Here is a 72,089-nt window from a genome sequence, read left to right on the forward strand (position 1 = left end):
CTATCATCCTTGGTAGGCCTTTCCTTGCTACTAGCAATGCTTTAATTAACTATAGGAATGGCTTAATGAAATTGTCTTTTGGAAACACATCGGTTGATTTCAATGTCTTTAGATTGGGTAAGCAACCAAATTTTCATGAAGAAATCAATATGTTGCATTCCTTTCCTGATGATATTGTTTCTAACTTTGAAATTGATTTTGATGCAGGATTCCAAGAATGCTTGGATGCATTAGGAGATGATGGAGGAGATGACTTCTTTTCTAAAGCTTTTGCCATTCAAAATGTGGAGCCCGTTGGACCACTTGCAACATCTCTCCCAAAGACATCAATCGAAGAAGCGCCACAGTTGGAGTTGAAGCCCTTGCCTTCTCATTTACGTTATGCATTTTTGGGTGATAATTGTACTTTGCCTGTAATAATTGCTGCGGACCTAACCTCCCCTCAAGAGGAGGAACTCATTAAATTGCTAAAAGATAACAAGGAAGCCATATGTTGGACAATGGCCGACATCAAAGGAATTAGCCCTTCGATTGTGCAACATCACATCCATCTCGTTGAGGGTGCCAAACCTTCAAGGGAACATCAAAGAAGGGCTAATCCTGTGATAAAGGAAGCCATTCAAAAAGAAATTTTAAAATGATTAAATAATGAGATCATTTATCCCATCTCGGATAGCCAATGGGTGAGTCCCGTCCAAGTAGTGCCTAAGAAGTCGGGAGTTACCGTTATACAATCTGCCACCAATGAACTTATTCCAACTCGCATTCAAACAGGGTGGCGGGTTTGTATTGACTACCGAAAGCTTAATGCCGCTACTTGGAATGATCACTTTCCTCTGCCTTTTATTGATCAAATGTTAGAAAGGTTAGCGGGTCACGAGTATTATTGCTTTCTTGATGGATATTCCGGTTACAACGAAATTCCCATAGCTCCTGAAGATCAAGAGAAAACGACATTCACATGTCCCTTTGGAACATTTGCTTATAGACGCATGCCTTTTGGGTTATGCAATGCACCAGCAACTTTCCAAAGATGCATGATGAGTATATTTTCTGACATGGTGGAGACCCTTTTAGAGGTTTTTATGGATGATTTTTCTATTCATGGCTCGACCTATGCCGAATGTTTACATCACTTAAAATTAGTCTTAGAAAGGAGTAGAGAAAAGACCCTTGTCCTCAATTGGGAAAAGTGTCATTTTATGGTAATAGAGGGCATCGTTTCAGGACATGTGATTTCTAAAGAGGGAATTAAGGTTGATAAAGCCAAGGTGGATCTCATTGTCCATCTTCCACCGCCCAAAAGTGTGAAGCATATTTGATCATTTTTGGGCCATGCGGGCTTTTACTGGCGTTTTATAAAAGATTTTTCTAAAAATGCTAGGCCTCTAACCAACTTGTTAGCAAAAGATCAAAAATTTGAGTTTTCCAAAGAATGCTTCAATTCTTTTGAGTGTTTGAAAAAGGAGCTAACTACGGCTCCCATCATTCGAGCACCTAATTGGACCAACCGTTTGAAATTATGTATAATGCTTCCGACTTTGCAATAGGAGCCGTGTTGGGTCAAAGATTCAATAAATTACCGCATGTAATCTATTATGCAAGTAGAACTCTCTATGATGCACAACTCAACTACACCACTACAGAAAAAGAATTCTTAGCGGTTGTGTTTGCATTAGAGAAGTTTCGGTCCTACTTGATTGGATCGCATGTGATGATTTATACCGACCATTCGGCAATCAAGTATCTTGTTGGAAAGAAGGATGCTAAAAATCGCCTCATTCGGTGGGTTTTACTTCTTCAAGAGTTTGATTTGGAGATTAGAGATAAAAAGGGTACGGAAAACTTGGTTGCCGATAACTTGTCTAGACTTCCTAATGCAAAGAATGACGAAGGTCCAATTAATGAAAACTTTCCTGATGAGCAATTGTTTATTATTTCTAATGAACCATGGTATGCGGATATTGTGAATTACTTGGTTACAGGTGCTACACCGGATCATTGGTCAAACCAAGACAAATACCGGTTTCACTCACAAGTAAAGTATTTCTTTTGGGATGATCCCTATTTTTTCAAAACTTGTTCGGATCAGATTGTCCTACGATGTGTGTCCGATCATGAACACCAATCGATTCTATCTTTTTGCCATGATCAAGCCTGTGGTGGCCACTTTAGTGCAAAGAAAATCGCGCACAAAGTTTTACAATGTGGTTTCTATTGGCCAAGTATTTTTAGGGATGCTTTTGATTTTTGTAAGGCATGTAGATCTTGTCAGTCATTAGGTAGACTTACAAAGCGAAATATGATGCCCCTCAACCCGATCTTAGTAGTAGAAATCTTCGATGTGTGGGGTATTGATTTTATGGGTCCATTTCCCAACTCTTTTGGAAACTTGTATATTTTGTTAGGTGTAGATTACGTGTCTAAATAAATTGAAGCCATTGCTTGCAAATCCAATGACCACAAGGTGGTGGTCAAGTTTCTTAAAGAAAATATCTTTTCGCGCTTTGGTACATCTCGTGCCATCATTAGTGATAGGGGTAAACACTTTTGTAATAGACCGTTTGAAGCTCTTATGAAGAAATATGGTATTACTCATAAGTTGGCCACCCCTTATCGTCCTCAAACGAGTGGTCAAGTAGAGGTTTCAAATAGGCAAATTAAGCAAATTTTGGAGAAGACAGTGAATCCAAACCGCAAGGATTGGTCCATTAGATTAGTGGATGCCTTGTGGGCTCATAGGATGGCATTCAAGACTGATCTTGGTCAGTCTCCTTACCGCCTTGTGTATGGCAAAGCTTGTCACCTCCCGGTTGAATTGGAACATAAAGCTTTTTGGGCTATTAAGAAACTAAACTTTGATTTGTCTTCTGCAGGTGTTCAAAGGCGATTATAACTTTCCGAATTGGAGGAGTTGTGCAATGAAGCGTACGAGAATGCAAAGATCTATAAAGAGAAGACAAAAGCTTTTCATGACAAACATATTTTGAGAAAATCATTTCAAGAGGGCGAAAAAGTGCTTCTCTACAATTCAAGATTGCATATCTTTCCAGGTAAGTTAAGATCCCGTTGGGATGGACCATATGTGGTTAACAAAGTTTTCTCCCATGGTGCGGTCGAGGTTCTAAATCTCAGCAATGGTGAGATTTTTAAAGTTAATGGTCAAAGATTAAAGCCGTTTATTGGGTTGTCAAAGCCGGATATGGAAGAGTTCATGGATCTCCATGAACCTTCATATTCGAATCATGCCTAAACAAATACGGTACGTACCCTCCTTTCTATTTTTAGTCCTCATATTTTTCTTTATATTTTTAATGCCTTGAGGACAATGCATAAATCAAGTATGGGGGGGTAGCTTTTGGAAACCTTCTTTTCTAATCTTTTCTATAGTTAAAGTTAGAAATTTTCTTTTCCTTTTTTTTTTGGTATTTTTCTCAAATTAGAAAGAACTTAGTATTCTTAAAAGGAAACTTGTTTTCTTATTTTAAGAAAGAAAGTTAGTGGATATTTTAATTTTGGAATTTGAAAATTAGAAAGAATACTTTCCTTTATTAGTTTTGTTTTCTTTTGGAATCTTTCTTTTAAAAGGATTTGAATAAGAAATAGAAATAGAAACTTGCTTTTTATATGGTATGGTTAAAAAGGAAAGAAAGGTTGAAACAAAAGAAAGAAAGAATTATTTTTAGAAAGTTTGCTTCTTGATTATAGTTTTAATTTGTAGCCTTTTTTTACTTGAGCTATTAAGTCTGAAGGGTTTTTATGCATAGTTCCTTAAAGCCAACTGGCTTGAGAGCAACTGACTGAAAACTCCATACATGGTTCAATTAGAAAGCTTAATAAATCAAAGCATTGCACGTAATCAAAGGTAAAACTTGAACTCATATGCATCAATGTCTATGATATATGCAAATCAAAGATTAGTCGGACACTGCTTAGTAGCCTGGGTGTCTGGTGCATGCCCTGCATGTCATTCACGCCAAAAACAGTAGAGGATTACAAAAGTGAGCTCTATTCTTAGAAAGTAATGGAAAAGTGTAAAGGATGGTGGACCATATAAGATTGCAATTTTTCTATTAAGTTTCAGAAATCAAACTTCTTTTATGGTACGATTACATTAGAGGCAATTTTAAGGGAGCAAAGTAGGACAAATTCAAAAGAGGATTCCTTGATTAAAATATCTTTTTAATTTTCCAACTTGGAATAGGATGCAAAGTTTAAGTATGGGGGTATTTCTGTTCTTCTATTTTGAGTAATTTATCAAAGAAACAGAATTAGAAATTTTTGGCTTTATTCTATAGTGAGATTTGGAAAGAAAAGTTTATTTTTAGAATTTTGTGTGTATATTCACTACAAACACTCACGAGACACAACTCGTCCACAAGGGTAACCTAGGGGTTTAAAGGCTTGTTGCACATGCTAAGTGCAATCGTGATTCCTACGAAAGTGAGTTAGGATTTTATTTTTATTGTTTCGGTTTTGTTATTTTTTTCTTGTTTGCTTGAGGGCAAGCAAAGTTCAAGTGTGGGGGAATTTGATGAACACATTTATGTGTGAATTGTAGGTAGGAAAATGATGCATATTTCCATTTTAGAGCGGTACTATTAAGGTATTTTGCTTGTTTTTGGTGTTTAAGGTTATTTATGGATTTTCACCAAAAATGGAGCTAAAGAGAAGAAATTCTAAAGAAAAGATCAAATACGAGAACATTACCATTGTGGCCCATCATTTGAAGGGTTTAGATCATCTATGGTTCATCATTCGGATGGTCTAGATCAGCCCAATATTTGGACAGCTCAGATCATCCTATAAGTTTGGGCCCACCATGAAGAATGAGAGAAAGTTGCTAAAATTCCACCTAATTCTACGTAAGAGAAGAGGAAAAAGTCAACAAAAATGGCCCAAATTACCAAGACAAGGTACAAAGTTGCTGAAATTATACACACAAGGTGGAAGTTGCTAAAATTTCAAAGATGCCAAGTTATTTTTGTGAACTTCCTTGGGGCTTGTAAATAGAAAGAGATTCCCTCCATATATTGATGAAAAGAATAACAAAGAACTCTCTCCTCTCTCTCCATGCTCTCTACAATTCTCTACAACTCTCTACACTCTTGCTCTATATCTCTCTACACACTCTCTCCCATACTCCTGCTCTCTCTCTCTTTATGTTTTTGCTTGTTCTTTCTTTCTACTATCTCTTACTCTTTCTTGCTCTCTTTTCAAGCTCTTTTTCTTTTCTTTCTCTCAATCAAGAAACGATCCAATCGTCCGAGATCCCAATCCAAGGCGACACCAAGAAAAGAAGGAGGTCGATCAAGGATTCAACGATTGTTCGGAGGAGAAAGAGAATAAGTTTATTTTATTGTTGTTCTTTATTTTCAATTCTAAGTTAAAATTTGATGTACTTTTATTTTCAATTTCACTATTAAAGAGAGTACTTGTGTTATTTTGCTTATTTACATTCTTATATGACATCTCTTCTCTTTTCTATCTCCTTTATTTTTATTTTTTTCTTCCCTTTTTCCATTAACAACTAAATCCTAATTACTTAGGGTTTAGTTGAAGCCATGGGGAAGGAGAAATATTTATAATTAAATCAATCTACTCGATTGAAAAATTATGTAGGATTTTGTGTTTGAAAAATCCCAATCATTCATGCCATTGGCTTTCCCCTTTCGTACGAATGATTGTTGATTAACAAATATAAAGTTCTATATAATCAATGTAAATTGGAGAGTGGATTTGATTAATTACTTATAAGGAATGACATCGCTTTGATCTTATCCCTTATTGACTAGTTAATCGAATTTTCAACCCAATTCAAGAGTTGTTTTAATTAATCAATCTAATCCAAACCCATGGTGGATTCTAACCCTAAGTAATCTTTTATATTGAATTAAGATTTTTACACTATTCCAAATTACTTTCGCAATTTTCCAATTAACTTAGGCCTTTAGAATTTTAGTTTTCTAATTAGATTAGATAAGTAGTTAATAAAGATCATTAGAATTTTGGTAGACTTTGCCTAAATTAAGATTTTCAAATCAAGATCGTAGTTGAATTTGATTCTTAGATTGAATAGAATACACGCTTATATATAGTGTTGGCTCCGAGGTCTAAGTCCACGGAAATCCTGAGTCCATTCCAGGCAACATTATATCATAGCTAGTATTCTAATCGGTACAAGAATAGGATTGACAACTAGATTTCTCTTCCCTGAGTTCGACCCGTATTTATACGATCCGTGCACTTGCGGTTATTTAATATCTCAATCATAGGGTTTGTGATGGTTTTGATGTTTGAGGGGTCTAAAATGCAATGCAAAGTTGTATTTTTCACACTACATGACGTAACTATGCAATTTCTCGAAAATCATGGATAACATGAGCTCTATTCAGTTTCAATGATTATTTTGGATGTTTTGAGCTTGGTAGCAAGTTTTAAATCATATATTGAATAATTTTCATGAATTGTTTGGCATTTTTTACCTTTTTTGGTGAAAATTACATGTTGGGTGGAAATTTCACCTATTCTTTTTTTTTTTAAGATTGTTTTGAGCCTATATTGATTCTAATGCTTGTATTGGGATATGATGAGCATGCTAGCAAGTCACAAATCATATATTGATCAATTTTCATAATTTACTTTGTATTTTAGAGCCTTATTTGTGAAAATTGCATGTTGTGTAGAATGTTTTCAATTACTTTTTTATGCTAAATGAATGAAACCCGTGCTACATGTCAACCTAGACATGTAAACTTCTAGGATCACTTCTAAATCATGTCTAGAGCTTTCAAATTCCATAATTTTTTCATTTTATGAGACATGCTTTCTCTCATTAGTGAGTCACACATAGGAGACTATCCAAGTCTCAGGTTAAACTCCCCAGTTAAGTTAAAGACTAACTAAGTCTTTTAGACACCTTTAGGTATTAGTAGCCTTTCATTGCTAGGACAATGAAAGAGTTATCTAGAGCCCCCAATTTAGGAGACCATTGTGGTCTCATTAGAGAGTCACATTAGTAGACTACTTGAGTCACACATGTAGTTGCACCTCCCTATTAGTTGAAGACCGACTTGGTCTGTTAGTCACATGTACCCTTCTTATTCATTGCAATGGCAATGATAAGGTTACTTGGAGCTCACCTATGTGTCTAGTAGACTTGCCCAGTCTATCTCTTCTTCTTGTAGTAGTTATATTTTGATTTATTTACACCCCCTCTTGTAGAGTTGCTAGACATGTTTTGGTTTATTTGTCTCCCCTCTTATAGAATTGTTAGACATATTTGGTCTTATTAGTACCCACCTTTAGACATTATTTTCTTATCTCTTTTAGAGACTAGCTCAGTCTTGTTAAAGTTTACCTATTTGGGATTTTAGCTTTCATAGTGGGATGTTTGTTTGTTTGCTTGCTTGGGATCTTATCCATTTTTATTTACCTTAGGACACTTGTTTATTTGTTTTGGGATATTAGTTTACTCATTTTGAGATCATTTCACTTGACCTAAGTTTACTTATTTAGGGTTTTCCTTTAGCCCTAGGATTTGGCCCTAGTGTACTATTTGGTTTGTTCCCTTTTTAAGGGGTTTAGAACATTTAAAAATCCAAAAAAAAAATCTGAAACATTTTAAAATTCAAAAACATTGAAACATTAGAAATCTTAAAGTTTTTAGGAGCGTAGTATGAGAGTTTGTTTCCGAATTACATTGGCTTGATCCTCTCCCACGAGGTACGTAGGCAGCTTGTGATTTTCGTCCCAAGTCCAGTCAAAACTTTTGTAAAAAAAATTTCAAACTTTGTAAATAAATCATTTTAACCTTTCAAAAACACAAAAATATTTCAAAACTTTCTCGATAAATATTGTTTTCAAAAAGCTCTTCCTCTAGAGTTAGGAGTTTGTCTTAGATAGAGTGTTTTGGTTGCTGTGTGTTTGTGTTAGAGTTAGAAGTTTGTCCTAGCTAGGAATGCCTATGTCCGGTCAGTTGGCGATACACATCGCCGACTGATGACTAGAATATGATGCGTTAGGCTGCCCATTGCTTTCCTTAGCACATACAGCCTAGTTACATATAGGATATAGGAACTACTTATATTGGTTAGAGTTAAAAAACTTACATTTAGTTAGGGCATATAGGGAGTCCTAAAATTCACAATCCACTTAAATTTGAATATCGCTCAAGAAACTTTAATAACTTGTCTGGTCTTTTGGGTCGAGTCTAGGATAGAGGTCTAGATGTCTTAGGCATCATAGTTTAGAATAGGTGCGAAGAACTACGTTGCCTTGATTCTTATGGAGGCGGGGATACATAGGCGGCTCTGGATGAACACCAGACCATCCAAAGAATCAAGCGAATACATTTAGAGTTTAGGGTCCGTTGTTAGTATTTTAGGAGTTGTGTTTGTTGTTAGTATTTTAGGAGTTGTGTTTGTTGTTATCTACTGTTTATTGCATAGGATCATGCTAGTGTGCTTTCATTCTTTGATTGATAGTGATTTGTCATTTCCAATTTTTAGTTGTAGCAATTATCTATTCACTATAAACTTGTTTAGTTGTAGTTTAGCATAATTAGCCTTATCCCTTTTTGTTCTTTACAGTTTTCATTAATGCTCATACTCTTGCTTAATTATAAGTTATTCATCGCTTTCTTTATTGTCTTAACTCATGTGTAGCTGTGGTTCTTTCATTTGGTCATCTCATCATATACATATATTCATGTTGCTTCATATACAAGATCTTATATTATATTAGGCGCTATGTGTTCGTCCTAATTTATAGGCGCTATGTGTTCGCCCTAATTTATTAGGCACTATGTATTCGCCTTAATGTATATAGGCGATATGTGTTCGCCCTAAGTTCCATTCCATTATTCTTTTATTTCTCTGTCATTTTGTTTATTCTTTATTTCGTTTATTGTATTCTTAAATCATCTCATGATTAACTGCTAGTTTTATATTTCTTTTCCTGCACAGACCTTATACCTTTAGCAGTAGCATGCATGTCTTTGCCCACCAGAACTTAGACACCCATTAGGCATAACACTCATAACTTAGCTATACTTAGGTGACATTTCTTTTATTTATTTTGTATGTGCTTATTATCTTCGGGTCATGCATGTTTAGGTAGACATTTTTCTCGGGGATATTTGTTCCCATTTCACATGATTTTTGCCCAAAACTCTTCAAAGTTAATAATAAATGGCATAAGAGACCAAGTGCTTACACTTAGGCTGATTGAGATGCTCTTCGGACCTTCCTCATCTGTAATCAGGCACGGACCCATATATATTTCTGATTATCTATTGCACAGAGGATTTTGCTTTTAGGTTCCATGGCCTATCCATGGATGGCTACTCTGAGTTATTTTAGATACGTCTTGGTTTCGAGCCTTGGCTCCGGATCAAGAGGTATCTCATTTATTTATCGACACTCGTGCTATGCTATGAGGGTGGCACCTGTTTTGAGAGTTCCTTGGTAGAGCTCTCTTTCATGTGGATGATCCAAAGGACGGACGTGGGACCCGTTTCCTCGCTGCCTCCTCCGGATCAGGGTCCACAGGCTGGCGACTCTGCTGGGGAGTTCTTGAAATATTGCCTAACTCTGTAAAAATGCCATTTTTATTAATTTTGAAGAAATTTGGGCCAAAATAAAGTTAAATGGAAACTTTTTCGCTTAGAATCCAGGGGCACCAAATAGGAGCATAAATAAAACGAGGAATTCACACACTGCACAGCATGCATTATCATGTTCTTTATTTCTTTTATTATTTTTCATTATCATTGGTTCCACGGTATGGATTCAATGTGTGTAGATGGGATGTAGTTACCATGATGGAACTATTGAATCTATTTCCAAGCTACGCGCCGGTGCTGCAGCCGTAGACATTGGGCGTACTTTTATCTACAACAACCGATGAGCAATGAAGCATACTATGTATAACATTGGGTGTGCTTTTGTTATACATCAAAGGTATGGTTCATATGCGTAGTGCCCGATAGATTGAGTCTGGAGCCCTATTTTATTTCATATATATTATGTACATAAATATACTTGTTGACTTAGTGAAACCCAACTAGGAGGTGCATGTGTTTATATATATATATATATATAGCATTCATATAGGACGTACATGTGTGATGGAAACACATGTGAGCCTATGATAGAAGTCAGCCTACCCATGTAGTGTAGAAGGGTAAGTCACGCTGTGGTTACCCACCGTGCTGTCTAGTGCACTCACATATCAGTCTTGAGTCAAGTACCTTTACTCCGCTAGATTATATTAGGGCCGGTGCCTGGTTAGGGTATATATATATGTACATACTATATCTATTGGTGCATATCTCTTAGATTGTGTTTTTGTATCTATTTCAGTCATACCATCCTTTCAGATATGGTCGATGATCCTTACTCTTGCTTGTTCATCATTCAGATCATGATCTACTTTGTGATCTTCAATCATATGATTATTCTAAGTGTCTCAGATTCATATCCGATTTATTAGTTGTTAGATCAGGGCTTACTTTCTTGTGAGGTTTTCTGGTCTATTATCGCCGATTACAGTTTGTTCAGTCTTCCAGTTTTGGATTTGGCCGACGGATTTTTGTTCATCACCTGCGGCTACTCTTAATTCTTCGTTATTCATTCTTTGTGCTAGCTGTTAGACCAGTGCCTGTCTATCAGTAAAGTTTTCTCGTCTAACTATTACTTACATTATTCTATTCTTTCAGTTTTCTGAACTGGTTAGTAATTTCCCTTGTCATTATTCTGACCTTGGCCTACCTTTTTTTATTTTCCGAGTGTCCAGTTGTGTCGTTCCTTTATACATGTCTTATTTGCTGAGTCGATTTGCAGTTTTGTTATCTTCTGATACATGCCCAATTCGTTGAGTTGCTTGTTTAGATTAGGACCCATTTTCAGTGGGTATTCCTGGTCTAATTCATCCTATTTACATTCTTTTGACTTGGTTGGTGGCATTTCTCTTGCCATTGTTGTCAACATAATCCGTCATTTCATTCTCGGATTGAACAGATCTCTTGTATATATCTGATTCTGTCAATTGTTTAGATTAGGACCCATTTCTAGTGGAGTATTCCTAGTTTAATCAATTGTATTTACATTCTTTCAGGTTTACCTGATTAGTGGCCTGTATTTGTCGTTCTCATGGCCACAGTTTATTTACTACCCTTTGATTATGTATCCACTCTCTTGTTGTGTCATAGATTCATGTTGTCTATATATTACTTATTAGGTTAAATTCTTGTTAGTTTATCTGTTTTGTCTTGGATATGGCCGATGGCTTGTCTGCCGTCTTATCTCCGTGATCTATTATTTCTTATCATATTGATCGTACAGTTGTTGATATCCATCATTCAGATTTTAGATCTAGTCCCTGACCCTACTTTTGTCGTTCTTATGACCATTGGTCTATTATCTGAGCCAATGATTTTCCATTTGATCCATGTTTACATATCATATATCTTTTACCCTTAGATCATATCGAAATCATTGATAGAAAAGTTTGATCTTACCTGTATCTTTTGAGTGCATGATTATTGCTGAGATTACAAACCTAAAGAGAGCCAATCCCCATTCCTAACAAGACATTCTAGCCAAACCAGCTTGGTCTAGACCATCTTCGGTATCTAGACTCATTTGATTCTCCCACTTCATCAAGAATACCTTTACTCCCTTTGTCTGAGTTGTTTGAATTACTAGAAGTTAACCCAATGGCTGACCCAGTTGATCCAATGATAGCCATTCAAGAGATGCTGAAAAATCTTACTCGCGACATGGAGAGCATGAAGGAAGAGATTACCCATTTGAAAGTTCAGAATAATGACAAGGCTTCTACTTCTAGGGGGCATGTACCCCAATCTCCTCTAGTTGCATCTCCGGACTTGAACAGACCAACTGTTTCACCATTTAAGATCAATTTAGAGGATGAGCAATACGCTGAAGGGTATTGTGCACCTATGGTCAACAAGGAGAAAGGGTTGTATGACAAGTTGGAGAAGGAGATGTATGACAAGTTTGTAAAGCTAACCCAAGATATAGAAAATATGAAATTTCAAGGCCAAAGAAGTCATTTATGAGTTTATGATACCCCCTGAGGCTATTCTGCTACCCAAATTCAAAACTCCTGACTACGACATGTATAATGGAACTAGGTGCCCAAAAAACCATGTGAGATGGTTCATCACTCTTTCACAACAGTACGGTCTTAACTGTGAGCAAATGGCTCAGCTATTCCCAATCTCTATGGTAGGAATTGCAAAGAAGTAGTTCTTAAGGCTAAAACCTGAAGAAGTCCAAACTCCGGAGGCCATAGCAAACAAACTTGTAGAACAGTTTTCGATGGAAGAGGGTATCGAAGTTACTAAGAGAGATCTGAAACAATTGAAATACGGTCATCAGGAGACCTTCACCTCTTTTATTCGTAGATAGAAGAAGAAGTTGGCACAGTTAAGTCAGTGATTATCTGATGAAGACTAGATTAAATTGGTGATCAAAAGTCTATCTTCACCGTATTTCCATTTCATGGCACCTCAGTGTGGACCCCGATCCAGAGGAGGCGACGAGGAAACGAGTCCCCCGTCGGTCCTTTGAATCTCCACATGAAGGAGAGCTCTACCAAGGAACTCTCAAAACGGGTGCCACCCTCATAGCATAGCACGAGTGGCGATAAAAATGAGATACCTCTTGATCCGGAGCCAAGGCTCGAAGCCAAGATGTACCTACAAAATAACTCAGAGTCGCCATCTAGGGAAGTCAGCCCTGGAACCCATAAAAATAAATCCTCTGTGCAATGGATAACCAGAAATATATATGGGTCCGTACCTGATTACGGATAAGGAAGGTCCGAAGAGCATCTCAATCCGTCCGAGTGCGAGCACTTAGTCTCTTATGCCATTTATTTATTAGCTTTAAAGAGTTTTTGGCAAAAATCATGTGAAATGGGAACGAACATCCCCGAAAAAATGTTAACCTAAACATGCATGACCCGAAGATCGGCAAAAGAAAATAAAACATCCAAATCCTAAAGAGAAGTGATACCAGTAATACGTGGCATCAGAATAGACACTAGAATCGATCATCTCGTAAAGAGGTGGAGAAAACTAGAGTTAATTCCATATCAAATAACCCTGTTATCTATCTCAACACATCCATCTAAGATCCATACCAAAAGAGAGCTAACATCAGTTTCATATGTTATTAGAATCAAAACATTAGAATTCGTCGTCTCTCATAGAGATGCGTCGAAGACTAATGCTACTCTCATATCAGATAATTTAGATATATGCCTCTTGTCATACATCTAATCCTATCCAACACATCTAGTAAGCAGTAAACAAACACATGCATATCTATAAAAAACTAAACACGATGATATAAAAAACTAAACACATTGACCTGCGCAATGAACAAACGTCAAAAAATGATAGCAAAAATAATAATCAACAGTAATAAAGAGCTAAAGCTAAGCATATGGTAGTGAACAGTATGCAAGTGAGCAGTAAAGAGCTACAACTAAACATGTGAGAGCTACAACTAAGCATGTTTGTAAAACAAAGGAAAAGATAATCACAATCTGAAATAAAACACATAATCATAATCATAAGCTAGAAACAATGATAACAGTAAACACAAATTCTAAAACAGTAATAATAAACCCTAAAACTCTAAAGTTTTTGCCCGATTCTTTAGATGGTCTGGTATTCATCCAAACCCGCCTATGTATCCCTTCCTCCACGAGAATCAAAACAACGTAGTTCTTTGCGCCTATTCTAAACTATGATGCCTAAGACATCTAGACATCTATCCTAGACTCGACTTAAAAGACCAGACTAGTTATTAAAGCTTTTTGCACGATTATTTATGTTTAAGTGGATTGTGATTTTAAGACACCCTTTATGCCTTAACTAAATGCAGGTTAGTCTTAAACTAATGCAGGTGGGCCCTACATTCTATGTGCAACTAGGCTGTGTGTCCTAACGAAAACAATGGGCTATCTAACGCACCCTAAATCTAATCATCAGTCAGCGGAAGTATCTCCAGCTGGCCGGACAGAGGAGTTCTTATAACTCTAGGACAAACTCCTAACTCTAAAGCAAACACACAACCACCAAAATACTCTATCTAGGACATACTCCTAATTCCAGAGGAAGATTTTTCGAAAACATATTTTATAAAAGGTTTTTTGTATTTTTAAAAGGGTTAAATGATTTATTTACAAAATTTGACGGGACTTGAGATGAAGATCCCAAGCTGCCTACGTACCTCGTGTAAGGGGATCAAGCAAACGTAGTTCGGAAACAAACTTTCCTAACTACCCCTAAAACTTGACTTTTCAATTGTTTTGAAATTTTTGAGTTTCAACTTTTAATGTTTTTTAGTTTTCAAAAAAATTTCAATTGTTTTTTAAATTACAAAAAATATATTGTGACCCTTAAAAAGGGAACACACAAATAGCACACTAGGGCCAAACCCTAGGGCTAAATGGGAAACCCTTAAACAAACAAACTCACTAAAAGTGAAATGATCTCAAAATGAGTAAACTAATGTCCCAAGAATATGAAAAATGATCTAAGATCCCAAGGGTGTACTATTAGGTCAAAACATATCACATAAACATATAAAAAATATACAAGGGTGCTAGTGAGACTGGGTGAGTCTCCTAGACACAAAGGTGCGCTCCAAGTATTCCTATCATTGTCCTTGCAATGAATAAGTAGGGCTAAGGCAACTAACATACCAAGTTGGTCTCCAACTAGTAGGGGGTACAACTTAGAAAAGATTCCATAAATGAAGCAAGGTATGCCTCCTATGGGCTAACTCTATACCAAGATCAAGATTTACTCCCTAAGGGACAAGCTCTAAACATCATGGCTTTTCTCCAAATAGGAACTGCCTTAATGAGACAGAGTGTGTCTTCTAGTGGGGGCTCTAGATGACTCTTTCATTGCCCTTGCAATGAAGGAAACAAATATTTAGGGGTATCTAAAAGACTTGAAAAATCTACTAAATAAAAGAGGGTAGTACTACTTGGGACCGAGCTAGTCCTCTAAGGATGGGCTTGGGCTAACGCCTTCATCGCCCTTGCAACGATAGAAAAAGAATTCTACAAAGACTTCAAGTATATAACTTAAGAATTCATATCAACATTTCAAAAATACACAAAGCCATGAATATTCTTTGGATGCTCTTTATGTTTAGGGCTCAAAATCTAATTGGGTTCAATTTATCCCACCTAATTTAATTCTTTTCCTAACTGATCTATACTACTCCTTCAATCATTGAAGTAATAGTATTATTAAAATTCTAAAACCACTTCAAAAATACAAGTACCATGACCCTGCTTTTACTTTTTATATTTGAACTAAATATCCACCAAAGAATAGTTGAGCTGATATTATTTTCAATTAAATAATCACAAAAACATACAAATTAACATAGCGCGCATAACAGAGCAGTGTTGTAGTAACACCATGCTAAAAAGTTGTATACAGTATACCATCACCCAAATATGGTCAATTTGAACCTTAACAAAATATCAACAACATCTTTAAACCCCTGACGTTATATAACTACCACATAATAACTAATACTAATTTCATATTCAGACAAATGAGCAAGAATATGCTAACCGGTGCATGTGTGCATAATAAATCATAACTATGCTAACTCTATCTGCAACAGTTAATTTATAATCATATGAAACCCTACACATTTAACATCTGTCTTCTCATCAACAGGTTAAAAAAATGGTCTTTCAGGTAGATTTAATCTATTTGAATGACCCATCTCAAAAGTAAAACGTAGATAGAAAACAATGCATTCGGTAGCTTTTAACACAATCAACAATCATAAAGTTCTAAAAAAAATGTACTTGTAAGTTCATCATGCTCATTATATCATTTCTATAATAATCGAATTCTTCAACGTTAATGTCCAAGTTCAGTAAAAAATTCATTTCAGAACACTCATGAAGTAACACTTGCAGACATAAAACAATTAACCCTGCATGCATAAAAAAAAAACAAGTCATTGTAGCTGAACCTGATTGTGTTAATATCAATCCACGAAGAGTAAAATGAATATTATTTCTTCAATTGTAGATAAATTTTGGGGTACGTATCAAGAGCATAACCTGAAGCAAGTGCTGATCCCAAAACAGGGGCTGAAATAGGAACTATACAAAACCTTTCATCAATTTGTTCAAAAAAAAAAACAAGGGCTGATTCAAAACAGGGAAGGGACTACTATAATTTTCATTTTAAAACACCATGAAAATGGACTACAATAGTTATCAGTTTAGGGCTTTAGGCTCAATGAAAAACAACTACAATAGTTATCAGTTCATCATAATGAAGATAAGCCATGAAAATTTTCGGTTTAGCCTAACAAAGATGAGCCATAGCAGTTTTCATTTCAGCACAATAGAGATGAGCCATATAGGGTCAACATTCATCTGCTCATTTAATTGATTTTGGATGCATAAGCAGAAGGTAACTTTTCCTTTCTTAATAATGACAATAATCATTATTTTAAGATCAACTAGCAAATGACCAATGGAATGCATTACATAATAATTTCAACACATAGAGAAATCAGATTGGGAAAAAAAAATGTAAACTGCTGACTACAATCCATCTTCCCATGTTTTACACAACTTAGCTAAATAAAGTAATCCTAACCATGATTCCTACACATGCACTGCTTTGGTAAGCTAGCTTAGTTTACACACGCAGGGATACAACAAATCAACATACTGATCTCATCTTTGAATGACATGCACAGCTTAAATCCTTTCAACACAACACAATCTATCATAACCTTCATCGAATTCCATTCAAATACTAAAATTCAGACCTATAGCATGAAAGAAAAGATTTACATATAGAAGTAAAAATACATCAAATTGAAAAGACCATTTTCTAAGGAAATTTATTTTTTTTGCTAAGGAAATTCTTTGCAAACTTCTAGATCATTATAATTTTGACTCTGAAGAACAACTCTAGGTTAATTTTATACAAAACACTAAGAGAAAATGCAAACCTGTATTATCTAAACTATCATAATTTACTGATTAAAATAAATAAATAAAATCATCATATCGCTTACTTCATCATAAAAATCTGAGATATTGTAACACTAGCTTACCTTATGAAATAATTATACTGATTTGAGAGCCTAACTTAATTTGATTTTCTGTTATAACTGTTTAAAGCCTTGATGTCCTTCTCTTTTATACTTAGCTGCGAGAGAAAATTCCTAGATCTTGCTCAGAAATGGTTGATCTATGAACTGAGTTGCTGATTATGATCTTCTAATAGACAAACATATTCAATCCAGATCTTCAGCCAAGAGAGTAGCAGATCTTGAGATTTTCCAAAAGAAAAATCAGGCACATACCAGAGAAGTCTCAGATTTTTCTAAAGTAACATTAGCTTGCAAAGAATAAGACAATGTTTGGAAGAAATTAAGGATTGGCTAAAGCTTGAGGAAATGGAGATGGATCTAGGTTTTCATTATGTAAGAGATAAAGAAATGGCAAGTCTAACGAATCTGAAATAGAATTGGATAGCAAAAATAGGGCCAAAGCTCCAATGATGGTGACTGGAGAAGATGATCTGAACAAAACCGTAATTTCAACCTGAATTTGGCGAGATTCGCCGGAGAAGAAAGGAGAAAAGTTAGGGTTTCAGTGAAAGAAGAAAGGGGGAAAAGCAAGGTTTTCTCAAACTCTCTCTCTCTGCTAGGGTTTCGTTAATAAGCCCTCTCAATCTCCAAAATGAGACGCAAGCCTCTTATTTATAGAGATTTTTCATAATTTTTTTTTGCCCCATTATGTTACAAGACAGCCCCTTTTAGTATATTTCAACCTGTTTGTGCTTAAATAAGAGTGGTCCGCAGAAAAACACTTCAATGAAAAATAGGAAAAATTCCACCCCTTTTAGCTGCCTGAGACAAACCCCTTACTGCAAAAGACATTAACTGGACAACCTTCGAACATGATAAATCACCCCTCTTCTACTACACTTTATATACACTATCTCACGAACTACTCTTGTTTGCTAGGCAAACCCTAACGGATTTAAACAAAATTTTAAAAGGACCTAATTGGGACCCTAACCTACTCTAGGGACAAACTTGGGACACTAGATCATTGATTTACTTGGGTTTTTGGTCAAACAAAGTGAATAGGGGTTCGGTCAAAATGGGGTGTCTACAGATGCCCCTCTTTGGCAGAGCGTGCTTGTCATGCGAATGCCAAAGGTGAACAGACAACACATTTTGATTGACCTGAAAAACAGAGCAAAAGCAAATTTTTTAGTTTTCAATTATACAAATAATATTCACAAAGGCAAAACAACGAAATGACACTACAACAAAATTCAAATTCTACAAGCAATAAGGATATAACCTCTTACTAACTCTTAATGACAACTCATGACATCTCAATGAGATAATCTCTCTATAACGCTCACTACTCAATTATCTAAATCAGTCCACAAGGACCATTATTAACACAAGCAAATCAGAAACACAAAACACATTTTTATTTTTAAAATCAAGGTTTCACAAAAGCGAACACAATTCAACCACTCAAAGAGTATAAACCATATCACTCAAACAAGTACAAGCTAATCACTCAAAGAAATTATTTTTTATCATCGCATCAAAACTCTACCAAAATAAGTACAAAACCAAATACTCAGAGAGTTTTTTCGTTCTTTTTTTATTGATGTATTGGAATTTGTTCAAGACAAACACAAAACACAAATAAAAAACACTCAAATAGTTTCCTTTCTTTTCTTATCATTGTATTGAAACTTGTTGAAAACAAATACACACCCAAACACTCAAAGGGTTTTTTTTTATATGGTGCAGCATAAACCAGCTCCATATAAATCCAAATTTTTATGGTTCTGCACAAATCAGATCCATATGAACCTCCTCTCAGATATACCAAAACAAGCAGAAAACCAAACACTCAAAGAATTTTTTTTATATGTGGTGCTGCATAAACCAGCTCCTTATAAATCCAGATTCGTATGGTTCTGTACAAACCAGATCCATGTGAACCCTTCACTCAGATAGACCAAAACAAGCATAAAACAAAACACTCAAAGAGTTTTTTTTATATATGTGGTTACAGAACTTTTTTTCAAAACAAAAGATGGAGCCGCATAAACCAGCTCCATGTAAATCCAGATTCGTATGGTTCTGCACAAACCAGTTTCATATGAACCTCTTCGCAGATATGCCTGACTCCTGACCAGTTAGGTAGCGACACATTGCTGATTATCTTTGACTTAAATGGTGCTGTATAAACCAGCTCCATACAAGTACAAAACCAAACACTCAAAGAATTTTTTTTATCATTTTTGAATTAAAATTTTGCCACAGCAAACGAAAACCAAACACTCAAAGAGTTTCTTTTTTCTTTATATCTTCTTTTAAAAACTTTCCCAAACACTGAAGAAAAGACCGGCCCACGAAACGTGGAGTCCAGTACTTTTTCCTTTTATTAAAAACTTCTCAAAACAATGAAAAAAACTTGTGACCACGAAACACGGAGCTTTCAAGCTCTATCCATATTAAAACTCAGAACGATTGAAGAAAAAGACTTTATTATAAACTTTCAAAATGATGGAAGAAAAAGACCAGGCCATGAAACACAGATTCTGGTAACTTTCTTCCTTTATTAAAAACAACTCAAAAAGATTGCCTCATATCGACTTCACCGATGAAAGAATCATCTCTCAAAGAGAAAAAAGAAAATGTATGATCTTTGCCAAAAACTAAACTCAAGTGAATTGAAGAAATTTTCAGGTTGCAACTCTTTTCAGGTGGATAGCATCCTGGTGAAGTTCGAAAATGGCAGGAGTGAATTTTAGACTCCGCTAGGGATAAGATTTTTCAAAGAAACTTGACTCGAAAGGAGAACTTGACTGAGGAGTTCATCTCAAAAAGTGTTCAAACTACTCTAATCTCTATTTGAGGAGAGTATCCATCTCAAATATCATTGTTTGCTTGACATCTTTTATGACGCAAGTCATAAAAGATGCCCATAGTATGATTACTTCCATGACAAAATTCCTTGGAGAGCAACACAAAATAATAGGCCAAAGGCTTTCATTATCAAACGCTTGGGATTTACAAAGTTTTCGCAAAGAAAACACTTGGGTTTACAAAAACTTTTCTCATGAACATTTGGACTTGCATGACTTTTCTTAAATACTAAAAACTGGTTTTTGTCAGAATTTATTTCATCTCTGCCCTCTGCTGATGCTGTAAAGGAGCTTAAGAGCCTATCACTTTCTGAACTCTGCTCGGTTTCATATCGTCCATAGGAGTCACAAACTCTCTGCTTCTCTGAGGTTTTTTTTTATCACCCCGGCTTTGGGAGAACTTTGACTAACAAGACCTCAAAACTTGAACTCGACTCGACAAAAGAAAGACTTTGACAAGTAACAAACGAGGACTCTGACAAGCACATGACTTTAACACTAAGAGAGACTAAATCTGCTTCTTAGACTGATAAGTGTTTTAAAGATAGTAAAAGTCAACCATTCTTAGAGTCTTTCGAATACCGCGTTTAAAGGTGATTCATTCCCCTTTTCGATATTTCAGTCATGGTTATTATCCCTTTAGATTGCTTAGTTTCAACCTCCCTAACTCAAAGAGTATCAAAGGAAGCCTTGCTAGCGCTTACTTAGACATTCAACTGATGCCAAAGAAAAATGAAAGTCTAGCTGAAGCTCTGTCCTCTCTACATGAAATCATTGCCATGACCAAATCGCCTTCCTAGATTTTTGATTTGGCGGACCGTATGCCTTATATTTTGCCTGGACTGTCTGCCCTTGCAGATTTTCCATCCAGCAGGCTCAGCACCCTGATTTTTGCCTAAGCCGCCATTTCGGGTTTTCAACTTAGAGGGTGAATGACCCTAACTTTTGCCTAGACCGCTCTTGCGGGTTTTCAGTCTAACGGGTCTAAGACTCCATCCTTTTTTCTTTATTTCTATATTTCCATTTCTCTACAAAATCTGGGCTTAAAATACACCAGAAGGACTTTCAAGTAGGCTTAGGTTCAAACAGGTTAAAATATTGGTGTGTTTGAATGTATTTATTTAGTTAGAGCGAATCTGGACCCTCCAGACTGCCTAAGTATCTCTGAAGAAATGGAAATCAGATTTGCGTAGTTCGCCCATTTGGGGTTTCAAAGATTCTTTATTGTTTATGTTTTTTCTAAAAGGTTGCGAAAGGTTGTGACCAAACCTGAATTGACTGGGTTGCCTACGTACCCTTAAAAAAGGATTAGGTCATAACGTAGTTCAAACAAAAAATAAAAATGCCCCTAGTTTGTGGCTATCAAAGGAAACAAGATTTTTTTTTAGGCCCAAAGGGTTTGCAAATGGTTTTAAACTTGTAGGTTGTTGGCTCAAAGCTCAAATCGATCAAGGATAGGCTCCTGGTATACCTAAGCAAAATACTTCTTGAGTTGATCCAAGTTTGTAGGTTCATTTAATTTTTCTCCATTTTCATTGAGGAGTCTTACGGCTTTTCCAGGCAGAACATCATCAACAATGTAAGGACCATACCAGTTTGGCCTGAATTTTCCTCTGGGATCGAACACCGGTGCCCTGTAGGACTTCAAGACAAGATCTCCTGGCTTCAGGTCACGAACTTGAACTTTCTTGTTGAAAGCTCTTTCTATCTGCCTTTGATATCCCTGGATATGGTATAAGGCTCTCAGTCTCTTCTCATCTATCATCTGCAATTCATCGTGTCTGGCTTTTGCCCATTCAGACTCTGGTAAGTTAGCCTCTATCATCACTCTCAAAGAGAGAATTCTCAGCTCAACTAGTAAAATCGCTTCCATTCCGTACACCAAAGAATACGGAGTCACACCTGTCGAAGACCTTATCGATGTCCGATAAGCCCACAAGGCATATGGTAGCTTGTTCGACTAGTCTTGTGGGACCCGATCCCGCGAGAGGGGTGGGGCGCGAGCCGCCACACTCTCTCTTGGTCTCTCGTACCCACGCGATTGGCGTGTGCATTTTTATTATTGATTTTAATTCATCTTTTATGTGAACTTGGGATCACTAAGGCAATCCGAATTCCACACAAAAGAGAGTGACAGAGTCGCCACCTAGATGTGGGATCTAGGACCTATAATTAACCAGAAATCTAGACTCATTACCTGGTTACAAGAATGGAAGGTATGGGGAGTTATCCACCACATGCACCATTCCTGCCCGATAATCGGTCTTCAATTCCAAAAGTTAACTCTTTTAAATTTATTTTAAATGGCTCATTCAACTCTTTGTTAATGTGCGAACTATGTGATATGCATCCTATGATCTAATTTCAATGTAGATCCTAAATGTGTATCTTGATTTCTTAATTTGTTTGAATTCAATCTAAGTGAAAGTTCTCCTAAAATTCTAATTTCATGGAAAAATCCTAAGTGATTTAATTAAGCATTTACAAGAAAATTAATATACAAAACCCCACAATTTGTTGTGGAGCCGACTCGCGGTTGGTATGCCATCAGACATCCAAGCTGCCTACGTACCCAAGCCTCACTGGGATCAGAGTCGACGTAGTTTGGTGCACCTAAGCTGAGCTACTTATGCCTAACTCAACTAAGACACCGATCTAGACTGGATTGACTGTTTCAACAGTTTTAAGAGAAGTTATTTAATTCAAGTTGAAGATTTTATTATCCTAGGATTTCATCTAAGATGCTATATGATCCTATCTAAGTGCAAGTTGTCCCTTAGACTAATGCAGGTTAACCTACATCCTAGGTAACTAGGCTTGTCCTAGGGAAAATTTGGGTGACTAGTGTAACTAGACCTATGGCACGGTTGCTATCCATAGCAAACGTCCGTGATGAGGCTGGACTCCTAACTCTAGGACTCCCTAAAACCTAAGACTCCCTAAGACCTAGGACACGACCTGACATAAGTGTTCCTAAGTTGGGCTCTAATGGTTCTTATATCGGAAACCATAATCCAATGGTTCCGAAAGACATGAGATAAATTGATTCAAGTTCTTGACGTTAATTAATTTCATATTTCAAGGATTTTCAGTTTCTGGACATTTAAGGAATACCAAAGGTTCTAGGGTCCTCCAATCTCGGCCTCGAATGGCATCCAAGGAAGGGAATCGTGCGCTCTTTCCTTGTGCGTTATAGCACCTTATTGCCTGGCATATCTCAGGATTTCCATTGACAGTAACCTCGGAGCCAATAACATGTTATAGCTTAAATATTCAAATTGTCAAAGATCGGTTGCAATTGGGATACGATTATGGATGCACTGGCCATTTTACCAGGGAAATCTAAAGATCCTAAGATTTCTGTTTCAATGGATTAAAGAAATAATATGTAACAAAAATTTAAGGTTCTTTAGAAATTTTGATAATGATTTTTAATTAATTTCAATTTTGAGTGGATTTTATCAATTTTAAACCGCATGAGTGATTTTACAAGTGAATTTATTGCAAAAGAATTCGAAATGGATTGAAATTTCTACAGCAGCAAGATGAGAATGTATGTAGCTTACTGGAAAAGTATTTCAGATTTTTACAATAAGCTCCTATTTAATTTTGATTTAACAATAATATGACCAGATTGTTAAAATAACACAGAAACTACTAGCAATAGAAATCTAAATTCATTGAAATTTCTACAGAAATAAGATATGGGTAAACATCGCACGCTGTGAGATTTTCATGAATTTTAAAAACCATTTACTACCAATTTCGGATTTTTCAATTTTAAGATCAGATTATGGATTTACACTACAACCCTTAGGAAACAAAATCCAAATCACTTGCACATTTTACAGCAGCAAGAAATATAAAATATAAGACTACTGTAAAAATTTTGAGAATTTTAATTGTGATCTGATGTCAGTAAAAATTCTCACAAAATCTGATAATTTTCAAAGAAAACATTAAATAATATATCAAACAAAATCCAAAAATTCTCAAAACTTCATGGTAAAATGTCTCAGTATCATATTAGTGTTTCACGAAATTTCATTAATTTTGGAATCTTTTTAGTATATATTTTATTTTTCTTCGTCAAAAAGATATTTTTGAAGAATTTTCTATTTTAAAATACGATTTTCGAGAAAATTACGACTCCGGAAAATGTCCTTTAACCTTGTTCTGATGTGATGAACACAAGAAAGAAAATTTGAAATTCCACAAAACAAATCATCCTGAGATAGCTATTTTTTCAACTTTTGTAATTTCTCAGCCATTATTTTAAATGAAATTCTACTCTTTTGAAGAGTTTTCCGAGGTATACGCTTTGTCGCACCCTTTTTTATGATGAAGAAGACCCAAAGAACACTCCAATAATTCTTGATTGTATGATGTCTTGGAGAAGAAGAAGGAATTCAAGAATTCCTTTTTTGAAGAACACTTGAGAGAGAGATCACACTTTAAGGGAGAAAAAAAAATTCTTGGGAGGAGAGAGAAAATGGACGAATTTGGATTTTTCCCCCCTTTTCTGGATTGTTTGCTTTGATTTTTATATAAAAAAAGTTAGGGTTAAGAGAGAAATAGCAATTTCCAATGTGAGAGCTCCCTTTTTGGCTTGTTTCCAATTTTCCCCTCTTGCTTTCTTTCTTTCTTGTTTCCAAATTGGATTTGATTCCAATCTTAATTTCTTATCAATCAAGACATGTTATTCTCATTCCACATTGCTTCTTTGGAAGAAAACCTTTTTAAGCAATCATTCCTCTTTTCCTTCTTTCCTTCTTTTCATTTTTTATTCTTTTTAATTTTCTTTTAACAAATATGATGTCACCATTGTGACATCATCAAGGTGGGTGCTCAACTCATGTGGGTCAACCATGTGGGCCACCCACCATGGTGGTTGACCCATATGGGTGAACCCACATGAGCTCTATCTTTGCGGGCTTTAGCCCAATGGGCCATTTCACATGGGTTTCGGGTTTTTCCGTAAAAAATCAATAAAATCTTTCTAAATTCAACATTCTATATATGGACCCAACCCATTTGACATTTATGGTGCATCCCTCACACATGATCGGACCATCTTTTTTGGGAAATAACTTTTCGGACCAAAATGCCCCTACTTGACTGTTAGACATCCAAATGCGACCAAAATACCCTCAGATTGGTTCACCTCTAAAGGGAAAAATTAAAAATGGAAAGTCTTTGTGGTCAAACTTCAAAAATAGAAACTTTTAAAATTGGGTCCTTTCGATGAGTAATAATAAACAGAATCATTTGGTATCCCCTGAAAATACCCAAAATGCCCTCAACACTTTAAATTTCCAAATTAAGCAAAATTCCTGAGAAATTCTAAATTTAGCAAGTTTTCCAAAATTCAGGAAATCATTCATAATCTCTCAGACATATTTCAGGGATCAAAAGAATTACACAGGAAAAGACCAAATTACCCCAAGGTGCTAGAATTTTGGCGAGATTAGAGAAAACCCTGAGAAATTCTAAAAATAGCAGATTTTCGAAAATTTATGAACGGACTCAAGATTTCTTAGACACAACTTAGGGACCAAATATGATATGTTTGGAAATGTCTAAAATACCTCTGAAGTGCAAGACTAAGAGAAAATCTTGAGAGATCTAAATTTAGCAGGTTTCCCAAAGCTTACGAAATTACTCAGAATCCATCAGCCGTACCCTCGAGATGGTTTTGGACATATGAGAAATGATTGAAATATCCATAAGATGATGAAAATGTGGATGCCCCATGAGTTTCTAAAAATAGCAGCTTTTTCAAAATTTGTAAAATCACTCAAGATTTCTCAAATATAACTCGGGGGTCAAACGAGACACATCGGGAATGACCAAAATACCCCTGCAGTGCAAAATAGGCAAAAATGAGGGAAACCCTGAAAATTCTAAAAATATCAGGTTTTTTCATTTGCTTGGAAACTTGATCTTTCATCTTTCAGAGGCCAAAGGAACCCCCTAGAGACCTCCAGGATTGCGAATCAACTTCAAAACTCTCATAATGAAATGAAATCTACCCTAAAATGTATGGATGCCTAATCTAATGCTGAATACGGATATAAAAATTGATAATACTACCGAATCTTTTGCTTTTTAAAGCCTAGCAAAATGGGGGTGTCTACAGTCTTTATAAGTTTCAGTCATCTTACCGATAATGACTTTGATATTCTTGTTCGCTGCCTCTACAGTCCCATTTGTCTGAGGTCTGTAGGGTGATGACTTATGATGCTTTATCTTAAATTCTTCACACAGGTGTACTACATCTTTCTTAAAATGTGATCCATTATCAGAAATCAGCTCATGAGGTACTCCGTATCTGCAAATAATATTTGTACGGATAAACTTCGCAACTGTGTTCGAAGTTATGGAAGCATAAGATGCAGCCTCGATCCACTTCGTAAAATAATCAATCGCTACCAAAATATACTCATGCCCGCTTGAGGATCTTGGATAAATCTTTCCAATGATGTCTATCCCCTATACTGAGAATGGCCATGGCGAAGTCAAAGAGTGCCACTCCGAATGAGGAATATGAATGAGATTCGCATAGACTTGGCACTTGTGACATTTCTTCACAAAGACAAAGCAGTCTGCTTCCATTGTTGGCGAATAAAAACCAAGTCTCAAAATCTTTCTGGATAATATTTTTTCATTCATATGAGGGCCACAGACTCCCTCATGAGTTTGTTCAATAAGCTCTGCAGCTTTATCCTCATCAACACATAAGAGTTGCATACCGTCAAAAGATCACTTGTACAGCTCTTCGCCACAAATGAAGAAATTGGCAGCTAATCTCTGAAGAGTCTTCCTCTCTTTACTTGAAGCTTCAGGAGGATGCTCTTTACCAAAAATGAGGTTCTTTATGTCCATATACCATGGCTTACCATCTGGACACCTGGCTGATATCTCAATTGTGTTCACATGAGCTGGAGCCCACTGTAATCTCACAGCTAAGGGTTGGACCTCCATTGTAGCAGAAATATCTAACATCGAAGCAAGAGTAACTAAAGCATCTGCAAAATGATTCCTGGTCCTCGACAAATGAGTGAAAGTAATACTCGTGAACTTCTTGACTAGAGATTCCAAATAGGTGTTATAAGGGATCAATCTGTCTTCTCAAGTTTTCCATTGCCCATTAACTTGGCAAATGATCAAGAGTGAGTCCCAAACACATCTAGGTCTTGAACTCGGAGAGCTAAGGCGGCTTCTAAACCAGCAATACATGCTTCATATTCTGCCATATTATTTGTGCACTCAAACTGCAACTTAATAGAAATAGCAATGTACTCTTTCTGAGGGGATACAAGTACTGCTCCTACTCCTTGTCCATGATTATTTACTGCACCCTCAAAGTACATAAGCCACTTAGTACTGAGAGTCTCTTCTTCTATATCCATAATCTCTTCATTAGAAAATTCTGCCTTCAGAAAAGCATTCTCTTTAACAGGAGCATCAACCAACTGCTCAGCTATGACCCCCCCTTAACTGATTTCTGAGTGACATAAGTGATGTCAAACTCAAACAATAACAATAATCACCTTGCAGTTCTTCCTGTAAGGGCGGCGGGTTTCTCAAACAAGTACTTTAACGGATCCATCCATGAAAGTAAAAGTACTTTGTTCGACAACACATAATGTCTAAGCCTTTGGGTCGCCCAAACCAATACTAGACAAGTCTTTTCCAAAATGAAGTACTTTATCTCATATTCTAGCATCTTCTTACTGATGTAATAAATAGGCTTTTTCTGTTTAGACTCTTGATCTTTCTGAGCAAGCATGCAACCCATTGCCGTGTCTGTAATCGACAAATACAACAATAAGGGCTGGCCTGGAATGAAGGGTGATAGGACAGGAGGTAAAGATAAACACTGTTTAACTTTTTCAAACGCTTCCTGACATTCATCATTCTACTTCTTTGGAGAATTCTTCTTCAAAAGCTTTAAAATTGGTTCGCATGTCATTGTCGGCTGAAATATGAACCTTCTCAAGTATTGAACTTTCCCAAGGAAACCTCTGATCTATTTTTCTGTCTTGATCTTGGTTTCATTTCCTGGATTGCCTTGATCTTTTGAGGATCAACCTCAATTCCTCTTTCACTGACCATAAATCCTAAGAGTTTCCCTGATGTAACTCCAAATACACACTTGTTTAGATTCAGGTGAAACTGATATTTTCTTATTCTCTTAAAGAATTCTCTCAAAGCAACTATATGATCTGGTCTAGTCTTTGCCTTTACAATCATATCATCTACATAAACCTCGACCTCTTTGTGAATCATATCATGAAGAAGAGTAGTTACAGCTCTCTGATATGTAGCACCGGCATTCTTTAGTCCAAATGGCATTACTCTGTAGCAATATATACCCCACTGAGTAATAAATGTTGTCTTTATCATGTCTTCGGGTGCCATCTTAATCTGATTGTACCCAGAAAATCCATCCATAAAGGATAAGAGTGCATGTTCAACCGTATTATCCACCAGGAGGTCAATGTCTGGCAATGGAAAATTGCCTTTTGGACTTGCCTTGTTCAGGACCCGAAAATCAACACACATTCGAACCTTCCCATCCTTTTTGGGCACCGGTACTATGTTAGCGAGCCATTCGGGGTATTCGACCACTTAGATGAATTTCACTTCTAGAAGTTTCTTAACTTCTTCATAAACTTTCAACTCCCATTCAGTTTTGAGTTTTCAGAGTTTTTGCTTCTTTGGCTTAATGCCAGGGATTAAGGGTAATTTGTGCTGAACAATCTCCTCACTCAATCCTAGCATGTCATCGTAAGACCAAGCAAAAAATTTCTTCAATTCCTTAAGTAGGGTGATTAATTCTTCGCGCTCCTCAGGAAATAAAGTTTTACCAATCCTTATTTCATGAATCAAGGATTCATCACCAATATTCACGATTTCAACTTCCTCTTCAAGCGGTTTTGCTCGGCGACTCTCCTCATGCTGAATTATATGTTTGATTTCAGGGAGAGTTTCGTCGGCATCCTCATCAGAGAGGGAGTCTTGATTATTATTATTAACACTATCAGACTTTGAAGCAGATTCAGTATATGAAATAGAAACAGGAATGCCACAGAAGAAGAGCCCTTTATTTCATCAAAAGTAGAAATGAATACATCAGATGATGAATAGCCCACATCAGACTTTACAATGGACTCATGACTCGTATTTACAGACTCAATTGACAAATTGGCATCAGTGTCAACTGACTCAAACACATGCAAAGAAGAAACATCATATCCATCAACAGAAACAACCTCCAACTCGACCTCACTAGGAGAAGTAGACCCGTCACCGACCTCAGAAATAGACTTGACCTCTATGGTACCTGCATCCAAAGAATCATTAGAAGAAAAAGACTCTGAATCAGACTCAGAGACTGACATATACCTATTAACAACTGACTCTTTTGAGAGAAAATGACACGACTGAAAAGTAACCTGAGGTAGGACCTGAGAGGTCCAGTTAGTCAAAGGTTCATCGGCGGGGGTGATAAGGTGAGTGGGGTTCAGTACAAGCGGGCTCTTGCTGATCAAGGCCACAGTCTATGACCTCTCATGAAAAAGGGAGCTCAATGTGTCAGGCTCCATTACATTTGCCTAGTCTATTTCAGCCTCTGTTTCAGTTCTTGTGCCCTACAGACTCATCAACTCATCATTAAGCTCTAAGTCAAAGAAAATCTCGAAGCCCGGTGGCCACTGCCCGGTCGATTCATCTTTCCATGTCTCAGCAAAGCCACAGAATGGAATATCATATCATTCTTTGCGAAATCTCCCATTCATAGTCAAATCAAGTGGTGCCATTGGTAGGTCCAGACCCCTTCGTCGCCACTCTGCCCATTTCAACATATATATTTTTTATCTCTTTGACCTCTGCTTTGGTTGGCTTGTACCCAAGCCCAAACAAACCATTAAAGGTGTGAACAAACGGCAATTCAATTAAACCTTGATGGTTCTTGCCAAGTCTTGCACCTGGGATGTAACCTTGTAGACGTATCATCCTGACTACGTTCGAATTGGTACTGCTTAAGAAAAAGATTTCTTCATTCACTGCTTCTTCCAGAGTTATAGCTGTCACCTATAAGGAAAATCCGGTCAGTCTAACATCCCTGAAGTTATCAACAAAGAGTTCCTAAGAGATTTGTCCCATTTCTAGGTCAGGGTCTCCTTTAACAGTTATCACTTTGTTTTTCGAGATGAACTTCAATTTCTGATGTAGCGTGGATGGGACAGCCCCAACCTTATGTAACCAAGGGCGGCCAATCAGCAGCAGAAAGGAGTCCTTAATGTCCAAAAGTTGGAACTTAATATCGAATTCCTCTCCACCTATTTGCACTTCAGTTACTAAGGTCCCTATCACATCACGCCTAGTCCCATCATAGGCCAAAATACCCTGATCTGAAGGAATGAAGCTCTCGGGTCCAAAACTCAGGGTAGTTGCTGTGCTTAGTGGGCATACATTCAGTGCAGACCCATTATCAACAAGTACTTCATGTACTTTCTTTTTTATGCAAATAACAGTTATTCTGAGGGGTTTCGTATGGTCTCTCCCTTCTGGTGCAAATCATCATCTGTAAATGATAAAAAATTTGCTACCCTGGCCATAGCGACTAGATTGACAAGCTCATAAGGAGTTAAGTTAACAGACACCTGAGCTGCGTTCAGTTCTTTTAGCGGAACCTTCTGATGTTTGGAGGATGGCATCAAGAGACCCCAAATGGAGATATTGGCTTGGGTTTTCTTTAACTGCTTCAAAAGATTGTCATCTTCTTCTTCTATTACAAGTATGTTCTGCCTCTGATTCTCACTAGCCTTTGTAACTTCTGCTGGATTTTCAACACTCAGCTCAGGAGGTTTAAAGACTCACCCTCCCCTGGTTATGTGACGCATCTCGTCACACTGATCATCTAACAACAACAGTTTGTCTTCCTCCATTCTTAAAACATAAGAAGTCCCACTGACCTTTTCCTCTTCAAAGTCTTCCATCCTGAAGACATACGAAGTTTTCTTTTCTTTTTTCATGTTATTAGTTTGAAGCACATAAGACTGAGATGAAGAGGACTCGGTAAGTTCGGTGTCGCTAAAAGACAACACATACTACTGTTTCTTTTTCTCATCTTTGAGTTCTTCATCGTCAAACTTCAAAACATATGTTTTATCTGACGTGATAGCGCAAATGAGAGTAGAGGGATCAAGGATGGACTCATCTACAAAGATGGCATTAGTACCAGGAGGGGGGGTAACTCGATGGTTTGGAAGAGGATTCTGAGTAATATTCGGCCCTCGACAACAAGTTCTTTTTTATCAATCATATTCTGGACTGCATGCTTCAAGGCTAGACAGTTTTCAGTCAAATGGCCTCAATTTCTGTGATATTCACAATATTGATCTAGTCTCCAGTATGGGGGCAATGGATTTGGCAAAGGTCTGATATTCGAAAGTTTTATCTTTTTGTCCTTTATCAGACTTTTCAATATCATAGGTAAAGGGTAAGGGAGTGGATCGAATTGCCTAAAAACATTTTTCCTTGCTGGACTGGCCACCTCAGTAACAACCTTGGCCTCTAGTCTGAAAGCTGGTTTAACATAGTTGACTGCATGGACCTCCTTAGGTGAGACCATAGGCCTCTTACCTTCTCGAACGTCAGTCAAAGTTTTGGCTCTAAGGCCCTTAGCAATAGCATCCTCTGTCTGGGTACCGGTTTTTATCAAATGATCAAAACTCGGATAATGCTGCGGTGCTATGAAATGAAAATATTGGGAAGATAAGCTCTTGATCATTAACTTAATCTGATCTTCCTCAGAAAGCCTCTAACTCAACTGTGCAGACTTGTGCCTCCAACGCCTGCTAAATGAGGGAAGGTCTGCTGAGGACCTTGCTTCAATTGTTTTAGATCTCTCTTAGTAACCTCAATCCCTTCTTCAATAGAAAATTGTTCAACAAATCGGTTAGAGATCTCTTCCAAAGTCCTAACCTCTTCAGATTTCAGTCTTAAAAACCACCTTTTAGCCACTCCTGTAAAAGACATGGGAAACAATTGGGCCATCTGATCCCGGTTTAGACCATGCTGCTGAGAAAGAGTCATAAACCACCTGATGTAGTTTCTTGGACACCCAGTTCCATCATACTTATCGTAGTGAGGTGCCTTAAACTTAGGTGGGAATATAGCGCCGGGGGATATCAGGAATTCAGAAATATCAAACCTTTTTTGCCCTTGAAATTTCATGCTTTCAATGTCTTGAGCCATTTTCTCGCACATATCAAATAATTCATTTTCCTTATTCATCTGCGGGGCACAATACTCCTCTGCATATTGCTCCTCATCTAAATCAATTTCCACAGGAGGGATAGCAGGTCTAGCAGGGTTAGGAAATGTGGAAGGGGGAGTTTGAATGGCAGGCCCTCTAGAAGTAGAGGCTTTGTCAGTATTCTGGGCTTTCAACTGAGCGACTTCCTCTTTTAACCCTGCTATATCTCGAGTCATGTTTTTCATCATCTCTTGGATGCTCACCAGAATATCAGTAGGATCAGCCATTGAACAAGATTCACGTGAATTGGGTAATCCCAAGGTAGGGGATAAGGACTCTCTAGATGTTACAGGTGATTCGAAGTGACAAACAAGTCTAGAGACAGAGGAAGGTCTAGACCAAGTAGGCTTGGATTGGTTATCTTTTGATGGAGCGATGGTTGCTCTCTTTCAGAATTCTGAATCGAAATGAACATATTAGATTAAATGAATGATAAGTGAAATAAGACATTCTGATCAAATAAAGATAAGAGAAAACAAACACACTTTCACTGATAAAATTGATCTGATTACAAAGATAAACTGGTAATATAAATGATAACATGGTCATAACAATGAATTCTGAACAACAAGATGCTTAGGACATAAGATAGATGAAGATTCTCAATCGTCTTTTTCCTCCAGTCTGGCCCTCTTACGCTTGCGATTTTCAATATTCTTCGTCAACCATTGATAATAATTCGGAGTCAGTCCTGCGTGAGCTCCTCCTCCAAGTGTTGTTGCTCCAATTGTCCCTCTAGGAGTTTTATCTCGTATACAATGCAAAAGATCCTCAGATTTACGCACCCAATCTTCACAAATGCTTTTGGTAAGATGACGATTAGATTTTTCAAGGGGATAGACTGGTGTCGGACGGTAATACTCTGTTTCAAAACCCAAACATGGACATTCGGTCTGGAGTCGTCCGTAATGACGGAAGATACGGTCTGGGATATAGAAAGAAGTTTTCTCTAAACCAAGAAACTGAACACCCCTACTGGCTTGGGTTTTGATTATTCCCCAGTGACCAAGGAAGAACCTCCAGGTAATCTGGTCGTCTTGTCAAAAACTTAACCAATCTGTCCATTCTGATATGGTAAAATTGAAGGTCTTATGTTCCCATGACTTACGCTTGGATAGAACGATTTCATGGTGTGTTGGAGGTATGAAGATTCGAAGTTTCAAACAGAGCCAGACATGTAAAAGGATTGGAGAACCTTTGAAAGAAGTAGAAACTTTATTAGCAATATCGTCCAATCCATTAAGGCTTTCGGCGAGGATAGTTGGCACTAGATTGCTTTCTCAAGAGATTTGGTCAACAAAATCTAAGAGCGCAGGGAAAGTATTGTCACCCTGGTGAAAAAGGAGCCACCTGGCATAAACACAAAGAACTAAGGCATGAATGCGACTGGTTTGATCCTCTCAAGTGCACTTCCCCAAATCAAAAAAGACTTTGACCAATTGGGGAACTGACAAACCCTTATCATTTAAAAGGGAACTGATGGGCTCAGGTGATGTGGGAAACAATTTTTCAAAACTAGTATTGTAACCCAATTTAGATTCAAGTCTGACTAGGGGACCCTTACAATCATAGCCTAACAAATGACACCAGTCTTCAATGATTGGACACATTTCTTGCATGCCAAAGCGAAATACATGAAGATCGGGTTGCCAAAATTCGACGGCCGCATTGAGGAAATTCCAATCTACTTTGATGTAGGGTAAGCTTTGGAGTTCATTAAGGTTATGGCCAGCATGGTTTTCTACAAGGTGATACCCTCTTTCATCATCCATCAACTTCTTCAATTTATCATTAGACATGATGGTTCACCTGATAATCAAAGGAGGTAAATAGGATAAGAATAGGGTCAACCCTAAATATTGAGTTACAAAAGGAAAGGTATTGACAATAAATCATACACTCAAAGGATACGGGTAGGATACAAGCACGATCAAACTTTTCCATCAATGATCTCGATATGATCCAAGGGTAAAAAGATAAATGATAAACACGGATCAAATGGATAATAAATGGACGATAGACCATGGCCATAATAATGACAAAGTAGGGTCAAAGACCAGATCTAAAATCTGCATGATGGATGAATATATTTGATCAACTTAGACAAGAAGTTCCTACTAAGAAGTAGGTCCTGGTCTAATAATCAAGAAATACAAAGATTGAATTTATCATCAACGAAACAAAATATAGACCATGGCCATAAGAGTGTCAAAATAGAAGCCACTGACCAGGTCCAAATCTTGATAAATGAACTGATATCAAAGGTAAACTCAAACAAAGAAGCCTCACAAGATGAGTAGGTCCTAGTCTAAGGATCCAATTTACCATCAATGGATCAAAAGATAAACCATAGCCACAAGAGCGGCAAAGAAAGAGTCACATGCTAGGTCTAAATCTGAAAATTGGATTATTATAATTGATTTGAATTAGATAAGGAAACCTCATTAAATATGAAGGCCCTAAACTAATAATCAATATAAATAGGTATATATACATATATACACGCTGATGGGGTATGAAAAGCAACGACCAATTAGTTGTCGACACGTGGCCCTTAGAGGGCCCACCACGAATTAGGCACCTGCCCAGGGGTAGTCTGGTAATCTGCTAAAAGCAGGTGAACCTAAACCCACAAATGGGTCGACACCTGTCCTGGGGTAGGTAATCCAACCACCCCAGGGCCCTCTCTATAAAAAGCCTCCTAAGACTCAAAGAAAAGGGTAATAACTTCTGAACTACCACTGTTAAAGTTCTGGCTCTGCACTTCTGATCATACTGACTTGAGTGTCGAAGGGTCCGTCCGGAGCAACGACTCCGGGTTGGTCTTCTGACCTCGTGCGCACTTGTGCAGGGCTTAGTTCCTTCAGCTCAGCCCCTTGGGCCCGCCAGATCAGCTCTTTCGTCACTGCTGTATCTGTTGCTAATTTTAGGCATAACAAATTGGTGCCATCGGTGGGACGCGAACTAAAAGCTGTTCAAATTCCCCCTTTATAAAATGCCAGGACGGAGGAGTTCCTGGGTACCAACTGCCAGGACAGCCCGAGCCGAAGCGCCTCGCAGGACTTGTAGCGAACGAATGGCCTCACAGATAGTGGCTCCTTCAGCAATAGCAGAACATAGTCCGGGTCATTCGGAGCATTTGAACCCTGCTCCTACTCCTGAACAAATCCAAACTCTCTTTCAACAGATGACCACTCTAATTGGTCAATACCAAAACCTGATCCAAGCGCCTCCCCAGCATCCCCCAGAGGCTCCGCTACCTGCGCAGGAAAGGTCGAGTGCCCACAGGGGGGAACCAGCACCTCCCAGCACGGACCGGACCCACCACTCCACAAGGCGAGTACATCATTCGAGAACCAGGCATGCCCATACAGAGCCTCACCACCGCCGGAGGTCACAATCTCGCTCCGTGCAGAGGCACCGAGCTAAGGAGGACTGTGCGCCGCGGGAAAGCTCCCGGCATCGTCGAAGGAGTTCGGAAAGTCACTCTGGCTCTGCGGCGAGCCCCTCAGTGGAGAAAAATAGGTCCGCAGATCGAGTGAATAAGGTGGCCAATCCAATGCTGAGAAAGATCGAAGAAATAGGCCACCGAATAGAAGAACTAGCGAAAGATCAAGGCAGGGCCTACTTCGAAGATATTCTCGAGCAGACCACCGTTCACAGATAATGTCATGAGCGCGCCGGCGCCCAAAGGGTTCAAAATGCCACCGGTTCCTCAGTATGATGAAACCACTGACCCTGTAGACCACTTGGAGACGTTCAGAACAATGATGCTCCTCCATGGCGCTTCCGATGGTTTCCTCTGCAGAGCCTTCCCCACCACCCTAACGGGTGCGGCGCGGGGTTGGTACTCGCAGATTAAGTCAAACTCCATTAGCAACTTCGATGACTTCGGGGACGATCTAGTCCGACATTTCATGAGCAGTCAGAGGCCAAGGAAAACAACAGGGTCCCTAATGGCCTTGCGACAGGAGGATAATGAACCTCTAAAAGCCTTCGTGAGCCGTTTCAATAGGGAGGCCCTCCAGGTACCAAACTTGGATCCCTCAGCCACAGCAAATCTGCTCGTCGTCGGCGCGAAGTCTAACGATTTCCGACGATCAATAGCCCGCCGAAATCCGTACTCATTGGCAGATCTAATGGCAAGGGCCGAGGAGTACATATCTGTGGAGGAGATGCTCGCCGTCTTAGATTCAAACCGAAGGATAACCTCCAAAGAAAAGAAACCTACCAAGCAGCGTAGGGACGACAAAGCCTCGAGAACAGAGAGAACCCCACAAAGGAGGGAAGAGAATTACGCACCCCTCAACACCTCCAGGAGACACATACTGGCCGCAATCAAGGGAGAAGAATTCGTAAGATGGCCGACCAGGATGATCTCAGAAGGGAACAAGAGAGATAAGTCGAAGTATTGTCAGTTCCATAGGGACCACGGGCACGACACCGATGAGTCCTGGCACCTCAAAGAAGAAATCGAGCTGCTGATTAATCGGGGATACTTAAAAAAGTATGTTAAAGATGATGGCGACAGAAGAGAGCGCAGAGGGAGAAGCCAACAAGGCCAAAGCCCTCGACGACCCCCGCCGTCTCTTGTGCGGAACAAATCTGTTCCCCGGTAAGTCCACGGCCCGAGGCGCGCCGATCCCAGCCTAATGGGGTCATAAACACCATTATGGGGGGATCGGCCACTGGAGGCACGTCATCAGCTGCTCGAAAGGCCTACGCGCGCCGAGTCAATGTCGTGCACACATGCAGCAAAAAGATGAAGACAGAGAATGAGATCTCCTTCTCAGATGCAGATCTTGACAAGTTGATACTCCCCCATGATGAAGCTCTGGTCATAACCATGCTCGTTGCGAACTGGGAGCTAAAGAAAATCCTCGTCGACAATGGGAGTTCGGCCGACATTCTCTACTATCATGCATTCAAACAGATGATGATAGGAGACGACCGCTTAAGGCCGGCAAACTCCAATCTTTTCAGTTTCTCAGGAGAAATTGTCAAAGTGGAAGGACCGATTGAACTCCCGGTCCTCGTCGGGGAACCGCCCTGTCAAGCTTTCGCAATGGTCAACGTCCTGGTTGTGAGGGCCACGTCGGTCTACAACACTATCTTGAGACAACCCGGCCAGAATCTCATCCGTGTTGTTGCCGTCGTGTACCATCAGAAAATGAAATTCATAACTTCAGATGGTGTGGGAGAAGTCATAGGGGACCAACCATAGTTCAAGGAGTGCTATGCTATGGCACTCAAAGGCAAAAATGTGTCAGAATCATTGCCAATTGAACTACTTGATCTGAGAAACGAAGCCCAAATAAATGAACCCGCCGAAGACCTCATCTCCGTTCCTCTGTGCAAAGACGAATGCGAGAAGTTCATTCAAATCGGCTCCTCTTTATACAGTAGCACCCGGCAGAACCTCACCCAATTTCTTCGAGACAACGCAGACGTCTTCGTGTGGGCTCCAGCAGACATGCCTGGTATAGTTCCGAAGATCAGTACTCACAGACTCGGTGTCGACCCCACCTGCAAGCCTGTGAAACAAAAAAGGAGACACTCTGCCCTGGAAAGGCGGCAAGCGATCAAGGAAGAAATGGAGAGGCTCTTGAGGGCTGACTTCATTCGAGAAATTCAATATCTGGACTGGCTGGCAAACGTGGCCATGGTAAAGAAAGCCAACGGAAAGTGGAGGACCTGCGTTGACTTCACCGATTTGAACAAAGCTTGCCCTAAGGACAGCTACCCGCTCCCAAAAATCGATCAATTGATAGATGCCACCGCAGGTCACGAACGACTGAGCTTCATGGATGCCTTCTCCAGGTACAACCAAATCAGAATGTATGAACCGGATGTACCAAAAACATCCTTTGTAATGGATCAGGGCTCATACTGTTACCGCGTCATGCCTTTCGGTCTGAAGAACGCCGAGGCAACCTATCAGAGACTCGTAAACAAGCTCTTCAAAAAATAGATTGGCCGCAACATGGAGGTCTATGTAGATGACATGTTGGTCAAAAGCCAGAGCGCGCAAGATCATGTATCCGACGTGAAAGAGACATTCCACGTCTTAAGGAAGAATACCATGAAGCTCAACCCCACCAAGTGCACGTTCGATGTCAGCTCGGGAAAATTCCTGGGATTTATGGTAAGCAATAGAGGGATAGAAGCCAATACGAAAAAGATCAGAGCTGTGGTGGAGCTCACTCCACCAAAGACCATTACGGAAGTGCAGCGGTTAACCAGAATGGTGGCCGCACTGAGGCGTTTCATCTCAAAATCTACAGAGAGATGCCTGCCTTTCTTCAATGCTGTCAAAGGAATCAAAACAGCCCCCTGGACATCGGATTGTAAAGTTGCATTCAAAGAGCTGAAGCAGTACTTGTCCTGTCCGCCATTGTTAACCAAGCCAGAGCCCAGAGAAGAGCTACTTCTGTACCTGTCAGTGAGTCCCATGGCATTGGCGGCAGTACTGATTCGAGAAGAGCACAACCAGCAGAAATCAGTCTACTATGTCAGCAAGGTCCTACACGATGCTGAGACCAGATACCAACGAGTGGAGAAGCTGGCATATGCTCTCATCATGGCGGCCAGAAAACTGAGGCTGTATTTTCAAGGCCATACAATAAAAGTCTTAACCGATCAACTGCTCAGACAGGTTCTCCACAGGCCGGACACCTCAGGGCGACTTGTGAAGTGGGCCGTGGAACTGAGCGAATTTGATATCCAATACTTGCCCAGGCCGGCGATAAAGGCCCAAGTGCTGGCAGACTTCGTAGCAGAATGTACCATCCCCCAGCAAAGCACCGCGTCCGAAACTGTCCAAACTCTGGTTGTAGAAGAGATTACACCTAAGGGACAAGCAGAAGTTGGGGAGATTAAACCTGTAAGAGCAGAAGTTGGGGAGGCAGACCAGAATCAGTCGTTCGATGAGCCGCTCTGGGAAGTATATGTGGACGGATCTTCAAATAAGACTGGCTGTGGGGCCGGCCTGATCCTCACCGAGCCAGAAAACTTTGTTCTGGACTATGCACTAAGGTTCGGATTCCGCGCGTCCAACAATGAGGCAGAATATGAGTCTCTCATCGCCGGAATGAACCTGACAGTACAAACCCGTGCCGAAAGGCTGAAGGCGTATTCCAACTCCCAACTGGTCACAAACCAGATCCAAGGAGACTACGAGGCACGCGACGAGCGCATGATTAAGTATCTTTCCAAGGTCCGCCAGCTAGCCAGCAAGTTCAAAAGCTTCGAGGTCATCAAAATCCCTAGAACGAAAAATGCAAAAGCAGATGTGCTATCCAAACTAGCAGCATCCAGTTACACCGCTCTCGGGAGAATATGTATGGAGTTTCTAAAGAAGTCCAGCACCGAGAACAAGGTAGTGAGAGTAATGCAGGTCGAGCACGAGCCATGCTAGATGGACAAAATCATCGATTACCTGCGCAATGGGAAGCTTCCTGAAGGGAAGAAGGAGTCCCACAAAGTGATACAACGAGTGGCCAGGTTTTCCTTAGATGGTGAGAGCCTGTACAAGAGGTCGTACACCCTTCCATACCTAAAATGCCTTGGGCCGAGCGACGCCGCGTACACTTTACAGGAACCCACGAAGGAATTTGCGGAGAGCACTTGGGAGGCAAGGCCCTGGCCATCAAGGTACTGTTGAGAGGCCTGTATTGGCCAACTTTGAGGCGAGACGCCCTGGACCTAGTAAAAAAGTGTCAGAGATGCCAAAAATTCTCTCCCACCATTCATCAGCCGGCTGTACCAATGGCCCCAATCGTCAGTCCACTCCCTTTCGCAGTATGGAAGATGGACATTCTGGGCCCTTTTCCGCCAGCATCGGGGAGACAGGAGTTCGTCGTAGTCGCTATAGACTACTTTACCAAGTGGGCTGAACCTCCAACCCAGATCACGGAGCAAAATGTGTAGACCTTCTTTTGGAAGTCCGTTGTTTGCAGATTTGGGATACCCCGAGTCTTGATAACGGACAACGGCAAGCAGTTTGATTGCCGGAACTTTTGAAAATTCTGCTCAGACCTGAAAATCGAACAAAGGTTCACCTCCGTGGTGCACCCTTAGACGAATGGGCCGACTGAAGTTACGAATATAATCCTACTCCAATGGATTAAGAAAAGGCTGGACGAGAAAGCAGGCCGATGGGCTGATGAACTCTATCACGTCCTATGGGTGTATCGTACCACCCCACGCGCCACAACGGGGGAGTCGCCCTTCAACCTGTCCTTTGGAACTGAGGCAGTAATCTCCGTTGATGTTGGCATCCCATCTCCCAGAGCCACCAACTTCAACGAACCGCTCAACAGGGACGGACTCCGAGCAAACCTCGACTTTCTGGAAGAAGTCCGGGAAGAATCCCGAATCAGGGTCGCGGCCTACAAGCAGACAGTGTCCCACTATCACGACATGAGGATACGCCCAAGAGAATTCTGAGCGGGCGATTTCGTTTTGAGAAAGGCCGCCATCCCCCAACCAAAGAAGGTAGGCAAACTCTCCCCGACCTGGGAGGGGCTGTACTGAGTGAAAGGAGTCATTCGCTCGAGGAGTTACCAACTGGAGATACTTGGCGAGCACCTACTACCCCATGCCTGGAACTCGAAGAACCTCAGAAAATACTACCAATAGCTTACCACTTGGTGCGAAAGTGGGTGCCGTTGTAATTACGCCTGAATGTGGATAATAAAAAGGCTATTGTTTCTTTGAAAGCTCCGAGTTCTTTGTCTCAGATAATACACGACGCTTGGTTCACCTCGGTTCGTCTCCAAAAAGACCGGAAGCGCACTTCTGGTCAGGAACGAACCCGGGCAGAAAACCAAACCCTCGCCAAAAACCCAAGTTCAATAAAACTTGGGTATCCACAGGTTGGTTCACCCCGGTTCGTCTCCAAAAAGACCGGAAGCGCACTTCTGGTCAGGAACGAACCCGCGCAGAAAACCAAACCCTCGCCAGAATCCAAGTTCAAAAATACTTGGGTACCGACGCCTGGTTCACCCTGGTTCGCCTCCGCAAAGACCGGAAGCGCACTTCTGGTCGGAAACAATCCATGTTACCGAGTGTTATTAGCCCACAATGTTAGGTTAACCGGTGTTAGTTAAAAAGACAAATGCAAGCTGAAGCAATAGATAACAAAACACAACTTCCATTCATAAAAAGTTGGGCCTCCAAGGGCCATTACAAAAAAAAATGGGCTTTCAGAGGCCACTACAAAAGAATCTATCAGCGCCGAACTGGGAAAGAGTGGGGAGTTCAAGACTCCTCGTGACCACTGTCCCGTGGAGGATCTGCCTCAGGAGCATCAGCTGGCGGGCGAGGGTCCTACTCTTCCGCATCTTAGGCAGCAGGCTCAGGTAGGACAAGGCCTTTCAGAGAGACGTTTGGGTTGGACCCCCTGACCTGCTCCAAGCAATCCATGAATCCCAACTTGTAGGACTCGGAGAACAAACTAATGAGTTCATCCTCCTTCTTCTACATGGCCTCTTTCTGCCTCTCTCTCCCTCTCTCCCTCTGCTGACTAAGGGCGTCACCTGCCTTCTCCTTTAAGGCGGTCAACTACCCTTGAGCCTGTTGATCTCCTAGTCCCTCTCCTGAATGGACCTATGGAGCTCGACGGCATCCTTCTTCAGCTTGCCGTTTTCTTCCTCTGACTTGGTGATCGCGAGAGAAAATTTTCGTCTCTTCTCGCAAAGGTCATTATAGTAACATCCGATCTGTGGACCAATGAAAAGGCATGACCAAGACCCAAAAAAAGAAAAAAAAGGGTGGTAAAAGTATACTTGATAGATCAAGGAAAACATAGCCTCATCGACTGTGTCTGGAGGCTCATGGAGAACTTTGAGCCTGTCCTGCTTCAACAAGCCCTTGGTGACTATCTCCCTGGCTACCCTGATGTCACCTAGGCCGGTGTCGTTCTTTTGAACGGCCCAGTTGGGCCGAAAGACGTTGTCCGCAAGCCCGGAGGGAGGAGATTGGACGTCAAGGACCACATCAGAAGGCCAGGAGGATCCAGCTCCCCAGCCAAAGGCGCCCATGATCTTTACTGATGGCCTACTACCCCTGGGCGGCGCGTCCTGCACTGGTGCAGGACTAGAAGTCTCGGGGGCCTTCCTTTTCTGGCCTTGGCCCCTCCCATAGGCACTCTACCTTACCTTCTCCAGTGTGGACTGCTTCTGCATCTCTGAAATTCGACAAGACAAACAGGTCAGTAATAGCAAAAGAGAAGACTAAAGATCAAAACTAGCCTAAAATCACATACGGGCCCGGGTTGCAGTACTAATGCCAAGCCCGACCAGAATCTCTTCCTTAGAGAACTCCCCATAGTGAATCAGGCCCTCTCGTTGCAGCTCCTCGCAGACCTGACCGAACGTAAGCTTATCCTCGCCTTCAAGTACCGGCTTGTAGCTCAGCCCCATCGTGTCCGGGGTTCCCATTTTAAAGGAACCGGCCAAGACTCAGTAGCTCCGCTGTCCTCGACGTAGAGGGACCTGTTCTTCCATACGTGTATGGAGGATGGGATGCCGGTGATCATCTTCACCTCCGGACGTTGGCTTATACATATCCAACCTCCGTCCTTGTGCCTCTTCAAATGCGCGCGCATACGGAACAACGGAATAGACAAGTTTCTCTGGAGCCGGCCCCGGACAAGGTACATAAATCTGATCAGCGTTCTCCATGAGTTCGACGCAACCTAAGTTGGAGCCAGGTCGTAATACTGGACAACCTCCGCGAAGAAGAGGTGTAGAGGAAACCTAAGCCCGGCTCTTAGGGATTCCTCGTAGATGCATACATCGGTGCTATCATTACAAGCCCTATCTCCCTCTATCGCCTCCCTCAAAATGAACCGCTCAAGAATGCAGTACCTGTCCCAAACTTTCCCTAATTTGGACTCTTCGAGGTAGTTCTCCTCGTAAAGAGCTTGAACGCTGTACTGGGGATTGGCGTTCATCCGAGCCTCAACTATGACCTCTACAGCCCGGCCCGGAATGAATGTGGTGGATGCCTCGGCGACATCACTACCTCTGCTCTCCTCTGCCCGGAAGAAGCTGTCTGTTAGGACGGGGGTGGCGTTTAAATCTAAAATTACCTCGTCCCCACTATCTATGGGCTCGTCGAGGGCAACTACACTAATACTAGGGCTTGCCATAAAGGGGCCAGGAATCCTGGTCGGATTAGTTTGGGTCCTCTCCGACGAGCTAGACCCTAAACTACTAGAAGATGCGTACTCCCCTGAAGACGACCTAGAACCGGACTCAGAACTAGAGAAACTACTGGACATCAGGAACACAAAAGAGAAATCAAATAGAGACACACCAAAAAGAAGATTACCGGTCTGAAGGGAGAGGCTCCTAATTCGCAGACGACCACAAGCTACCAGAGCCGAGCAGGCAGAGCAAAAAGAGGCAAAAGTAAAAAGTGAAAAGTGAAGAATGAAGGGTGAAAACCTCCTCTTATAGCCTAGAGGATTGAGGCAGTTCGTGTTCGCGAACTAGGCGGTGCCGCGTGTCCCTCATTAATGAAGGGCACACACCGTGAGGCAAGCGTATGTATACATATAGTGGTACGTATAATACGTACGTATATACACGTACAGGGTGAATGCGAAAAATCTCCTAAACATTTGGGCGCGAAAAATCCTCTAAGCGTTTGGGCGCGAAAATCCTCCAAGTGTTTGTGCCCGTCTCAAGCCGGCCAGGACATAGCAGGTGCAGAAAATGACAAAAATCTGGTCGTCTGAAGCCGGCCAGAATATAATACGTTTTGCAAAACGACCAAAATCTAGTCATCTCGAGCCTATCAGGATATAGCACGTGCAGAAAATGACAAAAATCTGGTCGTATGAAACCGGTCAGATTATAACGTGTTTCGTAAAACGACAAAAATCTGGTCGTTTCAAGCCGGCCAAGATATGGCGCTTGCAGAAAACGACAAGAATCTGGTCGTCCCAAGTTGGCCAGAATATGACGCGTTTCGCAAAACGACAAAAATCTGGTCGTCTCGGGACGGACAGACAGATTGGCCGGACAGATGCCACTTCTCATGTCTGCTAGCCCTAGGACGGACAGACGGCTTGGCCGGACAGAATTTTACCACCCCTCATTTATGCTCGTCCCAGGCCGGATAGATTTTCCACTTCTCATTTCTGTTCGTCCCAGGCCGGACAGACAGCTTGGCCGAACAGATTTTCCACTTCACATCTCCGCCCGTCCCAGGCAGAACAGACGCTTGGCCGGACAGATTTTTCACTTCTCATCTCTGCTCATCCCAGGCCGAACATACGGCTTAGTCGGACAAATTTTCCACTTCTCATTTCTGCTCGTCCGAAGCCGGACAAACTGCTTGGCCGGACAGATTTTCCACTTCTCACCTCTGCTCGTCCCAGACCGGACAGACGGCTTGGCCGGACAGAACGCTGACTCAATCGCTCTGGAACACAACTTCATACTTCCCCAAATCACTACAATGACTTGGAGAACTGGGGGGCAACTGATGGGGTATGAAAAGCAACGACCAATTAGCTGTCTACACGTGGCCCTTAGAGGGCCCACCACGAATTTGGCACCTGCCTAGGGGTAGTCTGGTAATCTGCCAAAAGCAGGTGAACCTAAACCCACAAATGGGCCGACACCTGTCCTGGGGTAGGTAATCCAACCAGCCCAGGGCCCTCTCTATAAAAATCCTCCTAAGACTCAAAGAAAAGGGTAATAACTTCTAAACTACCACTGCTAAAGTTCTAGCTCTGCACTTCTGCTCATACTGACTTGAGTGTCAAAGGGCCCGTCCGGAGCAATGACTCTGGGTTGGTCTTCTGACCTCGTGCGCTCTTGTGCAGGGCTTAGTTCCTTCAGCTCAGCCCCTTGGGCCCGCCAGATCAGCTCTTTCGTCACTGCCGTATCTGTTGCCAATTTTAGGCATAACACACGGTAACTAGGGGCACCATCCCTTGTCTAATCTAGCAGAGTCAAGGAGGTCTTGACTCATGACAGACTGGTGAGGTGTACTAGGATTGCGTCTGTAGCCACATAAAGTGAGCTACTCTAGTCTATAAATAGGACAAAGCTCCTAACTCTAGGCTCCACATGTGTAAGCAACACATGTTCGTCCCTAAATTCAAACAAAAGGACAATGCAATAGATAGAGGGGGTAAGGCTACGAGGTCCACCTGGCCGGGTGCGATGTGACTATCGCCCAGCATACGAACTATGTCCATTTTACACACAAGGTGTCCAGGTGCTTAGTATACTACTAGTGCGGTAGCCCTATAAGGAGGGTATAGCACTCACAGCTCCTACTCATAGTATCCTACGGAAATAAGTAATCTGATAGCACCTCCACATCAAACCATAGCAGAAAGTAACCACAAAACAGATAATACATGCAGAGATGAGAGTGGTGTGTGAGCCCTTGTTTTATTACGCACTTATTTGGTGACCCAGGTTTCTAACGATAAGGTTCCCATTTATAAATGATTTTAGCTCAAATTTCTTCAAAATTAGTAAAAATTGCATTTTTACAGAGTTAGGCAATATTCGAAAAATCCCAGCAGGGTCGCCAGCCTGTGGACCCCGATTCGGAGGAGGCGGCGAGGAAACGAGTCCCCCATTGGTCCTTGGATCTCAACATGAAGGAGAGCTCTACCAAAGAACTCTCAAAATGGGTGCCACCCTCATACCATAGCACGAGTGGCGATAAAAATGAGATACCTTTTGATCCGGAGCCAAGGCTCGAAACCAAGACGTACCTACAAAATAACTCAGAGTAGCCATCCAGGGAAGTCAGCCCTGGAACCCATAAAAATAAATCCTCTGTGCATTGTATAACCAGAAATATATATGGGTCCATGCCTGATTACGGATGAGGAAGGTCCGAAGAGCGTCTCAATCCGTCCGAGTGCTAGCACTTGGTCTCTTATGCCATTTATTTATTAGCTTTGAAGCGTTTTGAGCAAAAATATGTAAAATGGGAACGGACATCCCCGAAAAAATGTCTACCTAAACATGCATGACTCGGGGATGGGCAAAAGAAAATAAACATCCAAATCCTAAACAGAAGTGATACCAGTAACACCTAACATGGGAATAGACACTAGAATCCATCATCTTGTAAAGAGGTGGAGAAAACTAGAGTTAATTCCATATCAAATAACCATGTTATCTATCTCAGCACATCCATCTAACATCTATACCTAAAGAGAGCTAACATCAGTTTCATCTGTTATTAGAATCAAACATTAGAATCTGCCGTCTGTCATAGAGAGGCGTCGAAGAGTAATGCTACTCTAATATCAGATAATTCAGATATCTACCTCTAGTCATACATCTAATCCTAACCAACACATCTAGTAAGCAGTAAACAAACACAAGCATATCTATAAAAAACTAAACACGATGTACCTGCAGAAGGAACAAATGTTAGAAAATGATAGCAAAAATAATAATCAACAATAATAAGGAGCTAAAGCTAAGCATATGAGCACTAAACAGTATGCAAGTAAGCAGTAAAGAGCTACAGCTAAATATGTGAGAGCTATAACTAAGCATGTTTGTAAAACAAATGAAAAGATGATCACAATCTGAAATAAAACACATAATCATAATCATAAGCTAGAAACAATGATAACAATAAACACAAACCCTAAAACACTAATAATAAATCCTAAAACTCTATACTTTTCGTCCGATTCTTTAGATAGTCTGGTATTCATCCAAAGCCGCCTACGTATCCCCGCCTCCACGAGAATCAAAGCAAAGTAGTCCTTCGCGCCTATTCTAAACTATGATGCCTAAGACATCTAGACCTCTATCCTAGACTCGACTTAAAGGACCGGACTAGTTATTAAAGCTTTTTGCGCGATTATTTATGTTTAAGTGGATTATGATTTTATGACACCCTATATGCCTTAACTAAATACAGGTTAGCCTTAAACTAATGCAGGTGGGCCCTACATCCTATGTGCAACTAGGCTGTGTGTCTTAAGGAAAACAATGGGCAATCTAACGCACCCTAAATCTAGTCATCAGTCAGCGAAAAGTATCGCCAGCTGACCGGACGGAGGCGTTCCTATAACTCCATGACAAACTCCTAACTCTAAAGCAAACACACAACCACCAAAATACTCTATTTAGGACATACTCCTAACTCTAGAGGAAGATTTTACATATTTTATAAAAGGTTTTTTTGTATTTTTAAAAGGGTTAAATGATTTATTTACAAAATTTGACTGAACTTGGGATGAAGATCCCAAGCGGCCTACGTAGCTCGTGGAAGTAGATCAAGCCAACGTAGTTCGGAAACAAACTTTCCTAACTACCCCTAAAACTTGACTTTTCAATTGTTTCGAAATTTTTGAGTTTCAACTTTTAATGTTTTTAAGTTTTCAAAAAAATTTCAATTGTTTTTTAGATTTAAAAAAAATATTTTAACCCTTAAAAAGGGAACACACAAACAGCACACTAGGGCCAAACCCTAGGGCTAAAGTGGAAACCCTTAAACAAACAAATTCACTAAAAGTGAAATGATCTCAAAATGAGTAAACTAATGTCCCAAGAATATGAAAAATGCTCTAAGATCCCAAGCAGGTAAGATTCTAATAAGACTAAACAAGTCTCTAAGATAAAAGGAGTGACAACAATACTAAAGGACAAGCTCCCATCTAAAAGATAGACATTCTGGCTAAAACAAACAAACTCCTAGCCTATAGGATAGATTCCTAATCAAACATCACTAAAAAGGGGCAAACAAGTAAAAGACTCGCTAATAATGCTTCCAAAATAGGTGGGTAAATAAGTCAAAGACTCCCTAAATACTCTATGAAGGGGGTGCTATTAGGTCAAAACATATCACATTAACATATAAAAGATATACAAGGGTGCTGGTGAGATTGGGTGAGTCTCCTAGACACAGAGGTGGGCTCTAAGTATCCCTATCATCGCCCCTGCGAAGAATAAGTAGGGCTAAGGCAACTAATAGACCAAGTTGGTCTCCAACTAATAGGGGGTACAAGTTGGGGCACAACTTTGAAAAGATTCCATAAATGAAGTAAGGTATGCCTCCTATGGGCTAACTCTATACCAAGATCAAGATTTACTCCCTAAGGGACAAGCTCTAAACAATAAGGCTTGTCTCCAAATGGGAACTGCCTTAATGAGACAGAGTGTGTCTCCTAATGGGGGCTCAAGATTACTCTTTCATTGCCCTTGCAATGAAGAAAACAAATATTTAGGGGTATCTGAAAGACTTGGAAAATCTACTAAATAAAAGAGGGGAGTACTACTCGGACCGAGCTAGTCCTCTAAGGATGGGCTTGGGCTAATGCCTTCATCGCCCTTGCAATGATAGAAAAAGAATTCTACAAAGACTTCAAGTATATAACTTACGAATTCTTACCAACATTTCAAAAATACACAAAGCCATGAATATTCTTTGGATGCTCTTTATGTTTAGGGCTCAAAATCTAATTGGGTTCAAAACTGATCTGTACTACTCCATCAATCATTGCAGCAATAGTATTATTAAAATTCTAAAACCACTTCAAAAATACAAGTACCATGACCTTGCTTTTACTTTTAAAATTTAATCTAAACATCCACTAAAGAATAGTTGAACTGATATTATTTTCAAATAAATAATCACAAAAACATATAAATTAACATAGCGCACATAACAGAGCAGTGTTGTAGTAACACCATGCCAAAAAGTTGTATATAGTATACCATCACCCAAATATGGTCAATTTGAACCTTAACAAAATATCAGCAACGTCTTTAAACCCCTAAAGTTATATAACTACCACATAATAACTAATACTAATATCATATTCAGACAAATGAGCAAGAATATGCTAACCGGTGCATATGTGCATAATAAATCATAACTATGCTAACTCTATCTGCAACAGTTAATTTATAATCATATGAAACCCTACACATTTAACATCTACCTTCTCATCAACTGGTTAAAAAAATTGTCTTTCAAGTAGCTTTAATCTGTTTGAATGACCCATCTCAAAAGTGAAATGTAGATAGAAAACAATGCATTCGGTAGCTTTTAACACAATCAACAATCATAAAGTTCTAAAAAAATGTACTTGTAAGTTCATCATGCTCATTATATCATTTCTATAATAATCGAATTCTTCAACGTTAATGTCCAAGTTCAGTAAAAAAATTCATTTCAGAACACTCATGAAGTAACACTTGCAGACATAAAACAATTAACCTGGCATGCATCATTTTTATCGAGATTAACAAGTCATTGTGTAGACACCCCGATTTTGCTCCGCTTTAAATTAACAAAGAAGTTAGTATTTTCCTATCGGTTTTTTAGTGTTTTCCATTTTTGTGTCCGTCTCTTACATTTTCTCAAATCTTTTCGGTCGTTTCCGTCGTATTTTGCATTTTTCCGCTAAGTGTTGAGAAGGGTTATTCGCAAGAATTCAAACAAGAGGGTCCACACATTGTTTGCAGCGGAGAGTTATGTTTTCAATGAAATCTAGCAATGGGAGAGGACCCGCTTTAAAATGATCAAGCATTGGATTTTCTTGGGCTTTGGTCAATGAGTAGAAACCACCATTCGACAATCACATGGGAGGCTCGCTAAATTATTTCATAGAATTTGACCATGGTGGTGGATCCACAATAATTTATTACATGGTGTGAATCTAGCATTGTGGTGCCGATATCGATTTGCGTAGTGCTATAAGTGAAATTAGGGTGAGAATTTTGACTGATGTACATTGAGGCCAATCAATTAGGTGGCTCGGATCAGCCTGCAAAAATGATTTGGGGAGCACAATCCATTTATGCCGCAGCCCATAAAACGGATCAATGGTTCGGATTGTTCTATCGAAATAATTTGCGGGGCGCAACCCGACTATGTTATCGCCCAATCAATTGGGTGGTGAGGATCGCCTCTTGACTCTCCTTTCCTCCCCCATGTGGTCTCTCTTTTTCCTAATTTGCCCCACCTAGTTGCACAAGCTAACCCACCCTGCTCGTTTCAACCCAGTGCAACCCGAACCGAACTCGAGCCAAGCCATATCCCCATAGCAATCCAACCAACCATTCTTTTTCTTCCCATCTTTCAAATCTCCCATCCAAATTCGTTAACAAGGTAAGATGAAATGGACGGCTTGATGGGGTGCTACATTGCCTACCGGGTGATCAAAACTTTATCACAAATGTTCGAGTGGAATTTCTATTTAGTTACATTAAAGGAGAATCTGTTTCTATTTTACAACAGAGGGTATGTTGATGGTTTAGACGAATAATGAGGTGGCTATATTGCATGATGGGCATTGTTACTAATATGGACCACAAGTCATGTGGGAAGGGGATTTTAAAATTGAGTCGGTTCGTGCCTTATAGCAGTTTGGTTTATATATAGAACTATTGTTTTTAGAATTGATCTAATTTGATTAAGTTAAATATGGAATGAGGTAAGGGCTGCTATGGCAAGGTGTATTAAAAAAAGAGCCATTCGGTCAAATTGGTAGGAGGTTGGTCTTGTTTTAGAATTTAGAGTTGTCACTCTCTCTCTCTCTCTCTCTCTCTCTCTCTCTCTCTCTCTCTCTCTCTCTCTCTCTCTCTCTCTTATAATAAAATGATCTCACTTTTATAAAAGAGGGAGAGAGACACATGCTTTGGGGATTTTTTATTTGATACGTGAGAGTTTTGTAAAAACAGGAGCAAGGCCTTACTAATAAGTGTAGGATGGACAGCCCAATCTTTCTTTCATTGGAGGGGGACGAAATAGCAACCTACTCATCTTATGACTACCATTGTCTTGAATAAGCTCGTTGCCTTCTATGAATGGAAGCTGGCCAATTAGAAGAATCTTGTTAATCCAAGAAAGTAAGGTGCGGCCGAGAGTTTAGAGTTTTCGATTCTAATTACTCTTTTAAGAGGCAAGGAAGTCACGTTGGAGAAAAAAAAAAGAGGAACGAAGAGCAACCAAGAGATTGGCTCCAATCTCTCTCTCTCTCTCTCTCTCTCTCTCTCTCTCTCTCTCTCTCTCTCTCTCTCCATATTCACGTTTTGGGCAGCCCTCTCTTTTGGCCCGATATCATACAAGTGCTGCCCTCACACCCTATTGAGTGTTGGGTATATTATGGAGTTTGGTAATCCTCACTAATTGGGACAAGCAGCCCTCTTATCCCATCTTTCGAGCAGCCCCCTCATCTCTCTCGTCCCGGGATAAATCCATAGCTGCCTTCTCATCTCTCTCTCTCACAAATCTCTCTCTCATATATCTCTCTGACTCCCTCATCCATCTTTCTGCGGGTCTTCGCACATAGCCTCGATTCAAAACTTTGTCAAAGGGGTTTTCTAAAGCATATAAAAGGGTGCGACAAAGCGGATACCTCGGATTTACGCACCCTAGAGACAAGGAGCGCGATCAACTGTAGGTTCCTCTATCTTTATAATATCAAAGGTTGAAAAGCATGTTTAGGGCCGTTTCTTCTTCGTTTTCTTCATGATTTTCGTAAGAATTACCATGCATGATTTTGATGGGTCAGTTCATTTAATTATCAATTTTGGTAAAAAAAAAAGGAACCGTTATATGAGAAAATTGGGCGTTTAACCGATTATGATATCTAGTGGTTTTTTTGAATCGTTTTACAAAGTGAGTATTTTAAAATCACAGATTTTTCGCGAAGCTATGTTTTCTGAGTCTTAATGAGGTTAAAAGAACATCAAAGATTTAAAAATTCCGGTAGATTTCATTTGTCTTGTCGGCTCAAAAATTCGTTCAAAAAATACCCGGAAATAGGATTTTCGTGGTTCTAAAAATCGTTCGTATAACAAAACAATTCAAAACTGATTGAAATTTGGTCTGCAGTAGATTTTTAATGTTTAAATATCATACAAAAAGTTTCAAAAGATTTGGTATTTATTTATTATTTTTACTGGAATTGTTTTGATAAAATCATTGATTTTCATATATATTAAGGACATATCATTAAATGAACTCCTTAAAATCTGAAATTTGGTAGAAAAGTGAACTGACCCGTCAGAAGTATACTGTGAATTTTTCAAAAATTTCGGGAATATTTTAATATTTTTTATTGATCTATAATTGCTCTGACTAGAACATGAATATATCTGTTAAAAATAGATAATTATTGAAATAATATCTGAATGTTTTCTCATAATTGTTCATTTGTCAGATAATGGTCTAGTAAAAGTTTGGTTGGATTTGGAATTAATTTGCTATATTTGTTAGTGTGATGTCATCAATCTGACCCAAAAGTGTAAAATCAATTAAAAATGGAATTTCAATCTTTAAAATCATGAAGAATTAAAACGGAATATATTTTTCAAGAAAACATCATATCCTAAAGTTTCTGGAACAGATAACTTAATTAGCTATAGGCTTCTTTCAAAAATCATTAATCTGATCCAATTGTGATAAATTCATTTAAAAATCCAAACTAATTCAAAGCACTTTGAAAATTTTCAGATAATTCTAACTTTTCATAATGTATTCAATCACTAAGTTATCTAAAATAGAAATCTTAGGAGTCTCAGATTTCCTTTGTAAAATGGCCATGCTAGGATAATTTAGATGCCGAGATCGTAACCATAATCATATACTAATTGCAATCAATCCAGCATAATTAGAGTGTGTAAATTATAGTATGTTATTGGCTCCGAGGTCCACTGTCCACGAAAATCCTGAGAAATATGCCAGGCAATAAGATACTATAACTTACGTGCTAAAATTATACAAGGGTTGAGAGCACGATTCCCTTCCGTGGTAGCGATTCAAGGCCGAATCTTGTGAACCATAAAGCCTTTGGTATTCCTTAGATGTTTAGGCACCAAAGATCCTTGAAATCTGAAATTCATTAAGTTCAACAAATTAAATCAATTTACCTCATGTCTTCGGAACCGTTGGATTGCGGTTTCCATCATAAGAACCATTAGAACCCCATTTAGGAACACTTGTGTCATGTCGTGTCCTAAAGTTTTAGGGAGTCCTAGAGTTAGGAGTCCAGCCTCATCACGGCCGTTTGCTACGGATAGCAATCGTGCCATAGATCTAGTTACACTAGTTACCCTCTTTTCTCATAGGACAAGCCTAGTCGCCTATGATGTAGGTTAACCTGCATTAGTCTAAGGGACAACTTGCCCTTAGATAGGATCATATAGCATCTTAGATGAAGTCCTAGGATAATAAAAGCTTCAACTTGAATTAAATAACTTGTCTTAAAACTGTTGAAACAGTCAATCCAGTTTAGATCAGTGTCTTAGATGAGTTAGGCATAAGTAGCTTAGCTTAGGTGCACCGAACTACGTCGACTCTGATCCTAGTGAGGCTTGGGTACGAAGGCAGCTTGGATGCTTGATGGCATACCAATCACGAGTCGGCTCCACACATAAATGGTGGGGTTTTGTACATTAATCCTTAAGTTAAAAGTAATTAAATCACTTAGGACTTTCCATGAAATTAGAATTTTAGGAGAACTTTCACTTAAATTGAATTCAAACAAATTAAGAAAATCAAGATACACATTTAGGAATTATATTGAAATTAGATCTTAGGATGCATGTCACATAGTTCGCACATTAATATAGAGTTAAATGAGCCATTTAAAAGAAATTCAAAAGAGTTAACTTTTGGAATTGAAGACTGATTATCGGGCAAGAATGGTGCATGTGGTGGTAACTCCCCATACCTTCCATTCTCGTAACCAGGTAACGAGTCTATATTTCTGGTCAATTATGGGTCCTAGATCCCTCATCTAGGTGGCGACTCTGTCACTCTCTTTTGCGTGGAATTCGGATTGCCTTAGTGATCCCAAGTTCACAGAAAAGATGAATTAAATCACACCTCGCTAGACTCGGCGGCTTACCCCTGCCCTTATGGTACTGGGTTGCACGTTTGTTTGCACCCTATGGCTTGGTTGCTGCCTGCTTGGTTGGGTAATTAAAAATCAATAATAAAAAGCACACACCAATCGCGTGGGTACGAGATGCCAAGAGAGAGCGCCTCACCTCTATCGCGGGATCGGGTCCCACACATTGTAGCTGAACCTGAATGTGTTAATATCAATCCACGAAGAGTAAAATGTATATTATTTCTTCAATTGTAGATAAATTTTGGGGTACGTATCAAGAGCATAACCTGAAGCAAGTGTTGATCCCAAAACAGAGGCTGAAACAGGAACCATACAAAACCTTTCATCAATTTGTTCGAAAAAAAAAACAAGGGCTGATTCAAAACAGGGAAGGGACTACTATAATTTTCATTTTTAAACACCATGAAAAGGAACTACAACAGTTATCAGTTTAGGGCTTTAGGCTCAATCAAAAACAACTACAATAGTTATTAGTTCATCATAATGAAGATAAGCCATGAAAATTTTTGGTTCGGCCTAATAAGGTTTAGCCATAGCAGTTTTCATTTCAGCACAATAGAGATGAGCCATATATGGTCAACATTCATCTGTTCATTTAATTGATTTTGGATGCATAAGCAGATGGTAACTTTTCCTTTCTTACTAATGACAATAATCACTATTTTAAGATCAACTACCAAATGATCAATGGAATGCATTACGAAATAATTTCAACACATAGAGAAATCAGATTGGGATAAAAAAAAATGTAAACCGCTGACTTCAATCCATCTTCCCATGTTTTACACAACTTAGCTAAATAAAGTAATCCTAACCATGATTCCTACACATGCTCTGCTTTGGTAAGCTAGTTTAGTTTTCACACACAGGGATACAACAAATCAACATACTGATCTCATCTTTGAGTGACATGCACAGCTTAAATCCTTTCAACACAACACAATCTATCATAACCTTCATCGAATTCCATTCAAATACTAAAATTCAAACCTATAGCATGAGCGAAAAGATTTACATATAGAAGTAAAAAAACCAAATTGAAAAGATCATTTTCTAAGGAAATTTATTTTTTTTGCTAAGGAAATTCTTTGCAAACTTCTAGATCATTATAATTTTGACTCGGAAGAACAACTATAGATTACTTTTATACAAAACACTAAGAGAAAATGCAAACCTGTATTATCTAACCTATCACAATTTGCTGATTAAAATAAATAAATAAAATCATCATATCGCTTACTTCATCATAAAAATCTGAGATATTGAAAACTAGCTTACCTTATGAAAGAATTATCCTGATTTGAGAGCCTTACATACTTTGATCTTCTGTTATAACTGTTTAAAGCCTTGATGTCCTTCTCTTTTATACTTAGCTGCGAGAGAAAATGCCTAGATCTTGCTCAGAAATGGTTGAACTGGGAATTGAGATGCTGATGATGATCTTCTAACAGACAAACATCTTCAATCCAAATCTTTAGCTAAGAGAGTAGCAGATCTTGAGATTTTCCAAAAGAAAAATCAGGCACATAGCAGAGAAGTCTCAGATTTTTCTAAAGTAACATTAGCTTGCAAAGAATAAGACAATGTTTGGAAGAAATTAAGGATCGGCTAAAGCTTGAGGAAATGGAGATGGATCTAGGTTTTCATGATGTGAGAGATGAAGAAATGGCAAGTTTAACGAATCTGAAATAGAATTGGATAGTAAAAACAGGGCCAAAGCTCCAATGATGGTGACCGGAGAAGATGATCTGAACAAAACCGTAATTTCGACTGGAATTTGGCGAGATTCGCCGGAGAAAAAAGGAGAAAGGTTAGGGTTTTAGTGAAGAAGAAAGGGGGAAAACAAGGTTTTCTCAAACTCTCTCTCTGCTAGGTTTTTGTTGATAAGCCCTCTCAATCTCCAAAATGAGACGCAAGCCTCTTATTTATAGAGATTTGTCATAAATTTTTTTTATTTTTCCCCATTATGTTACAAGACAGCCCCTCTTAGTATATTTCAACCTGTTTGTGCTTAAATAAGAGTGGTCCGCAGAAAAACACTTCAATGAAAAATAGGAAAAATTCCACCCCTTTTAGCTACCTGAGACAAACCCCTAACTGCAAAAGACATTAACTGGACAACCTCCAAATAGGATAAATCACCCCTCTTGTGCTGCACTATATATACACTATCTCACGAACTACGCTTGTTTGCTAGGCAAACCCTAATGGATTTAAACATAATTTTAAAAGGACCTAATTGGGACCCTAACCTACTCCAGGGACAAACTTGGGACACTAGATCATTGATTTACTTGGGTTTCTGGTCAAACAAAGTGAATAGGGGTTCGGTCAAAATGGGTGTCTACACTCAACACTATCCAAGTTTTGACCATCTGATAAAAACGGGAACTCAGACTGAAGATGCTTTAGTGAAAGGCCTAAGGGCCAAGACTTTATCTGATATCAAATAAGGAAAAAGACCTATGGTTGAGCCAAAGGAGGTATATAATGTCAGTTCTGTTAGGACTCTAGTCAAAACAGTATTAGAAGGGGAAGAATCAGCAGAAAAGAAAACAAGGAAATTTACCCCGCTCCCTTGTTCGTTATCCTACATTCTCAGGGAATTGCTCGAGGCCAACAAGATTGAATTGCCGAAACGCAAAGTCCTACCTAATCCTTTGCCTATGAATTGGAGAAAAGACTTATATTGTGCATATCATCGTGGTTCAGGTCATACGACTAATAAATGTTTTACCCTGAAGTATAAAGTGCAAGATATGATTGAGAATGATGGACTCACTATAAAAAAGAATGATGTTACCCTAGGGCCTCTGAACACTCATGTTGTCCCACCACCAGCTTCAATAAATGCCATTGTTACTAAAGGACCAATCTTGGATCCTGCATTCCTCATTCGCCCTGTTTCTGAAACACCACCTGTCCCACCAAACACTCGATCTGTAGAAGAATCTGTTGAGAGGATTACACTTGTCTGAATAGAAAACTGGATGGTCAAGCTCTTTGATCAGATGGCTATGCTAACTGAGGGAGATGAAAATTCAGATGCAGCACTTGTCCATTAAATGTGACTCTGCTCCAAAGCAACTTGTTGATATGGGTACTATGACAGAAGAGGCCTCGGTTCAGAGTTTAATCCTTGATAGATATGTTGATTTGCATAATGGGAAAAAGCCTTACATTGCTCCAAAGGAAGTTAAAAGTGTTGGACCTTCTCGCCAACCTCTTAAGAAGCCTTCCATTGCTCCGAAGGAGGTTAAGAATGTTGGATCTTCTCACTAACCTTTTAAGAAGCTAGTGGTAGAGGAAGAAAAGATGGGTAAGAAACGGAAAAGAGAATTCACACAAATGCCATGTTCTCTTATAGTCATCATGAAGAAATAGGTCAGTGAAGGTTGTTTGAGACTTCCAAATATTAAACCTGTGCCTGAACCACTCCCCAACTATTGGAGGATGGATCAATATTGTGAGTATCATAGAGGCCCGGGTCACCTGACAGAGAATTGTTTAGCTTTGAAACATGCAATCTAGAACCTGATAGAGAAAGACTCTTCTGCTCTCGCTGAAATAAATGCTTTTGTGAACCAAACACTTGAAAGAACCATTCAACCCTCCAAAGATCCCATTATTTATGTTACTCTAGAGCCAGGGAATAAGTTGAAGGGAAAAGAAAAAATGTTAGAGTTTGAATATCTTGAGAATGTTCAGGCAGAGAAGGTGATGTCACCAACGAGTTTTCAAGAGCAGTTTGGACCAAGCCAACACGACTTCAGAGGACCATCCTTTCCAAGGTTTCTAAACCAAGGTTGAGCTTCTTAGCCAGCATTATCAAGGAGGAAGGCATGCTACTTGTGAACCTCAGTGCCAATTCCTTGCCTTTGTTCAAGTGTTATGTTTCAAGAGTCATATGTCAAGTATCTTGTTTCAAGATTTGTTCTTTGTCAAGTTTATACCATGTCCTAGGTTGAAAGTTGGTGAGTCTTGTAGTGTCAATGTCAAAAAAAAAATTGTGTCATGTTTGTCAAGTCTTTCGTATTCAAAGTCAATGTTTTGTTTTCTGTCGAATCTGATGTAAAGCCCATAGAGGCGTGTTAGTGAGTTATCTATGTACTTCAAAGTTTTCAATTCAATAAAGCATTTGGTTCTGTATCTTCAATGTTTTATGATTCACTCTTAGATCTAATGTTTAAATAACTAAAGACACCCTTCCCGGATGAGAATGCAAATAAAATTTCTCTCAAGATCTAAAAAGGTCAAACAAGAAGAAGAGCATCTATTATAGCCACTTGAAGAAAAAATCGAAGCTATTGATAGTGGTATCGAAATCTGAAACTCGAAAAAGATGGATTGGTAAAACTTTACCTCCCGATGAGCGCAAAGAATTAATAAACCTGTTTAGAGGGGTTTGAGGTAGTCTTACTTGATCCTATAAGGATAAACTAGGGGAATGCCCTGTCGTTGAGCAAAACAAGACTCCATTGGCTTTAAACATCTAGTTGAAAGTGAAGATTTTAGAGAGTGAAATATCAAACATCAAGTGAAGTTGATGAAAACATTGAGAGAAGACTTTTGGAAGATGAAGTCATAGATTTGAGCCCTAAGAGAACACTTGGACTGCATATCTCCAAAGTGATTCCGAGGTGGAATACTTCAAGATTGAAGACATTCTCAATGTCTAAAAGAAAGAGAACATTTGAAAGAAAGGAAAAAGTGTGAGCAAGAAAAAGAAAGACAGATAAGAAGGAAAAGAGAATGTCCCTAAAACAACTCCTTCGGAAAATCAAAGATCCAGATGATGGACTTAATTAAATAGATTGAATATGTGATTTGTCTTCAGCATTTGGAGACTAATGAGAGTTGTGGAATCTTGAGCCACAAAAATATTCAAAGTCTTTGAACCTTAAGTAACAGAGCGTGTACGTCAAATACACCAGGAGGCCATCCTTAGATGTTTGAACCATTATAGCTAAAATTCTAATATTTTAAAATCATTTTTTGAACCCTTTGAGCCGAAAAGTCAAATCAAACCATTTCTTTCTAACCATATTATAAACCGGCGCATTTATGCACCCGAACTAAGCGGACCTGATCCTCACATCTTCAAGGGTACGTAGGCAGTCTTATTAATTCAGATTCGGTCAACCTTAAGGACAAAAGCTAAATTATTTTCTTTTCAATTTTTGAAGCTAAAAGATATACCATTCTTTGTTAAACTCCAAAAGCAAACTACGCGGATATGATCCTCCATTTTTTGGGTACGTAGGCAGTCTAACATGACCAGATTCGGTCCAAATCGTTTGAACTTTAAATATCCTACCATTTTGAACCCAAGCCCACCTAGAAAGTCCTTCTGGTGAAACAAGCAAAGGTTCAAGGCGAATAAAAGAAAAACAGAAAGAAAAGAAAAGAACGAGAGTCTGAAGACCCGCTAGGTTGAAAACCTGAAAGGGCGGCCTAGAGAAAGGTGAAAGTCATTTTCTTGCTAAGTCAATAACCAAATGGATTTGCTTATGCAAAGTAAGAGTAGCAGTCTACTGGATTGAAAACTTAAAGAAGCAATCTAGTCAGAGGCAAAGACTTCTCATGAAGAGAGAATTGATGAGATATAGAAGGAGTTCCTCAGTTACGCAGAATTTTCAAGTTTGAGTGCAAGTAATGCGAGCAAAAGTTGAGACAAGTGGTCTTTTAGACTGAAAACTTGGAAAGCAAAAGTTGTTACTTCAATTGAAGAGAGAAATCAAGGAGACGGAGAAGCAACCTCTACACAACGTAGGATCCCGGAATCCGAGTAGTGTCGACAAGACTTACTTTGATAACCTTTTAAACTAGGGGCGTTAAGACTGAGCAATCCGAAGGGGGTAATAACCATGATGGATATTCCAATGGAGGAAATTAGAGCCTTTTGGCATAGTTTTTAAGAGTACTCTAAGAGTGGTTAGCCTTACCATAAAAAAAAATAACACATTTTATCTAAGGGTGAATCAAAAGTGAGTCAAGTCCCTTGAATAATTTAAGTCTTCATTAATCGAATCTTTAAAAGTCTTTTCCTCATTCTCATCCATTTTCTCTCAAAATTCGAAGTGTTTGGCACTGGAAGAGCGAGAGTACACCTTATGAAATGTGAAGAAAATTCAAAGTAGATCCTGGTTTGGGAATCAGGGAAGAGGCAAGGCACATTTTCTTCAGACTTGCCAGAGACATCAAAGCTTCAAGTAGTGAGCAGTGAAAAAAAACAAATTTGCAGACTCAGCCATTGTGGATATCCTTTTATTCATATACCAAAGAAAGAACTTGTGCGAACCCAAATTTTCTTTACCTATCCTGGTTTTGCCCTCCTATGAATCTTGTCATGGAAGTACATCATACTAGGGGCATCTTTTATGACTTGAGTCATAAAAGATATCAATCAAGGTAATTGAGATCGATATTCTCAGTAAATAGAAGCAAGAGAAGCATGCACACTCTTTGAGTCAAATTCTTTAATTGAATTGTTTTCCAATAAAGTCAAAGTTTCAAAAAATTCAATTCCCACCGGGGTCTAGAATTAGCTCTTGCAATCTTCAAATCCCAGCAGAATGTAGTTCTCATTTTGAAAATTGTCAATACCTGTGGACCCCGATCCGAAGGAGACTGCGAGGAAACAAGTTCCCCCGTCGGTCCTTTCGGTTCATCCACGTGAAGGAGAGCTCTACCAAGAAACTCTCGAAACAAAACAAAACTCAGAGTCGCCATCCATGGTATACGGCCATGGATCCTAAAAAAATATGCTCTGTATACCATGGATAACCAGAAATGAATGGGTTCGTGCCTGATTACGAATGGAGAAGGTCTGAAGAGCACCCCCAATTTGTCCGAGTGTAAGCACTTTGTCTCTTATGCCATTTATTATTAACTCCAAAGAATTTTGGATAAAATCATATGAAATGGGAACAAATATCCCCGAGTAAACGTCTACCTAATCATGCATGACTCGGGAATGAAATAATAAGCACACATACAGTAAGATAAAAGATGTGTCACCTAATGACAACTAGGTTGTGTGTGACATGCCTAACTGGTGTCTAAGTTCTGATAGGCAAACACATGCATGCTACAGCTGAAGGTATAAGTCTGTACAGGAAAGGAAATCTAAAATTAACAGTTAATCATGAATAGTAAATGAAATAAGAAATAAACAAAATGCTAGGCAAATAACAGAATAATGAATTCAAAAACCTACGGCGTGCACACAGCGCCTATTTACAATGGGGCGAATACATAGCGCCTAATATAAAATCTTAACACATCTCATCTAGAAAGCAGTAAATGACAGATAGCAATTGCAATAATTAAAAACCTACGGCGTGCACATAGCGCCTATCTAACATGGGACGAATACATAGCGCCTAATATAAAATCCTAACACATCTCATCTAAAAAGCAGTAAATGATAGATAACCATTGCAATAATAAAAACCTATGGCGTGCACATAGCGCCTATCTACAATGGGGCGAATACATAGCGCCTAATATAAAATCCTAACACATCTCATCTAGAAAGCAGTAAGTGACAGATAGCAATTGCAGTAAAAGCAATAAAGCGCTATAGTTAAGAAGGTGAACCTGCGCAATAAGCAAACATCAGTAGATGATAGTAAAGGATAATAATCAGTAACCTAATAAAGATATAGAATTACAGCTAAGCATGTGAGAACAACAGCTAAACAGGTAAGAGCTACAACTAAGCAAGTAGGTAAGCAAAGGAATGAACACACGCTATCATGATCCTATGCGAAAATCATCATCTATATACAAACACAAGCCCTAAAGTACTATCACCAAACCCTAAGACTCTAATGCTTCAGCCCGAGCCTTTAGATGATCTGATATTCATCCAAAGAAGCCTACGTATCCCCGCCTCCACGAGAATCAAGGCAACGTAGTTCTTCGCGCCTATTCTAAGCTAGGATGCCCAAGACACCTAAACCTCTATCCTATACTCGACCTAAAAGACCGGACTAGTTATTAAAGCTTCTTTGAGCGATCATTTAGGTTTCAGTGAATTGTGAATTTTAGGACACCCTATATGCCCTAACTAAATGCAGGTTAGCCCTAACCTAATGCAGGTGATTCCTACAACCTATGTGTAACTAGGCTGTGTTTCCTAAGAAAAATAAAGGATGGACTAGCGTATCTTATTCTAGTCATCAGTCGGCGTTGTGGACCGCCAGCTGACCGGACGGAGGCGCTCCTATAACTCTAGGACAGACCCCTAACTCTAAAACAAGCACACATCAAACAAACAATCAAACACCCTATCAAAAAGAAAATCCTAACTCTAAAACTCTCTATCTAGGAGAAACTCCTAACTCTAGAGGAAGATCTTTTAAAAATAAGGTTTTAAAGGTTTTTGAAGAAGGTTTAAAACATTATTTACAAAAAAGTTTGGCTGGACTTGGGATATGGATCCCAAGCTGCACTACGTACCTCGTGGAAGAGAATCAAGCCAACGTAGTTCGAAACATATTCCGACATAAAGATGCCAAACACGTAAACAGGCGTGATTCACAAACAAGTAAACTAATGTGCTCACAAACAGGTATACCAGCGTGGTCACAAACAAGTAAACTAGCATGATCACAAACAAGTGAAACGCTAATCAGACAAAACATGTTTAAAGGAGGTGACATCCCTAAAACAAATGAGACAAAACCTTTCATCAAAAGAAGAAGGCAAGCAAGGTAATAAGGCTGAAAGAGCCCTATACTATGATAGAGGGTTGTCTAAAAATTTAGAGAATCTTCTAGAAGGAAAGAAAATAGAGGGGAACGCTATATGGACTAGGCTAGTCTCCTAAAGATGGGCTTAGGATGACTCCTTCATCGTCGTTGCAAATGACGAAGGGATTTTATGATTCAAGGTTTATGTCTAAAATATTAGAAAAAACCTTCTAACGAAAGAGGGGAGTGCTACTAGACTCCGACTAATGCCATCATAATAGCATTCCAATTATAATTCAATCATCTGGTTATCTACTCATGGTATTATAGCATAAAAAATATGAAACAATGCATGCATTCTTGTGTTCTCATTAATGTTCTCTATTTTTCCATTCCAAACAATTAGAATCTGTATTTCCATAATACTTGTTAAAACATACAGACTTTTCTAACTTCAATACTCTACACAAATTTCATTCAAGTTTTCTCGAAAATACACTCAGAGTAACATCAACTGACATGTATAATGATCAAATTTTTACCAATAATGCAATTGCGTTCCTCAAATCATTACTTGATCTTTATTTTTAAATCACAAACAATAAAGCACAACAATTACACCACACCATTAACATAAAATTCAGGTTGAAATATAGAACAGGGGGTAAAAGGCTTACCTAAATTGGAGGAGATGGCCGCCAATACAAGGCCATAAGGGCTGCCATTACAAGGCCATAAGAGCTGCCAAGATCAAAATGAAAAAAGGGCTGCCATTATCAAATGGTTGTATCCGAGGCGAAGCCAAAACTGATTCGATCAAAACACCTTGCTGATGCTAAGTTATTTTACTTGTATTTCAAATGCTCTTATACATGATAGACAAAAGATTATTCTTGAGGTGCATTCACATGCAATCCACGAAGAACATTCAATGGAAGGAAATTACTTTGGATGTGCAGACAATACATTGAAATAGAAGGGACCACTACAAACATGTGATCAACACTTTACCACAACTGTAATTGATATGGAAATGTAGAGACCACCTTGTCATAACCAATGATATTTCTAACAATGACTATTGGATTGAACCAAGAAGAACACACTGCTCTTAGAGAGATGCATATGGATCGAAGGAAGAGATACACTATCTGCTTCTTGGGTAGCTTTACTAGTCCAAAAGAATATATATATATATACATATATATATATATACATGTTTCCCACTTTAATTAAAATGTCTTCCATCTCAACTATATATATATATATATATATATATATATATATATATATATATATATATATGTTTCCCACTTTAATTAAAATGTCTTCCATCTCAACTAATGCACCAAATCTAATTTACACTTTATTTCTAATCAACACCACCAATTTGAAGTGCGCATTTGAAGGCAATGAACTCTTGGTCTGCCAAAGGTCCATTGATAAGTGAGCTAGTAACAAACAGGAGCTTTGCTTAATAGGAATGAGATTGATATAACAGTTGTGTTGGAGGAATTTTAGATGACATAGCAAGTAGTGTATATGCTATACAAAAATCTGTCACAAATCCACACCGCACAAAAAACTGGATAGCAAATATTAAGATCAATATTAACACTTCTTCAACACATCAATAATTCTAACTACCAGTCGTATAAAAGCAAATTAGAGTATATAAAACAGGTAATACAATAAGAGAAACAAGATAATGGTTAACTGATCATGAAGAAGAGTTTCATACCTTAGATTCTTGCACAGCTAGTAATTCAGTTTTTTTTTTTTTTACCAAAATAACCCCAGAGAGATCAAAACGAGATCTGAGATCTGAGATCTTGAGAGAATGCTAATTTATGTATAACCAGCAGAAATGAAGCTAAAATTCTGGATGCTCTCTCTATTAAAGGAATTTTGCTAAAGCTCTGATCCTCTAGCATATTAATCATTGGCCAAGAAGAAAATCCAGTTTCTTCTTCTCTAATCTCTCATTTGAACTAAAACAATATTGACAATAACAACAGCAAATTTGAAATTCTAAACAAAGAATAATCAGATCCAAGACTTTTAGAAGAGATCAAAGTAAGAATCTAGCAAATCAATGGATGAATTTCAAATTAGGTTTGGATCCAAAAATCACAAAACAAGCTAGATTTAGATCCATTAAGAAGGAAAAGAAAGGGGAAAATGAGCTGGATTAAAGACCTCTATAGCTAGTTCTAAAGTTTTGGTCTAATAAAACGGTAAAGTTAGGGTTTCTAACCATTCAACGACAAAACAAATCAGTAAAATGAGATGGATAAGGAGATTTAACAGAGAACTTTTCGGCCGGAATTGATCAGAGATCTGACGGATTGGCCGGAGAAGAAGGTGAACATGAGTTTAGGGTAAAAAAAACAAAGTACAGAGGGTTTCAAAACGATTTCTACAAGAGAAAAGTAGTGTATATGGAATATCCAACCCTAGGAGAAAGGAAATAAGCGGAAAATGATCTCCGGCCCGGAAAGATGGCCGGAGAAAACCAAGGTAATGAGCTCTCTCCTCTGATCCTCTCCCCCTTTCTTCTCTTTGTTTTTTTCTTTTGCAAATGAGAGCCCCTATTTCAGCCATTCGATGGGTTTTGTAGGGGAGGCGATAAATTCGTACCCCAATTTTCTTATGGACAGCCACCTTTGTATTCATGACCCCTCTTTTTATACTATAAAGGGGTGTATTTATCATCTCCATTACTTCAGTCCACTTTACATAAAAAATCCAAACCGTTCATTTCGTTGTCTTGCCCCAAAAGAAAAATCTTCTCCATTGGATGAAGATACTATACATAAATCTCTTAAGGATGTATCATATCTCACATAGTGTCCTCATCCTCAACCGAACTGAGCTGTCCATCTAACATGTAGTAAGTAAACAATATATGATACATGATAATGGTACCCACTCCCTTTCTCACTCTCTTTGAGATTTTGAGAAAATGAAAGCCCCCCTTTTTCAAAAATGATTTTTTTATTCTTGTAGAAAAGGATGGGTGTTGATATTAACACTACCACTTGATGGGCGCACCATATGCGCAAAAACTTGATAAGCGCACAACGCATTCACTTCTTTTCTGCCCCTGGCCGCGACCCTTCCAGGATAATTCACCCCCCTTTTCTGGTTTACACTACGGACACTCTCCCATCTCGTTCGCTAGGCTAACGCGCTCGGAATTCGACGAACTTTTGGAGGTACCTAGATGGGATCCTAAGCTAGCTTAGTATAAAATTTCAGGCCCTAATTCATTCATTTGATGGGGTATATATTTACGCAAAACCAATTAGGGCTCGGTCAAAATGGGGTGTCTACAGATGCCCCTCTTTGGCAGAGCGCGCTTGTCACGCGAATGTCAAAGCTGAACAGACAGCACATTTTGACTGGCCCAAAATTGAAGAAATGAATGATTTTTGAAAAGATTGAATTGTTGGAAGGAAGTGATACCTCAGGGGTCTTGAATGGAAAGGATTTTGCTTTTTTGTTGATGCTCTCAGAGATGCTCTCAGAGAGACTTTGGTTCTTTCTATATTCAGGGCGAATGCTATCAAGGAGAATTTGGTTTTAAAATTTCAACATTCAACATGGCTTATGGGTAATTTGGTGAAACGCTAGACACATAACTCAGCATTCAAAGCATATTGGTGAGATAGCCTCCTACCAGACATATAACTTGAGTAACACATCGGTCACACAGGTATTCCTGACTCCGCACTTGGGTGACGGTACACTATGGAAAGACGGATCATGACTTGAATTTTCATTACTAACAACAAAATAACTAGATAGAGCTGCGGTCCAGCTTTTCACCAAATTAGACAAGAAAGAACAACAGTTGAATGAAAATTTTGATCAAGGGTCTATGGCAATAAGCCACAGAGAGCCTTGCAAAGAACGAGGGTCCACGGTGGTAAACCGTGAAGAGCCAGGTAAACAGGAATCGAGGGTCCATGGTTATAAGCCACGAAGAGCCTCGCGGAACAAATATTTTTTTATTTTTATTTTTGAAAACAAACAAGCACAAAACACTTTTTTTTTTACTATACTGGAAACCAAAACTTTAACAAAATATGAAACGAAACACTTAAAGAATAAAATTGTACTTCAAACACAATTGTATCGATGAATAAGGGTTTTTGCGGGCAATCAGACCAAATATCGTTCGGTCAATTGCCAAAATGATATCATTTAAAAGGATGAGCAAGTCTTAACGATCAGACCAAATATCGCTTGGTCAATTGTCAAAACTACCATTTATGGGGATGAGCAAGTCTTAACGATCAGACCAAATATCGCTTGGTCAATTGTCAAAACTACCATTTATGGGGATGAGCAAGTCTTAACGATCAGACCAAATATTGCATGGTCAGTTGTCAAAACAATCTCAAAACAAAAAGGGGCGATAGCTATACAGACCATTGCTGAAAATCCATCTCTTTAGCCATCCAGATAAACCTGACTCCTCTTTTTCAAGGTAGCGGGTCATCCAAGATTGATATGGTACTGTAAAAAAAAGTTCCATATAAATCCACGCAAATATACCTGACTCCCAATCTCAGTAGGTAGCGGTACATTGCGAAGTGACAATTAGACAGGCCAAAATTTGGCATTTCACTGTAAATTGTAACGGGCGAAGAAGAAAAGACCAGACTCCAAACACACGGAGCTCAATTTCGCTGGTAGTTTCTTACTTCTAAAAAACTCTCCATGGTTAAAGAAAAGCCCAAACTCCAAACATGCGGAGTTGCTTCACTGGAAATTCCTTTAAGAAGAAATTATTTTCAAACGAATTGAGAAATGCCCGGACTCCAAATTCGCAGAGCTGTTTCACCGGAAATTCCCTTCTTTTTTAAAAAAAACTTTCAAATGAATGAAAAAACAACTAGTCTCCAAACACATGGAGCGACTGACAATTTCCTTTTAAAACTTTTTCAAATGATGAGAGAAACCTTCTCAAATGGTGAAAGAAAAAGAACCAAACTCCAAATCACGGAGCCATTGGCGAAAATATTTTTTAAACCTTTCAAATGGTGAAAGAAAATACCAATCTCCAAATCATGGAGCCATTGGCGAAGACATTTTTTTTTAAAACCTTTCAAATGGTGAAATAAAAGACCAATCTCCAAATCATGGAGTCATTGGCGAAAATATTTTTTTTAAACCTTTCAAATGGTGAAAAAAAATACCAATCTCCAAATCATGGAGCCATTGGCGAAGACATTTTTTAAAAAAAAAAAAAAAAACCTTCTCAAATGGTGAGAGAAAAGGACAAAACTCCAAATCAAGGAGCCATTGGCGAAAATATATACAACATGATGAAAGAAAATACCAAACTCCAAAACACGGAGCCATTGGCAGAAATTTACAAAATGATAAAAGAAAATGTCAAACTTCAAATCACAGAGCTTGTGGCAAAAATATTTACAAAATGATGAAAGAAAATGCCAAACTCCAAATCACGGAGCCATTGGCAAAAATATTTACAAAATGAGGAAAGAAAATACCAAACTCCAAAACACGAAGTCATTGGCAGAAATTTACAAAATGATAAAAGAAAATGCCAAACTCCAAATCATGGAGCCTGTGGCAAAAATATTTACAAAATGATGAAAGAAAATGCCAAACTCCAAATCACGGAGCCATTGGCAAAAATATTTACAAAATGGAAGGAAAATTCATTGAAATGATTGAAGAAATGACCAACTTTGATCAATTTCACAAGGTGAATAAGTCATCCCTTGCCGAGAATGATTGAAAATGCATGATCTTTGCTGAAGATAAAACTTGAAGAAAATTCCAAGTATTGACCCTTGTCAAACGACTGAAAAGCATTCTGCTGGAGTTTGAAAATTGCAGGAGTGAATTCTAGACTCCGCTGGGGGTTTGAAGATTACATGAGCAAATTCTAGACTCCGCTAGGGATAAGATTTTCTGAAAACTTGACTCCAAAAGAAAACAATTTGATTGAAGAGACTGGCCCAAAGATTGTGCTCAAGCTTCTCTGGTTTTCATTTGCTGAGAATAGTTATCCCAGTTATCATCATGTTTGATATCTTTTATGACGTAAGTCATAAAAGATGCCCCTAGTATGATGTACTTCCATGACAAAAGTCTTTAGAAAGCAAAACCAGGAAAAGTAGGAAAAATTTAGATTTGCATGGGTTCTTTCTTTGATATAATGGGTAAAAGAATTTCCACAATGGCTGAATCTGAGAATTTTCTCATTTACTGCTCATAACTTGAGGCTTGATGTCCTTGGCAGGTCTCTTGCCTTTCTTCGATTCCTAAGTCAGGATCTACTCTAGATTTTCTCCGCATTTCAAAAGGTATACACCCATTCTTTCAGTGGCGACACTTTGAACCTTGAAAGGAAACAAATAAGAATGAGGAACAAACTTCCAAGGACTCGATCAAAGAAGATTCGGATTATTCAAGGGACTTGACTCAATTTTGATTCATCCTTAGATTTAATGTGCATTTCTAAATGGTAAGGCTAACCGCTCTCAGAATAATCTCAAAACTATGTCAAGAGGCATTAATTTCCTCCATCAGGATTTCCGTCATGGTTATTATCCCTTTTGGATTGCTCAGTCTTAATGCCCCTAGTTTAGAAAGATGTCAAAGTAAATCTCACCGACACTACTCGGATTCCAGGATCCTGCCCTGTTCAGAAACCACTTTTTCAGTCTCATCGACTTCTCTCTTTGCAGGAAGTCATAACTAACCTCTTCCAAGCTTTCAGTCTTGCATACTACTTGTCTCAACTTTCATTCACACTACATGCAATCTGGGATTTTTCATAACTGAGAAACTCCTTTTGCATCCCCTCAACTCTTTGTGGGAAGTCTTTGCCTCTGATTGGATTGTCTCTTCAATTTTTCAATCCATCAGACCGCTGCCCTAATTTTGCATAAGTGGACTCCTTTGGTTATCAACTTAGCAAGTACATGACTTTATCTAGGCCGCCCTCTCGGGTTTTCAACCTAGTAGGTCTTCAGACTCTCATTCTTTTCTTTTCTTTCTGTCTTTGCTTTCATTTGCCTTGAACATTTGCTTGTTTCACCCGAAGGACTTTCTAGGTGGGCTTGGGTTCAAAAGGGTTAGATATCTAAAGTTCTAAGGATTTGGACCGAATCTGGTCTAGCCAGATTACCTACGTACCCCAAAAATGGAGGATCAGGTCCGCGTAGTTCGCTTTGGGGTTTATCAAAGAATGGTTTAGCTTTTAGCTTCAAATTTTGTAAGGGAATAATTGACATTTATTCCAAAGGTTGACCGAACCTGAATAAATCAGGCTGCTTACATACCCCTGGAGAGATGGGGATCAGGTCATAACGTAGTTCAAACTCTTAAAAAAAATGCCCCTGATTTATAATGTGGTTAGAAAGAAATTGTTTGATTTGACTTTTGGCCCAAAGGGTTTACAAATGGATTTTAAAACGATAGGATTTTGGTTATAATAGCTCAAACGTCCAAGGATGGCCTCCTGGTGTTTTGGCGCATAAGCTCTTTTGCTTAAGGTTCAAAGACTTTGAATATTTTTATCGAGGAGTCTGGCGATTTTCTGGCAAGACTTTAACCACGGTGCTCCATTCTCTTCTCGAGATCTTGAATTCATGCTCAAGATTCTTTAACTTTCATTTGTCTCCAAATAGTAAAGACGATTCTCATATGCGATCTATCTCATTGACTCCATCATCTGGGTTTTTGATATTCCAAAAGAATTGTTATAGGGACACATTCCCTTCTCTTTGTCTTTCTCTCATATTCTAAACATTAAAAATGTCCTTTTTTCTTGAAATTTTCCACCTCAGAATCATAATGAAAATACACAGCCCAATTGTTCTTTTAGGGCTCAAATCTATGACTTCATTTTGAGAAAGTCTTCTCTCACTTCTTCATCAGCTCCATAGGATGTCTGATGTTCATCTCTCTTGAATTTCGCTCTTTGACCCGATGTCTCAAACAAATGGAGTCTTGCTTTGCACCATACCCTAGCATTCACCCGGTTTATCTTTATAGGATCAAGCAAGACTACTATGAACCCCTCTAAATAGGTTTATCAATTCTTCGCGCTCCTCGGGAGATAAAGTTTTGCCAATCCATCTTTCCTGAGTTTCGGATTTTAATACCACTATCAATAGCTTCGATTTCCTGTTTAAGTGGCTATGCTAGACGCTCTTTCTCACGTTTGATCATTGTTCAGATCTCAAGAGAAATTTCGTCTGCATTCTCATCCGAGAAGGGTGTCTTTGTTTATTTAAACATTAGATCTAAGAATGAATCATAACAATACAGATAACGCTGTAATCAAGTATTTATTGAATTGGAAACTTCAAATACATTGATGACTTTAGACACGCCTCAATGGGCTCTACATCAGACTCAACAGAAGACTGGACATTGAGTCGATAAGAAGACTGACAAACATTATATATTCTGAATTATTGATGACATGACTAGACTTACCAACATTGACACAAGAGTTGGTATAAACTCAACAAAAGACAAACTCTGAAAACTGGACACTTCTTCATGAGCAAGAGAGTGGCACTGAAAGTTCATGGGCGATACATCCCCCTCCATGATAAAGGTATCTACTGAGTTCGATCTCGAAGTAGGAATCTCGGAAGGATAACCCTACAAGGCCAGGGTTAAGTAAGACAATAAAAGGCTATGTTGGCAATATAGGGAAGCAATAAACTGCCTTGATCAAATGTATTTGAAAGTGGTTAGTCTTTTGGAAGGGTAATCATTTGCTAAACTCAGACTTTTGAATTGGAAGTACACACACTAGATCAATAGTCATGGGATAAAAAATTCTGAACAAACTGAGATAAAAGCCATCTTGAGCATATCCATCAATATTTTGAGTCGGAATGTCAAAAGGAGACTGTCTATGAAGGTAAAAAATAGACAGTGATAATATGACCTACACCCACAGGGTCTCAAAGAATCCTCAATCCACTCATTTGGGTCTTCTTTAGATATGGCTGATTGATTCAAACCAGGAATCTCTACTAGAAAGTAAGTCCTGATCTTATAATTAAAAGATATACGGACAAAAATCTCAATGAATAGAGCAAAAGATAGGCCATGACCATGAGAGGGGAAAGTAAAAGCCACTGGTCGAGTCTAGATCAAAAAAACGGACTGATATAA

General features: G+C 39.1%; 2 protein-coding genes across 2 annotated transcripts; both read left to right on the plus strand.

Moving 5' to 3' along the window:
• The first annotated feature begins 36,037 nt into the window (after positions 1 to 36,037).
• On the plus strand, positions 36,038 to 36,955 carry LOC143888016 (uncharacterized). Its single transcript, XM_077392291.1, has one exon. It carries the CDS (start codon positions 36,038 to 36,040, stop codon positions 36,953 to 36,955), a length of 918 nt encoding a protein of 305 aa, XP_077248406.1.
• A 227-nt stretch (positions 36,956 to 37,182) lies between these two features.
• Positions 37,183 to 37,560, plus strand: LOC143888020 (uncharacterized). Its single transcript, XM_077392304.1, has one exon. The coding sequence runs from the start codon at positions 37,183 to 37,185 to the stop codon at positions 37,558 to 37,560; it is 378 nt and encodes a 125-aa protein (XP_077248419.1).
• The last annotated feature ends 34,529 nt before the right edge of the window (positions 37,561 to 72,089 follow it).

The sequence above is a fragment of the Tasmannia lanceolata genome, unplaced genomic scaffold (assembly GCF_043159265.1).
Source record: "Tasmannia lanceolata isolate RefF3 unplaced genomic scaffold, GAP_Taslan_0.1 ptg000002l, whole genome shotgun sequence".
Taxonomy (NCBI): domain Eukaryota; kingdom Viridiplantae; phylum Streptophyta; class Magnoliopsida; order Canellales; family Winteraceae; genus Tasmannia; species Tasmannia lanceolata.

What these genes read in the sequence shown, in the direction of transcription:
- LOC143888016 (XM_077392291.1), top strand. Translation starts at nt 36,038, where the DNA reads ATGCCACCGGTTCCTCAGTATGATGAAACCACTGACCCTGTAGACCAC.
- LOC143888020 (XM_077392304.1), top strand. Translation starts at nt 37,183, where the DNA reads ATGCTCGTTGCGAACTGGGAGCTAAAGAAAATCCTCGTCGACAATGGG.